General features: G+C 39.2%; 5 protein-coding genes across 6 annotated transcripts; 1 reads left to right on the top strand and 4 right to left on the bottom strand.

Moving 5' to 3' along the window:
* The first annotated feature begins 42,677 nt into the window (after positions 1-42,677).
* LOC110625070 (18.1 kDa class I heat shock protein) lies at positions 42,678-43,431 on the top strand. The gene has a single exon (XM_021770583.2). The coding sequence runs from the start codon at positions 42,789-42,791 to the stop codon at positions 43,263-43,265; it is 477 nt and encodes a 158-aa protein (XP_021626275.1). The 5' UTR covers positions 42,678-42,788; the 3' UTR covers positions 43,266-43,431.
* A 323-nt stretch (positions 43,432-43,754) lies between these two features.
* Positions 43,755-44,504, bottom strand: LOC110625072 (17.3 kDa class I heat shock protein). The gene has a single exon (XM_021770584.2). It carries the CDS (start codon positions 44,370-44,372, stop codon positions 43,920-43,922), a length of 453 nt encoding a protein of 150 aa, XP_021626276.1. The 5' UTR covers positions 44,373-44,504; the 3' UTR covers positions 43,755-43,919.
* Positions 44,505-46,124: 1,620 nt separating this feature from the next.
* On the bottom strand, positions 46,125-48,424 carry LOC110625194. The gene is made up of 3 exons (XM_021770769.2): positions 47,612-48,424; positions 47,119-47,484; positions 46,125-46,845 (listed from the first exon to the last, which is right to left on the bottom strand). The coding sequence occupies exons 1-3, from the start codon at positions 47,891-47,893 to the stop codon at positions 46,207-46,209; spliced, it is 1,287 nt and encodes a 428-aa protein (XP_021626461.1). The 5' UTR covers positions 47,894-48,424; the 3' UTR covers positions 46,125-46,206.
* Positions 48,425-51,172: 2,748 nt separating this feature from the next.
* On the bottom strand, positions 51,173-54,915 carry LOC110624897 (E3 ubiquitin-protein ligase MARCHF8). 2 transcript variants are annotated; one of them, XM_021770327.2, is made up of 2 exons: positions 54,021-54,904; positions 51,173-51,606 (listed from the first exon to the last, which is right to left on the bottom strand). In XM_021770327.2, exons 1-2 carry the CDS (start codon positions 54,395-54,397, stop codon positions 51,372-51,374), a joined length of 612 nt encoding a protein of 203 aa, XP_021626019.1. In that variant the 5' UTR covers positions 54,398-54,904; the 3' UTR covers positions 51,173-51,371. The 2 variants fall into 2 exon arrangements, with proteins under 2 accessions (XP_021626019.1, XP_043816933.1); XM_043960998.1 differs by having other exon boundaries at positions 51,303-51,708; positions 54,021-54,915.
* Positions 54,916-55,519: 604 nt separating this feature from the next.
* LOC110624896 (transcription factor MYB25) lies at positions 55,520-61,054 on the bottom strand. Its single transcript, XM_021770326.2, is given in 3 exon segments — positions 55,520-55,809; positions 55,811-56,699; positions 60,602-61,054. Coding segments are annotated over 3 exon segments (1,299 nt in total). The 5' UTR covers positions 60,951-61,054; the 3' UTR covers positions 55,520-55,748.
* Positions 61,055-65,191: the final 4,137 nt, after the last annotated feature.

Here is a 65,191-nt window from a genome sequence, read left to right as displayed (position 1 = left end):
ATTTAAAATCACTTAATTTAAAATTTAAAATTTTAAATAAAATAAAATTTAATTAAAAATTAAATTAAAATTTTAAAAATAAAATGGTCGCTGATTGGTCGCTATTTAGCGACTAATTATTTTAGTCGCTAAATATGGTCGCAAAATATCTCCGCCCAAAAAGTTGTCGCAATTTCGTCGCAAATATGGTCGCAAATAACTCGTGCCATTAATTCCCGCTAAATTTAGCGACCATTTTATATTTCGTCGCTAAATAGCGACCAATTAACGACCAAAAATTGGTCGTTAAGCTTTTTGTTAAATAAAAATATTATTTCATTCATTTAGTCGCAGAATGGTCGCTGATTGGTAGCTATATAACGACCAAAAAATTTGGTCGCTAATTTTGATCGCAATTTCACAGTTTTTTTGTAGTGTATATTAGCAGTAGTTAGAGATGCAAGATTTCTAAATTTTCGAGATTCTTTATTAGGATCCATAGAAATCAGTCTAAGTGAAGGACCGATATCTTTTGAGGTATATCCAGATATGACAATATCATTAAATGATTTAAATATTTTAGAAAGTATAGTTTTAGAAATAAAAACTCATAATTATAAAATGAAGTTAGGATCTATTCAAATAGCATTAATATATAAAATTCATTTTAAGGCTATGAATTTGGCTTTTGAAACTAAATATGAATTACAGCTTAAATTGGGAAAAACATGATTTTTACTAGGGATGTCAGGCGGGCGGGTTTTTACGGGTACCCGATCCGCCCAAACCCTATTAGAACGGATTTGGATTTTTACAAAACGGATTTGGGCGGATTCGGGTTTGAAAAATTTTACCCGTCTCGGATTCGGGTAGGGTTTGGAATTAGACTATCGGATACCCGTTACCCGAACCCGATTAGTATATAACAAAACTAACCCTAACCCTGATCCATAATTTCTTTTTTTTCATTTTCACTACACTCTCTCCGTTGCGCCTCTCTCCTTGCTTCCCTTCCTATAATTCCCAATTCCCAATCGGCCTCTCTCCTCCACTTCACTGACGCCCAATCAGATATCACCTTCTCCTCTCTTCTTCATCCGCCCGTCCGCCAGTCACCGTAGTAATGCAGGAGCTCACTGTTCTTCCCCGCCAGTCATTTGTTTATACTGCGGTATTAACGATTCTTCTCCTCCTATAAACGACTCAGCTCCTTTCCCTAACTCGGTGAATCGGAATCGAGTTTAATTTTCAGGTATTGGAATTCATTGGATTGGGATATTTTGTTCGTGTTAGGGTTTTGTGATCTTCTTCTCCCTCAGTCATCAATATCTCCTCTCTCCAGTCGGTAACATCTCCCACAGTCCCGCCTCTCTCCCCCATTTCACTGACGAGTGCCAGCAGCTCAATCGACACTGGCGATGTCTCCTTTCTCTCCCCAGTCGACGATAAATCTTCTCTCTCCAGCGGCCACATCTCCCACTTCTCAGTCGGAGACAACTCTTCCCTCTCCCCGCCTCTCCACAATCGGACATCTCCTTTGGCTGGAATAGGTTTGCAATCAAATTTTTTGATAATAAGATCTTTTATGTCCATATTGTTAAAGAATTTTTAATTGCTATTAAAGAATTTTAGAATTTATGAACTATTCATTTGATTATTTGGATATTTGCTATTTAATTATTGCTCTCCAATATTTCTACTGCTGAGTATGTCTCCAATATTTCTACTGCTGGGTTGTGCATATCTTAGGAATAGTTTTAGTTGAATAGATAATTGAGGTTGATATTCAAGTTGTGCAAATTTTCTAATTCAGGTTGTGCAAATTTTCTAATTTAGGGTTTGATATTTGGGTTATAAAATCTAAATTTTTAAATTTTTTTCATTGAATTCAATTTAAAAAAATCGGGTTCGGTCGGATTTGGGTATTGTACGGGTATTGTTAAACGGATTTGGAACGGGTACGGATAGTAAAATTAAAATACTAAACGGATTTGGGACGGGTTCGAAAATTTTATATATAATCGGGTTCGGGTTTGGGTATCCTCAATTTCGCGGGTACCCTACCCGTTTACATCCCTAATTTTTACAAACAGACTTGACTAAAACAAATACTGTAATATCTAAAATAAATACAAAGAAGAGATAACCAGAAAGCAAAAGTAAAAAAGGAAAAAGAAAAGCTGAAGAAGAAAGGCAAGAAAAAGAAGGACACCTCATCTTCGTCCTCATCATCAGAGTCAGAGTAAAGAAAAAAATAGTAAAAGAAGTGACAGACAAACTATTCATCAACAGTAAAAAGAAGCAGAAGTGACAGACAAACTATTCATCTACAGTAAAAAGGAGCAGACAGATTATTATTCATGAACAGTAAAAGACGCGTGAAGTAACAGTAAACTCATGAAGAAACAGCAGACAAATTACTAATCATGAACAGTAAAAGACGCGTGAAGTAACAGTAAACTCGTGAAGAAACAACAGACAGATTACTATTCATGAACAGTAAAAAACGCGTGAAGTAATAGTAAACTCATGAAGAAATAGTTCAGATTTTTCCTATAAAAGGGAAACTCTCCCCTTATGAAGACACATCTGGATATAACTCTCTCTCTGTATTTTCTCTATCTTCACACTTCCTCTGTAAATCATTCCTCTTCTACTTATATTTCTCAGAAATTCTGTAAAAGGTTTTAACTTTTGTATAAAGTAAGTTATTTCAGTAAAATATTTATTTTTGTTTATATAAATTGAAGACCGTGTTGATGGCACCTTTCTCTTCTCCTTCCATAATCTGACTTAACTCTGGAGATCTCAGGTTAAGGTTGCAGGAACCCTAGCCTTAAAAATCAACTAATAAATAGTTTTAATTTGTTGGTTAAGTATGCTCTGTGGTTGCAGTTTAGTCTGATCTTCCACATCAGAAAGATTGTATGTTGTATTAATTTATAAATTATATAGGCCAATAACTCTGAGAGGCTAGAAATATAACTCTCGTTAATGCCAATGACATTCTGAGGCTAGAGTTATATTTCTCATCTTATGTGTTATATTTATATATTTTTAATGATTGTCAGTAATTTAATTCTCTGAATCTCTGTGTTTGCATGACGATCCTTGGTGTTTGTTGGTCATATATATATATATATATATATATATATATATATATATATATAACTCTCATTAATTTTGCTCTCTTATGGTTAATTTCAGTAAAAAAAAAAATTCTGGATTTTATTTACTATTTTTTCACCTAAATCTAACTCATTTAGTTTTTTTATCAAACTTATAAAATTTAGATGTATGACCTTTCTTTCCACAATTATAACATGTTAAATCTTTAAATGATTTTTTACTTTGAATCCTATTTGCTAGGGTTTTCTTCCTATATTTTTTACGAGGTTTATAATTTTTTTTATAGTATTCTTCTTTACTAGGTTTTGTTGTATATTTATAATACTGATCCTTCTTATAATATTTCTTTGGTCTAGATTTAGAACATTGACCATTACAATTTTTATTTTGACCTATGCCATAATCAAACTGTTTACAAAAAGATCCTAACTCCTACTTAGTTTTATGCATTTCGTATTTTAATGTTCTCTATAATTTTAGGTCATGACAAATCTGCAAACCTTCCTTTTGGATTATACTGACTGTCTGTCCGTATGTTAATTTACTATAAGGTATTGGTTTGAATTTCTCTTAACATTAATCTAGTTAAAAATGTAGTTTTATAATACTGAAAATCATTTAATTTTTTACATTTTAAATTATTCAATAGTTCAGCATTTTTATCCTTTAAGTGCGATGGGTCTCCTATAAAATGTAATGAAATCGTTAGAATTAATGTTGATACTGCATTCTGAATAGTTTCTCCTAATTTATTATATATAGGTTCACCTTCACTATTTACTTAGATTAGGTTTGATGATCTGAGATCCAATAGAATAGGGTTTTACAAGGGTTTATGTATTACAGAATAAGGCTTAAGTTTCCTGAGGAGGGGACTCCTCTTTTATACATTGTCTTGCTTGCTGGTGACGTATAAAGGCCTCTCCAGGATTGGGCCACGCGTCTCTGCCATGCGGATTCGGAGGTACTAGGGTATCAGCCGCCTGCTCCATGCGTAACGGCCTCTGATTCTCCTCGTGCGTACGTTTAAGCGGATCTGCCAGGCTGTCTGGTGAATATTACTCTGGATCCTGGGTTGGGCCGAAAGTCGGGCCGGACGCTAGGCTTGAGAGTAGAGAGCCTGCTTCGTGTGGGCTGGGCCGTTATGACTGAAGAAGCTGGGCCGAGCCCGGTCTTGAAGGTTGAATGAGCCAGGCTTGTTGGGTATATCAGATACTTGGGCCTCTATGTTATGGGCCTTTAGCGGTGGTTAAGCCCCTGGTCCGGGGTGAAGAAATCCATCGGTCATCAATTGCCCCTTCACCTTCTCGGGAGTTATTGCTCCAACTGCCGAGGGGGTGAATATCAAGAACCATTATGGCCGCGTCTGTTCGTGTCTAGGTGTCTTTATAATACCCTTTCCTCTTTTTATCGTTGCGCAGTTTCTGAATCCTATATGCTCTTTCCTCTTTCGGGCTTTTCTTTACTTTCCGCGTTTTCTGCTATCTTTGCTTTCTTGTCATCATTATCTGGACATGTCCTTTCTTTCCTTTCCCATGAATACCTTTTAAGGACTCTGACGGCATTAGTTGAGAATTCGGCTCCCCTGTCCTGCAAAATACAAACTTTCGGATATATATTAACATCGCCTCCTTACCAGTCCCAGGCATTCTGTGGGAGCAAAGGGATTTTTCTTTTGAATTTGTCTGTCTATTTCCTTCTTCCGGCGGGATTTTTGTATTGCCCCAGGAATTTGCTTTGATCTCGCTTTTATCATCTCGACGGAAGATTATCCTAACTTATCTCTGTTTTGGGACCCTTTTGCAGTACCTGAGATGAAGATGAGTCAATTCAAAATTTTTGAGGATTGAAGGTTACCTCTAAGGAGTTGGAACGTTGTTTCGGAGATCCTTCTGGTAGGGCGGTCGATGGGTGGGACCATTCGGCAAGTTGCTGAAACTACTTCGTCCAGGATTTCTGGTCGACCTCCCCCCCTGTTATCTTCTTTTGATATAAATGGAAGTGGCGCAAATGCTCAGCTTATTGTTCCTTTTGATGTGAAGTACCAATATTATGTGAGACTGGGATCTGCTGCACTCAGTCAAGTCTCCAGCGATTTCTTCGAATGTGTACTTCGCGATCTCTTTGGGGCCATAGCCCGAAGACTTATGTTTTTCATGTGTGGTGCACGGCCGGCATACAATATCTGAGCTTGTTCGAATGTACCGTGCATCACAGTCGGGTAACCGACCGTTTGCCCAGGGGGACAGTGAGAAATGCTTATGGGAATCAACTTGTTCAGTTCCCCTATAATAGCGGGACAGATCTTGGCCTTTTCTGAAAAACTCACATTCCGAGCTGCGAGAAGTCCTCCGAACTGAAGACTAGAATAGTAGGGTAGGTGATAATCGTAGATGATGAAATATCTGGATATGTAAATCCTTTAAGGGTGGTCTTCCATTCTGTAATGTAGGCCTTTGTAACGTGCTGTAATGTACTTTTCCTTTAATGAAATGCTTGTTTTTCATACTTGAGCTTGTTCTTTTCTCTGTCATGGATGAAGTACTGATACTGCTCTTCTTCGTAGCTTTAGCCAACTAACTTTTGTTCCGTTTTTTTTTCCAAGCTGAATTGACCGTATTTCGCGAACTTCTTCTTTTAGTCGATGAGCCGAGCCTCAGGCCTATTTAACCAATTGGACGGGCGGTTTTACTCTTCCGAGCTTGACTAACCGACCTGTGAGCTCGGTCTTTTCTTGATGGATTGAGCTTTGAGCCTCCTTTAGCCGACCGAGCTCTCAAGTTATGTTTTCTGAGCTGGACTAATCCGACCTGTGAGCTCGGCCTTTTAATCCTTGAGTTAATTTCTGAGCTCTCAGCTCTGTATGATCCCGAGGTGCTCTTGGCGCCTCTTTCCGATCTCACAGCCTTTGTTTAATAATGATAAATCAAATCTTATAACTTTGTAAGTGATGAGCAAGTCTGACCTTTATCATGCTCCCATTTGCTTGTACTTTTGAGTCTTTTCATGACTTGCCCCTCTGTTTCCTCGGCATTTACCATAGGGATGGTAAAGTAGTAGGCTAAGTTGCTCTGACTGATGAGTTGGGCTTGTATTATGTGGATGGCGAATGGGCTTTTAAATGATGGGCTGTCATCGTGTACTTGGCCCTTGATAGATGTAGATAAGCCCAGCGATCATCCTTTTGCCCCTTTACCGTCTCGCCGGTTATTACCTAACCGTTGAGAGGGTAAACTTCGAGAACAATTAATGATCGCGCCGCTCCAAGACAAAACTGTTCAGATCAACGCCCTGCCTCATAATTGCCTTTCGTTTTGAATTCCTTCTGTCTTTTGAAGAACTAGCTCTTGTCTGCTCTCTGTCTTCCTGCAACTCCTTGTACGGTTTTTCATCCCATCGTGTTCTCAGGTACGCTTCCTTGTTCTTCCATGGCAAGTTCAAAGCTTCCTGATGTTTTTGACCTTGAGTCGCATATTACACCTTCCAACATAACTAAGCATATTTCCCGGAGGCTCTTAGATACTCCACTGTATCTTATTCGAGCGCCTCTTCCCAATGAGAGGATAGTTCTTCCTTACCCTCCCCCTCCTGGTTTGATCGATCCCCAAGAGAATCGCCGTATAGTGTTCTTTCTAAAGCAAAGGGAATTCGGTCTGCCATTTCCTTTTTCCCCTTTCTTTACTGAGGTCTTCGAATACTTCGGGGTAACTCCTCGGATGTTATCCCCAAACTCTATTTTATTCATGTCTTGTTTTGAGTGTATCTGTCTGGGTTGGGGTTTTACACCCACGGCCTGTCTGTTTGTCACCTTTTTTCGCCTGGTTAGGGCGAAGCAAAACTTCTATTAATTTTCCCCCCGTAATGGGTTATCTCTTCTCACGGGTTATAAGGATTCTATAAAGGGCTGGGTAGAGAATTTCCTTGTGGCGGAGCTGAAATTAGGGTCCTGCCGATCGTGGGAAGTAGATCTAACGTGGGGAGAGATCTTTCCGGGCTGTAACGATTTGCCCCAATTGAGTCTTATTGAGCAGGTGGGGCTGCTTCGACTGACTTCCGTTGAGAGGAAGTATGACGTCGAAAAGTGTATGTTTGCTTCCAACCTTAGGGATATCCGTGACACGGGTATAGTACTTTGTCCAGTTATTCTGTTTCTTCTTTGCTCGTAATATCAGAAAATATGCTGACTCTTTATAACTTCTTGTTTTTTGCAGCTTCTGACGTTAAAATGGATGGCATCAATTTCCCCAAGAACTTTGACCTGTCTCGGGAGAATATGCATGCAATTTTTGACGCCTTTGGGGATGGGCGTTCGGTAGCTGAGATTGCTGCGGAGCTGGCTCAGATTGCTTCCTTCAAGAAGGTCAGCCGACCTCCCGTCAAAGCTTCTTCTCGAGCTTCCAAGCCGAGCTCTCGCAGCACTAAGTCAGCTCGGCCATCGAGCCGCGGTGGGTCGAGCTCAACTTTGACGCTTGCTGAAGGGTCTAGATCTGCTCCAGCCTCCTCAGAGGTCGTGAGGGAAACTTCCCTAGCTATTGTGGAGCAGACCCAAGTTCTTGAACAAGTGGAGCGGGGTGCTGCCCATTCTACTGAGGGGGTGTCAGGGGGAAAGTCTGAGTCCCCTGTTGAAGACAAGGAGACCTCTGGGATAGGGATGGAGATCATCATCCTAGAGGATCAAAGCCCAGAGGTTTCTGCTAAAGGTGCCCCTGCCCCTGTGAGGACTGAGCCTGAGGGATCTGAGGGCGTCCCATCAAAGACCGGGGGCAAGCGTCCGACCCCTTCTGGAACGCCTGCCCCATCTCCTGCTCGGAAGAAATCCAGGACTGCTGCGGGTCCTTCCCCACCTCTTTCTCCCATTGGGAAGGGGAAGGGTGTTTCTGCTGTTCCTTCGTCGTCCCCTACTGACAACGTTCTGAACCTATCAGGCATCACTTCTGAGTCTCCGGCCACTGCTGTTGCCGCACTTCTCCGGGAGTGGATGTTCGGCGGAATAACAGAGGCTTCGGATCCTCGTCTTCTGGCCCTGACTGGTTACTTGGCCAGTTGTACCAAGAAGCAGGTGTCCTTCCAATCTCGCTCCCGTGAGGAGCTCGGATCCACGATTAGAGAAATGCTTCTGATGGTAAGTTATTTTTTTCACTTCTCTTTGAGTTTGCTTTGTTTCTTTTCTTGACAATTGTTCTGCCGTACTAGGTGTCTGTAATACCCGGCTAGACTCCGGTATCGGAATCCCTACCGTCCGGTGGGATTTCGGATGTCGGAGGCCCCTAGAAGGGTAAAATGATGTTTTTCTGAAATGTTTTCATGTATTTCATGTTTTTAAGTAGGAAAATTCAATGAGTTTTTGCATGAAAATTCTTTGGAGGAAAACCCAGGTTCGGCCTCCGAACTCCGAAGTTCGGCCGCCGAACATGCATGCTTTCGGAGGGACTTTAGGCGCCCGAAAGTTTTGAGTGAGGGAAATGCAGGTTCGGCCGCCGAACCTTGCATGCATGCGGAGGCACTTTCGGCCCCCGAACGTGGCCTGGCCAGCCACCTATAAAAGGGGCACTTAGCCGAAATGGGAGAGTTTTCTCCCATTTTCAGCCTCAGCGAGCTTCCGACCTCCCTCTCCCAAATCTTGTGTTTTTCCTTCAATCCCCACCATTTTCTTTGAGTTTTAAGGTTCCACAAAAGTTTTTGAGTGTTTTTAAGCAAGTTTGGAGCTTGGAAGTCTTGGAGCTAAATCCCTCCATTTTACGAGTTAGGGTCTTTCTTCCTCTAGATCTTCAAGAGGTAAGCTTCGATCTATGCTTCTTTTATGTTTTATGAAAGTTTTATGCAAGTTGATGGGGTAGAATGCATGTTTAGGTTATGTGTATGTGTATGGGTATAATGTATGCTTTGATGAACAATGTATGTTGATGTTTGTGTGTTTGAAGTGTTGTAGATGGGGTATATTATAGTTTGAGACCCCTAGGTGTGAAGTATGATGTGTATGCATGTGTAGAAACAAGTTTATGCATGTTTTGAGGCGTTTTGGAGGCTTTGGACACAAGGGAGCCAAGTTTCTGCCCTTCGGCAGAAACTCAGGTTCGGCCGCCGAAGTGACTTTCGGCCGCCGAACCCCCTTGTGGAGGCAGTTTCGGCTGCCGAAGCCTGCCCCCGAAACTCAAGTTTCGTCTCTGTCTGGGAGGTTCGGCCGCCGAAAGTGCCGCCGAACCTGCATGACTTTCGGCTGCAGAGGGACTTTCGGCCGCCGAACCTGCCGCCGAAAGTGCCCTGTTCAGCCATTTCTTGCATGTTTTCATGTGATGTTTTCAGGATGTTTTAGGGGGGTCTTTGGGGAGTATTTTAGAGTCATGTTCATGTATGTTTGGTGCCTCATTTGAGTCCACCTGTGTAGGTTCGGACCCGAGGAACCGAGACCCCCGGTTGTGAGATAGTCGTTCAGAGTTCGTTGTTAAAGCTTCAGTTACCAGGTGAGTGGAACAACCCCTTAAGCTTTAAAGTAAACGAATAAATGAATGAATCGTAAAGCATTGCCCATGCATCATTATGCCATGCAATACTAGGTTGTTTGCATTAGAATTCACGAATATGTTGCATTGCATACTTTGTTGTTGATGTGGATGAATGTTGAATGATCCATTAGCCCTTGTATGTCATGATAGCCTATGTGAGTCCAGGTGTGCCTGCTACGGCTCTACGCCCCTGGCACTATGACAGATTATGGAAGTCCGGGTGTGCCTGCTACGGCTCTACGCCCCCGGCATGTATAAGTAAGAAAGACTGGGGCTAAATGGTGACAAGTTCATCCTTGTTGTGAAATGTTTGTGTTATGGCGCATACATGAAAGCATGAATAAGAAAAAGAAAGAAAAAGTTAAATGATAATAATAATAATAAAATGAATAATAATGTACCTAAAAATGGAGGAATTAAAACAAATGTTTTTAGTTTCTGCTCACTGGGCTCTAGTAGCTCACCCCACTCCCTTTATCCCCAGAGTTGCAGGTACAGGGTAGATCGAGAAGTCGGCTAGAGTGAAGTCAAGTCCTGTATGTTGTAATAGATAGTAGTGGACATGAACATGATGTAATGAGTATTTATGACCATGTAATGTAATGAATGATTTGATGATGTATTGAGGATTATAGTAGTGCTTGACCTAGAGGTGTGTGAATCCCTATTATGTACAGAGTGTTTAATGAGTAATGATGTTAATGACCATGATTATCCAAGCTGATATGTATGACGATGATACCCCATTGGAGTTTTTGATGAGGACTCCAGTGTGGGGTTTATGTATGATTATGTGCATGCACAGGTTTTGCTTGGATAAGAGAAAAGAAAATTTTTACAGATCATGTATATGTTGTTTTGTGTGGGATTCCACAAGTTTACAGGAGGTATGTAGGCTTGCTACGGGTCCCGGCGGCCTTAAGCCGATCTGGATCCTAGCGCCGGTAACGGGTCGGATTTTCGGGTCGTTACAGAGTGGTATCAGAGCCCTAGGTACATATGGTCGGACCTAGAGTGTCGGGCTCATAGATGTTCTAGAAGGTCAAGCACACTAGGAAAATCATGTCCACTAGGATAGGATGTAGAGTCCTGTCTATATGATGATATGATATGCCATGATGATATGCATGTGCATAAATGCTATGATATGATGCTATGTATGTGATGAGGGTTCATGTGTTTCCACATGAACCATATGATGCTAATGATTGTTTATGCTATGTGCTGTTTTTCAGAAGATAGAATGAGAGGAACTCGTCGATCTGCACGATTGACTGGAGTGCCACCTCAGGACGAGGGCGCTGATGCCCGTCCTTCAGCTTTGCCTAGGGCAATGTCCAGTAGGTCCAACAGAGACAGAGTAGCTAGAGACCCTAGAAGGTCTTTGGATCTGGGTAGAAGCAGATCAGTAAGGGGAACGGTGCAGGGAGGAATGTCTGAGGATATGGAAGTAGATCAGAGGAGGGATGGCAGTCTCGGTGTGAGCATGCCGGAAGAGGGCATGGGAGAATCAGAAGGAGGCACTCAGGCCTCGAGTTATGTCCAGCCACATCACTACCCACCCTATTCACACCATCCAGGGTATTCGATGGGAGGTACATCGGATAACCCCAGTTTTAGCCCTTATCCTCCACATATGCCATACCCACCTTACTACCCACCATACTCTCAGTACCCCATGTACCCACCTCCACCTCCCTATACCAATACAGCAAACCCTACTCCAGGGGATGTTGCACCTCCACCACCACCAGTACCTACTGTCCTGGAAACACAAGTACCCAAACCTACCTCATCTGGAGGGAGCAAGGTCAAGATGACCGATTACATGAAGTTGGGTGCTCCTCAGTACAGAGCAGGTGATGACCCATTTGAGTATCTGAGCAGGGTCAAGACTATTACAGATGAGATAGGGGCTGATGATAGTAGAGCCATTCAGATGGCTGGGTTCACACTGGAGTGCAAGAAGGCACGTAGTTGGTTTAAGAACTATGTGAACCCGAGAGCGGACAGTATGTCCTGGGAGGAGTTCGCAAATGAGTTTGCAGGATGGGCTTTCCCTGAGAGCTCTAGAGAGCAGAAGATGATAGAATTCGAGCAGTTGAGGTAAACTGATCAGATGAGTGTGGAGGAGTACACAGACAGGTTCCTGGAGTTGCTGCCATATGCTGGGCTGAATTTGGACACAGATCAAAAGAAGTCAAGTAGATATATTATGAGGCTGCACTCCAGGTATTCCTCTTTGGTACAGTCAGCAGAGAGAGAGAGTTTCCATGCCATAGTGGATATGGCTAGGAGAATGGAGGCTAGTGCTATCGTTGAGGGGAAGGTAAAACAGTCAGTGGCACAGTCTTCTGGTTCCAAGACCCCAGGTGGGGAAAGGTTAGACTCTTCTTCTCTGAGTACAGCAGTTGCAGGCAGTAAGAAGTGGGACAGAGGCCACAGAAAATCTAAGAAGAATAAGTTCTAGAACAAGATCAAGTCAGGTCTGGGTTTAGGCAGTGGCTCAAGCTCTGGCGCAGAGATTACAGCATGTATGAGATGTGGGAGACCACACAAGGGAGTATGTCTGGCAGGGACAAACACATGTTTCAGATGCGGACAGGCGGGTCATTTGGCTCGAGACTGTTCTAGAGGAGCCTTTGCAGCACCGTCTTAGCAGACAACCTCCGGCAGTGTGGTGCAGCCAGTAGCTCCAGCCGCAACACAGGCCAGTGGCAGAGGCAGAGAGAGAGGGTCAGCCTCTTCATCAGCAGGATACAGAGGTGAAGGTCCATCAGCTCCGGCACGGATCTTCACTATGACTCAGCAGGAGGCCAACACATCCAACACCGTGGTGGCAGGTAATCTCATCATTGGTTGTTCTGATGTGTATGCCTTAATGGACCCGGGTGCATCTCATTCTTTTATTGCTCCGAGAGTCGTGGAGAGGGTAGGATTGATGGTCTCTGGGTTAGAGTGTCCCCTATGGGTCAGTGGACCCAAGTGTGACCCGTCAGTGGCAGAGGCAGTCTGCCAATGTAGTCCAGTTTTCATAGAGGGAAGATGCCTTTCTGCCGACCTCGTGGTTCTAGATTTGACAGATTTTGACGTCATTCTAGGGATGGATTGGTTATCGACCCATGGTGCTACCTTGGACTGTAGAGACAAGGTAGTCAGATTCAGAGATCAGGATGGGTCAGAGGTCGTCTTCAGAGGAGACAAGAGGGGTACACCTAGAGGTCTGATCTCAGCTCTTCAGGCTCGTAGGTTGCTTAGGAGGGGATGTCAGGGGTTTCTAGCTCATGTGAGGGAGCTAGATAGTCATGTCAGAGAGCCCGCCTCATTGCCTGTGGTGAGTGAGTTCTTAGATGTTTTCCCAGACGAGTTGCCAGGGTTACCACCTGCTAGGGAGATAGAGTTCGAGATTGAGTTAATGCCTGGTACCAGACCGATCTCTATCCCTCCCTACAGGATGGCACCAGCTGAATTGAAAGAACTGAAGGAACAGTTGCAAGAGCTGGTAGATAAGGGTTTCATCCGACCGAGTACTTCACCTTGGGGTGCTCCGGTTTTGTTTGTGAGGAAGAAGGATGGATCCCTCAGACTTTGTATCGACTACAGACAGTTGAACAAGGTCACTACCAAGAACAAATACCCTTTGCCGAGGATCGACGATCTATTCGACCAGCTAGCAGGAGCAGGTTGTTTCTCCAAAATAGATCTGAGATCAGGGTACCATCAGTTGAGGATAAGGAATGAAGATGTACCGAAGACGGCTTTCAGGACCAGGTATGGGCACTATGAGTTCCTTGTGATGCCGTTTGGGTTGACCAACGCCCCTGCAGCATTCATGGACCTCATGAACAGAATATTCAGTCAGTATCTGGATCACTTCGTTATTGTCTTCATAGATGATATCTTAGTGTATTCCAGAAATGCAGAGGAGCATGCCCATCACCTGAGGACAGTTTTGCAGACCTTGAGAGAGCATGGCTTGTATGCCAAGTTCTCCAAGTGTGAGTTTTGGCTTAGGAGCATTTCATTCTTGGGGCATATTGTGTCAGAACAGGGTATTGAAGTAGACCCCAAGAAGGTAGAGGCTGTAGCTAACTGGCCTAGACCCACCACAGTGACCGAGATCAAGAGTTTTCTCGGTTTAGCAGGTTACTACAGGAGGTTCGTTCAGGACTTCTCAAGGATTGCTGCTCCTATGACCAAATTGACAAAGAAGAATCAGAAGTTCATATGGACCGATCAGTGTGAGGAAAGCTTTGAGGAGCTTAAGAGGAGGTTGACTTCAGCACCGGTGTTAGCTCTGCCAAAAAGTGATGATGACTTCTCAGTATATTGTGATGCGTCCCGTGTGGGACTGGGTTGTGTGCTAATGCAAAATGAGAGGGTGATCGCTTATGCTTCTAGGCAGCTGAAGAAGCATGAGCTGAATTACCCCACACATGACCTAGAGATGGCAGCAGTGATCTTTGCACTCAAGATGTGGAGGCATTACCTTTATGGGGTAAAGTGTGAGATCTTCACAGATCATAAGAGCCTGCAGTACATCCTGAGTCAGAGAGATTTGAATTTAAGGCAGAGGAGATGGGTAGAGCTGTTGAGTGACTATGATTGCAAGATTCAGTACCATCCGGGTAAGGCGAATGTTGTGGCAGACGCCCTAAGCCGGAAATCACTCGGCAGTCTATCCCACATTTCAGCAGAGAGGAGGCCGGTGGTGAAGGAGTTCCACAGACTTATGAGTGAGGGATTACAGTTGGAGTTGTCTGGCACAGGTGCCTTAGTGGCTCAGATGAGAGTGACACCCGTGTTTCTGGAGCAGGTAGCTCAGAAACAGCATGAGGACCCAGAGTTGGTCAGGATAGCCAGAACGGTTCAGTCAGGCCAGAGTAATGAGTTCAAGTTTGATGATAAGGGGATCCTCCGCTACGGGAACAGATTATGTGTGCCAGATGACATTGGTCTGAAGGGAGATATTATGGGGGAAGCCCATAATACCAGGTATAGTGTTCATCCTGGAGCCACCAAGATGTATCAGGATCTGAAGAGAGTGTATTGGTGGCCAGCTATGAAGAAGGACGTGGCACTGTTCGTGTCAGCCTGCGATGTGTGTCAGAGGGTGAAACTAGAGCATCAGAAGCCGGCTGGAATGTTGAATCCACTACCGATTCCAGAGTGGAAATGGGAGAATATAGCTATGGACTTCGTAGTGGGGCTACCGGCGACGTCCAACAGATTGGACTCCATATGGGTGATTGTGGACAGACTCACCAAATCTGCTCACTTCATCCCTGTCAGGAGTGGTTACTCTGTGGACAAGTTGGCGCAGGTGTACGTGGATGAGATTGTCAGACTGCATGGGGTCCCGGTATCTATAGTGTCAGATAGAGGGCCCCGGTTTACCTCCAGGTTTTGGCGGAGTCTGCAGAACGCTATGGGTACCAGATTAGACTTCAGTACTGCCTTCCACCCACAGACAGACGGACAGTCAGAGAGGACCATCCAGACAATAGAGGATATGCTCAGAATGTGTGTGCTAGATTTTGGCGGTTCTTGGAGGCAGCATCTACCTTTGGTGGAGTTTGCCTACAATAACAGCTATCATGCTAGCATAGGGATGGCTCCATATGAAGCTTTGTATGGAAGGAAGTGCAGATCACCTATCTGCTGGGAGGAAGTAGGAGAGAGGACTCTTGCGGGTCCGGAGTTAGTAGAGCTTACCAGCAGGGTAGTACCCATAATCAGAGAGAGGATCAAGACTGCTGCTAGTCGGCAGAAGAGTTATGCAGATATCCGCAGAAGACAGCTAGAGTTTCAGGAGGGGGATTTGGTTTTGCTCAAGGTGTCTCCTATGAAAGGAGTGGTTCGGTTCGGGAAGAAGGGTAAGTTAGCTCCACGGTACATCGGTCCTTTCGAGGTGCTTCAGAGGGTCGGTAATGTGTCGTACAAGCTAGACTTGCCTGCTTCGATGGAGAGAATCCATCCGGTTTTCCATGTTTCTCTGTTACGGAAGTACGTGTCAGATCCGAGCAAGGTTCTTAGTGAGCCTGATGTAGAGATCCAAGAAGATCTCACCTATGTAGAACAGCCAGTGCGGATCCTAGACACTCAGATCAGAAAGCTGAGGAACAAGGAAATCCCGATGGTGAAAGTCCTTTGGAACCACCACAATATTGAAGAATGCACCTGGGAGACACGGGAGTCCATGCTCCAGCAATACCCCCATCTGTTTTGAGGTGAGTGTTAGTTGTTCTATGTGTTGCATGTATGATATATTGTATGCTATGTTGTATGTTATGATTGATGCCATGCTTTGTATGTTAGTTGAGGAACATTCGGGGACGAATGTTCTTAAGGGGGGGAGAATGTAATACCCGGCTAGACTCCGGTATCGGAATCCCTACCGTCCGGTGGGATTTCGGATGTCGGAGGCCCCTAGAAGGGTAAAATGATGTTTTTCTGAAATGTTTTCATGTATTTCATGTTTTTAAGTAGGAAAATTCAATGAGTTTTTGCATGAAAATTCTTTGGAGGAAAACCCAGGTTCGGCCGCCGAACTCCGAAGTTCGGCCGCCGAACATGCATGCTTTCGGAGGGACTTTAGGCGCCCGAAAGTTTTGAGTGAGGGAAATGCAGGTTCGGCCGCCGAACCTTGCATGCATGCGGAGGCACTTTCGGCCCCCGAACGTGGCCTGGCCAGCCACCTATAAAAGGGGCACTTAGCCGAAATGGGAGAGTTTTCTCCCATTTTCAGCCTCAGCGAGCTTCCGACCTCCCTCTCCCAAATCTTGTGTTTTTCCTTCAATCCCCACCATTTTCTTTGAGTTTTAAGGTTCCACAAAAGTTTTTGAGTGTTTTTAAGCAAGTTTGGAGCTTGGAAGTCTTGGAGCTAAATCCCTCCATTTTACGAGTTAGGGTCTTTCTTCCTCTAGATCTTCAAGAGGTAAGCTTCGATCTATGCTTCTTTTATGTTTTATGAAAGTTTTATGCAAGTTGATGGGGTAGAATGCATGTTTAGGTTATGTGTATGTGTATGGGTATAATGTATGCTTTGATGAACAATGTATGTTGATGTTTGTGTGTTTGAAGTGTTGTAGATGGGGTATATTATAGTTTGAGACCCCTAGGTGTGAAGTATGATGTGTATGCATGTGTAGAAACAAGTTTATGCATGTTTTGAGGCGTTTTGGAGGCTTTGGACACAAGGGAGCCAAGTTTCTGCCCTTCGGCAGAAACTCAGGTTCGGCCGCCGAAGTGACTTTCGGCCGCCGAACCCCCTTGTGGAGGCAGTTTCGGCTGCCGAAGCCTGCCCCCGAAACTCAAGTTTCGTCTCTGTCTGGGAGGTTCGGCCGCCGAAAGTGCCGCCGAACCTGCATGACTTTCGGCTGCAGAGGGACTTTCGGCCGCCGAACCTGCCGCCGAAAGTGCCCTGTTCAGCCATTTCTTGCATGTTTTCATGTGATGTTTTCAGGATGTTTTAGGGGGGTCTTTGGGGAGTATTTTAGAGTCATGTTCATGTATGTTTGGTGCCTCATTTGAGTCCACCTGTGTAGGTTCGGACCCGAGGAACCGAGACCCCCGGTTGTGAGATAGTCGTTCAGAGTTCGTTGTTAAAGCTTCAGTTACCAGGTGAGTGGAACAACCCCTTAAGCTTTAAAGTAAACGAATAAATGAATGAATCGTAAAGCATTGCCCATGCATCATTATGCCATGCAATACTAGGTTGTTTGCATTAGAATTCACGAATATGTTGCATTGCATACTTTGTTGTTGATGTGGATGAATGTTGAATGATCCATTAGCCCTTGTATGTCATGATAGCCTATGTGAGTCCAGGTGTGCCTGCTACGGCTCTACGCCCCTGGCACTATGACAGATTATGGAAGTCCGGGTGTGCCTGCTACGGCTCTACGCCCCCGGCATGTATAAGTAAGAAAGACTGGGGCTAAATGGTGACAAGTTCATCCTTGTTGTGAAATGTTTGTGTTATGGCGCATACATGAAAGCATGAATAAGAAAAAGAAAGAAAAAGTTAAATGATAATAATAATAATAAAATGAATAATAATGTACCTAAAAATGGAGGAATTAAAACAAATGTTTTTAGTTTCTGCTCACTGGGCTCTAGTAGCTCACCCCACTCCCTTTATCCCCAGAGTTGCAGGTACAGGGTAGATCGAGAAGTCGGCTAGAGTGAAGTCAAGTCCTGTATGTTGTAATAGATAGTAGTGGACATGAACATGATGTAATGAGTATTTATGACCATGTAATGTAATGAATGATTTGATGATGTATTGAGGATTATAGTAGTGCTTGACCTAGAGGTGTGTGAATCCCTATTATGTACAGAGTGTTTAATGAGTAATGATGTTAATGACCATGATTATCCAAGCTGATATGTATGACGATGATACCCCATTGGAGTTTTTGATGAGGACTCCAGTGTGGGGTTTATGTATGATTATGTGCATGCACAGGTTTTGCTTGGATAAGAGAAAAGAAAATTTTTACAGATCATGTATATGTTGTTTTGTGTGGGATTCCACAAGTTTACAGGAGGTATGTAGGCTTGCTACGGGTCCCGGCGGCCTTAAGCCGATCTGGATCCTAGCGCCGGTAACAGGTCGGATTTCCGGGTCGTTACAGTGTCGGGCCTATTTATGGAGGTGGATGCCCGTGACCTCTCTCTCCGGGAGTCCGTGGACCGCCGGATCGAAGAAGAGCGTCGCGATGAAAACCTGACTGCCACCAGTGAAGCGAGGGGCCACCTGGCGGCCGCCCGGGAACAGATCCAGTCTCTCCAGGTGGAGTTGCATTCTGCGCTGGAGGCCTCTAAAAGAGCTGAGGACAGAGCGGCTGAGGCGACAGAACATAGCAAATCCCTGGAGTCAGAGCTGTCTCATACTCGCGGGGTTCTCCAGGAGTCCGATGAGAGGGCAGCTGAGGTGGAAGCTCGTTGTGTAGAGGTTGTAAAGCAGCTGTCCTCTATGACAGCGGCCCTTCAGGAGAGGGATGAGGCTGTAAGCCAAAAAGCTGAGGTCCAGCGCCAATATGAGGCCTTAAAGGCCGATTTTGAAGGGCTTCAAGCTCACCTGAATGAGGTGAGGGCTCAGAGGGAAAGTGCCCTAGCCCGGGTGGAGGTCCTTGAGCAGGAATTGGGCACAAGTTCTGAACGTATCAAAGATCTGTCTTCATCGGCTGAAGAGTTCAACCTTCGCCAACAACAGCTAAAAAATGAAGTCAGGGCTTTGGAACGTAAATGTTTAGCCCTGCTCGAGGTGGTAAAGTATGCCGAAGGGAAGGCTCAGCTAAAGCGTGAACAGTGTATAGCGGAGTATCAGGAGTCTGATGAGCTGAAGGTTAAAATTGAACAGGCCTGTGAAGCTCATCTTCAGGACTACAAAGACTCTTCTGAATTTAAGGAATTTGTAGCTGAGGCTTGTGAAGAACATCTTGATGAGTATAAAGCTTCTGGTGAAATGAAACAGGCTATCATTGATAAGGCCTTCCGCATGTATGTAACTGGCTACAATCGCGGTTTAAGAGAAGCTAGACAGGCTCCTGATATTCCTTTGGCCAAGCTTCGTAGGCGCGAAGTGGACTCAGATGGCGAGTCAGTGCTATACGGGGAGGATGATTTCCCTTTGCCCCGAGGAGATTCCCGGAGGAACATAGACCGGCCATCTGAGTCTTCTTCAGGGGAATCCGAGCTAGGGTCGGAGGAAGATGATCCTGATTCTGAGAAAGAAGGCCTCCACCCTGGGTCAGAAGTTGCCCCTACTATTAATGTTGAGAGCTCTGGCCCAAGGGACACCGAGCTTCTTTCGGAGGTGACTGTAAATAGAGATAATGCAGGCGAGGGTGTTCTTACTGATGTAAGTCCTTTAAGGACTATTTATCCTCCCACCTCGCCGGAGAGATAAATTGTAACAGTCATTAATGAAATATCAGTTTCCTTTTTTTTGTTTTTCATATTTCTTGAAATTTATCTTTCGTATTTGTGATGTGAACTACATATTTTCATTCATAAGCTCTGAATTAATCTTAAGTTGCGAGCTCAGCTCTTAGCTGATAGTCTGAGAGATCAAATCTCGTACCTTTTTAATGGCAACTATCATGTCTGTTTTTTGCTTTTAGTCCTTCTTTCTTGGTTGTGACTTTGTATATTTGTTTTATATAAACTGATTTAGGCTTTGATTATAGCCTTTTTATCCTCCTAAGGATTTCTTCATTTATGAGTCCTTTTGGAGAGAGCTCGGCCTTTTTTATTAGCCTTTATACCTTCAGCTTTTGAGGATGTAAGTCTATCCGTGCTGGGAGCTCGGTCTTCAGCCTTGGTGAACATAGATCTATCCGAGCTGAGAGCGAGGTCTCTTACTCTGTAGCTAAACTTTTATTGTTAGCATCTATTTCGAGATCGGCGCTTTTTTAGCTATTAGGCCTTGCGCCTTTTTAGTAGGTCGGAATCTGACTATCCGAGCTGGAAGTTCGGCCTCTTCCTTCGTACCTTGAGTTTTTTTTTTTTTTTTTTTTTTTTACAGATCTGGGCTCTTCTCTTTCCGAGGTCGGAATTGGATTTTATAAGTTGTCCCTGCATGTGGTGTGGGGAAATTTTTCATTTCGGGAGGCTCTTAAGTCCTTCACCGACCTATTTTTGTTTCCAGGAGATCTTACGGGATCCTGGTTTTCTTTGAATTTCCGGGACGACCTCGGGGCCTCGCCGGTTGTTTTTGTTTCCAGGAGATCTTACGGGATCCTTGTTTTCTTTGAATTTCCGGGACGACCTCGGGGCCTCGCCGGTTGTTTTTGTTTCCAAGAGATCTTACGGGATCCTGGTTTTCTTTGAATTTCCGGGATGACCTCGGGACCTCGCCGGTTGTTTTTTGTTTCCAGGAGATCTTACGGGATCCTGGTTTTCTTTGAATTTCCGGGACGACCTCGGGGCCTCGCCGGTTGTTTTTGATTCCAGGAGATCTTACGGGATCCTGGTTTTCTTTGAATTTCCGGGACGACCTCGGGGCCTCGCCGGTTGTTTTTTGTTTCCAGGAGATCTTACGGGATCCTGGTTTTCTTTGAATTTCCGGGACGACCTCGGGGCCTCGCCGGTTGTTTTTGATTCCAGGAGATCTTACGGGATCCTAGTTTTCTTTGAATTTCCGGGACGACCTCGGGGCCTCGCCGGTTGTTTTTTGTTTCCAGGAGATCTTACGGGATCCTGGTTTTCTTTGAATTTCCGGGACGACCTCGGGGCCTCGCCGGTTGTTTACTTTGGGGTTTTGTACAAGATTCAGGCTCATTGGCCTTACTGTCGCTTCGTCATCTCAGCTGGTTTTGTGCCTAACTGAGGCCTTGTTTCAGGGGATCTTATGTAGAACGTTATTCATGAAGATAATCACATTGTATAAACAATTTTTATTTACTCATGTCTGTCAAAATACAACGTTTTTTCTTTACGAATATTTCAAGGAAAATACCTTTTTAAGTGCTGGATGTTCCAAGCGTGGGGCTCGGGGTTTCCTTGCATGTCTTCGATTCGGTATACCCCTGGCTTGACCACTTTTGTTACCTTGAAAGGTCTTTCCCAGGTTGGTGCTAATTTGCCTGCGGCTACTCTTTTTCCTGTAGCTTCCAGGTTTCTTAAGGTCAAGTCCCCTACCTTCAAGCTTCTTTCCCTGACCTTTTGGTTGTAATATCGTGCTGCTCATTGTTGATAAGCAGCAGTCCGGACTTGGGCTTCTTCCCTGACTTCTTCAAGAGCATCCAGGTTGCTTCTTAACTTGTCCCCATTAGTGTCCTCACTAACAAATTGGACTCGATGAGTGGGGATCTGCAACTCAACTGGAACTACGGCCTCTGTGCCGTAAGCGAGTGCGAACGGTGTTTCTTTAGTGGGTGCTCTTGGAGTAGTTCGGAGTGCACATAGGATGCTATTGAGTTCTTCTGCCCAATTCTCCTTTGCACCATCCAGCCGCTTCTTTAATCCTTGGAGGATTGCTCTGTTAGTGACTTCTGTTTGGCCATTAGTCTGAGGATGAGCCACGGAGGAGAACTTATGCCATATGCCCATGTTTGTCGTGAAGGTTTTGAAAGTGCTGCAGTCAAATTGTCTGCCGTTGTCTGAGATAAGCACTCTGGGTATGCCAAATCTGCAGATGATATGCCCCCATACAAAATCTATCATCTTTCTGGCTGTGATTGTGGCTATTGCTTCTGCCTCTGGCCATTTCGAGAAATATTCCACAGCCACCACTACAAATTTCCTTTGCCCCGTAGTCTTGGGGAAAGGTCCCAGGATGTCAATTCCCCACTGTGAGAAAGGCCATGGACTGGATATGCTTGCTTGAGGAGTGGCAGGGGTCCTGATGGCGTTAGCAAATCTCTGACATACGTCGCACCTCCGGACAAACTCTTCTGCTTCTTTTTTAACAGTGGGCCAATAGTATCCTTGCCTGAATATTTTGTTGGCTAATGTCCCTGCTCCCTCGTGAGCTCCACATAGGCCTCTATGTACCTCTTCCATTATCCGCGTAGCCTCTTCCGGGCTCACACATCGGAGCCATGGGCTGGACTTCCCTTTTCTGTATAAGGTTCCCCTTATTACTTGGTAATTGGCAGCTCGAGCTGCTATCTTTCTGGCTTCGTCTTTATCTTCAGGGAGCTCACCCTTCTCTAAGTATTTTAGATAAGGACTTATCCATGTTAGGCTCTGTTCCACCTGCAGTGTCGTGTTTGCCTTTTTGAAAGCAGGTGTACGGACATGTTGTATATATACTTCATCGGGAAGCTGTTCTAGTTCTTCTTTGGACAACCGACTAAGCAGGTCTGCCTTCTCGTTTTCATCTCGAGGTATCCTTTGAAATCTGACGATAACTCCCCGACCCGTGAGCTCGGCCTCTATAGTTTTGACTTTATCAAGATAGTTCTGCATGATAGGGTCCCTAGCCTGATATACTCCCGTGACCTGGTTGATCACCAATTGAGAGTCGCTATTTACTTCGAGGTCGGTTACCCCTACTTCCAAGGCTACCAACATCCCATTCACCAAGGCCTCATATTCGGCCATATTGTTGGAAGCCTTGAACTCCATCCGTAAAGCATAACATACTTTAAAGCCCTCCGGCCCTTTAAGCATTACCCCAGCACCACTGCCCTCAGCGCCTGATGCTCCGTCTACGTATAGTTTCCAGTTAAATTCTTGGGAAAGCTCTCCCTCTCCCTCCTTTCTCAGTGTCTCCGAGGATGATCCTTCCTTCTTCTCATTGAATGAGCATTCTGCTATGAAGTCAGCCAATGCTTGAGATTTTATAGCTGTCCGAGGTCGGTATTCCAAACAATAGGGGCTGATCTCTACGGACCAAGCCAACATTCGCCCTGAAGTTTCCGGCCTGCGTAAAATCTTCTTTAGGGGTTGATCTTTCATCACAACTCCTTGATGGCCTTCTAAATAAACTTTGAATTTCCGGACTGCCAACAACAGGGCATAAGCCGATTTTTCTATGTTTGAATATCTGACTTCGGTATCTCTAAGCACCTTGCTGACGTAGAAGACAGGCTTCTGCTCTCCTTCTTCCACCCTTACTAGTACTGCGCTGACTGCTTGCTCTGAGGCTGCCAAGTATATTAGGAGTTCTTCCCCTTTTATGGGGCTGCTGAGCACGTGAGGCGAGCTGAGGTATTCCTTAAGCTCTGTGAAGGCTTTTTGGCAGTCTTCTGTCCATTCAAAATTCGGAACCTTCCTCAATTTTTTGAAAAATGGTAAACACTTTTCTGCCGACCTCGACATAAATCGGTTAAGCGCCACTACTCTCCCAGTTAATCTCTGGACGTCCCTTACACAGGTCGGCTCTGGCATATTCAATATGGCTTCTATCTTCTCCGGATTGGGCTCGATGCCTCTTCCGCTCACCATGTATCCCAAGAACTTTCCTCCTCTGATGAAGAAGGCACACTTTGCTGGGTTCAACTTCATTCTGTACTGATCTAATACCCCAAATACTTCCCTCAAATCTGCCGTGTGTTGTTGGAAAGTTGAACTTTTGACCACCATGTCATCCACATACACTTCCACGTTTCTGCCGATCTGGTTTCTGAAAATTTTATTCATCAATCTCTGATAAGTTGCCCCCGCATTTCTTAACCCGAAGGGCATAGCCCTATAACAGTATGTTCCATCTTCGGTTATAAATGAGGTCTTGTCTTCATCCGTCTTTTCCATTGGGATTTGGTGGTAACCAGACATAGCATCCAAAGAGGACATATAATCAAATCCGGCCGTTGAGTCGACCATTTTATTAATGTCAGGGAGGGGGTAACAATCTTTAGGGCAGGCCTTATTCAGGTCAGTAAAATCTATGCACATCCTGTATTTGCCATTTGCTTTTTTAACTAACACAGGATTTGCCAACCACTGCGGGTACATAACTTCCCTAATAAAACCTGCCTCTTCTAGCTTCTGCACTTCCTCCCGGGTGGCTTGCTGCTTCTCTCTTCCCACTACTCTCTTCTTCTGCTTTACAGGCTTGGCCTCGGGGAGGACATTCAGTTGGTGTGTCATCACTTTTGGGTCAATTCCCGGCATGTCCGAGGGCTTCCATGCGAAGGTCAGCGAGTGACTTCGGATCAGGGCCATGGCTTTACCTTTTTGTTCTTTGGTGAGGCCAGCATTGAGACTGAAGACCTTACTCGCTTCTTCTTCTGATAGGGAGAAGGTCTCCAGCTCTCCAACGGGCTCTGTCCGGGCTTCCTTTGTCTCATCCCTGACCTCCAGAACTTCCGAGTCAAGCGCTTCTCCGGTTGAGCTCGGTTCCGTCACTGTGGCCAAGTATACTGCCCTTGCTTCTTCCTGGCTGCCCCGTACTATCCCCACTCCTTCCTCTATTGGGAACTTGAGTGCCAAATATCTGATGCTAGTAACAGCTTCAAAGTTGAACAACGCCGGTCTCCCCAAAATCGCGTTGTAACTCAGCGGGAGCTTGACCACCAAAAACACCTCATGATGGGTGCGAGCTCTGGGCGCTTCTCCCAAAGTAAGAGCCAGCTTCACTTTTCCTTCTACGAGTACCGGTGCCCCTCCGATCCCCTTGATTGGTGCCTGGTCTCGGACTAGCTGCTCTTCCGGAATCCCCATCTGCTGGAACACTCTGTATGGCAACAGGTTGACCTTGCTCCCGTCGTCTACCAAAACCTTCTTTACCCGATAATTATGAATGACGGCTTCAATGACAAGCGCGTCATCGTGGGGCATCTGAATGCCCTGAGCATCTTCTGAGGAGAAGGTGATGGTCAGGGGAGAATGGTCAACGATCTGCATGACTTCCGCATTGCTGGTCTCTCCTTCCCGGTTTCTTTTCTTGCCTCGACGGCTCATCCGTCCTCCCGTTCCTCCAACAATCATGTTGATGGTCCCACTGGACCCATCATTCACTGGACCACCTCCAATTCTTCTCGGCGTCTGAGCTGCCGGGCCGGGCTGAGGCCTCTGCCCCTCCGATTTCTTCACAAAATTCTTTAGGTGCCCCCTTTTTATCAACCTCTCGATTTCTGCTATCAACTGGAAGCAGCTGTTGGTATCGTGGCCATGCGTCCGATGATATTGACAATACTTGTCAGGATTCCGTTGGTCTGCTTCCGACTTCAAAGGTTTGGGCCACTGGAGAAACTCCTTATCCTGGACAGCCATGAGCACCTCGGCTCTGGACGCATTTAATGGAGTCGGTTTCTCCGGGACCCAAGGAGGGAGCACTCTTGGTTCAAGAACCCGAGGAGGAGGAGGCCTTTGATCCCTTCTTTCCCAGGCCTGCTTATACGGCTCAGGCCTCTTTCCACGCTTCTTCTCGTGTTTCTCCGGCCTCCCCTCCTCCGGGGCTTTCTCTTTTCCTGCCACCCCTTTGGCAAATCTACTCGTTACTAAGGCGTCATCCTGCCTTATATACTTTTCCGCCCTCTTCATCAACTCGGCCAGTGAGGTCGGAGGTTTCCTGCTCAGAGAACCAAAGAACTCGGCAGAGGTTGTTCCCTTTTGCATGGCCTCTACCGCCCTTCCTTCGTCAAGCTCGGGAATCTGCAGGGCCTCCGTATTGAAACGGGCGACATACTCTCTGAGGGATTCACCAGCTTTTTGTCTCACTGTTTCCAGATAGCTCGTCTTCCTATCTGCTGGCACCCCGGCTACGAACCAGCTGATGAAGCGGGTGGCAAGATCTCCGAAACTTTTAATGCTTCCGGCCTCCAGGCTGTTGAACCATGCCCTCGCTGGTCCCGAGAGCGTTGTTGGGAACACCTTGCACATCAGAGCATCTGACAGAGTTTGCAACTCCATGAAGGTCTTATAGTTCATGACATGCTCTCTCGGGTTACCAGCCCCATTATAGGCCGCCATCGGCGGCATCATAAACTTCTTGGGAACGGTCTCCTGCTGTACTAACTTTGAGAAGGGAGAAGAAGTAGGCAAGGAGGTTTGACTCTGATCTTTCTTACCTAGCTCGGCCAGGAGCTGCTCTTTCAACCTTTTCAGCTTTTGGTTCATCTTCTCATCTTCAGGGCTGGAGCTTTTGCCCAAACTGCCTTCCTCCTCCTCCGTTTCAGTTCCCGTTTCCCTGGTTGTTTCGGCGGAATAGTTGTCCGCCTCCTCATTTTTCTATCAACTCCCTTGCCCTTCTCCCATGGATCCGGGCCTCCGGTTCTTCTTCTTCCCTGGCGTCATGGTTGTTAGTTTGGAGGCGGTCAGAGGTGGGTCGGGGCTCATTGGTTCTGGGTTCTTCCACCACTGGGAGTGTATTCATTGGGGTGCTAAGTCCCCTCTGTTGCATTATCTGCCCCAACCAGTGAGCAGTAGTCTGTAGCTGGAGAGCCATAGTTTGAATGTCCTGGTTGGACAGGATCATGGTGGGAGTATTCCCTGCCAAGCTTGGCGAGGGATTAAGAGGAATAGGCGTTTAGTTATTCAGCGTTGTAGGGCTAGAAAAAGAGAACTGCTGCCCTTCTTGGGCAGAGCTCAAGTCATTTGGGGTGTTAAGGTTACTTTCTTGGTGGTTTTCCATCGTGGATCTCAGTGGGTTTTGAAAGTGAAAACTCCGGTGATGAAAAGATCTCCTTCGTTTCCCACAGACGGCGCCAATTGATGATCTGAGATCCAATAGAATAGGGTTTTACAAGGGTTTATGTATTACAGAATAAGGCTTAAGTTTCCTGAGGAGGGGACTCCTCTTTTATACATTGTCTTGCTTGCTGGTGACGTATAAAGGCCTCTCCAGGATTGGGCCACGCGTCTCTGCCATGCGGATTCGGAGGTACTAGGGTATCAGCCGCCTGCTCCATGCGTAACGGCCTCTGATTCTCCTCGTGCGTACGTTTAAGCGGATCTACCAGGCTGTCTGGTGAATATTACTCTGGATCCTGGGTTGGGCCGAAAGTCGGGCCGGACGCTAGGCTTGAGAGGAGAGAGCCTGCTTCGTGTGGGCTGGGCCGTTATGACTGAAGAAGCTGGGCCGAGCTCGGTCTTGAAGGTTGAATGAGCCAGGCTTGTTGGGTGTATCAGATACGTGGGCCTCTATGTTATGGGCCTTTAGCGGTGGTTAAGCCCCTGGTCCGGGGTGAAGAAATCCATCGGTCATCAAGGTTTAAAATTTCTAATTGTTGCCTATCTCTTAGGTGATAATCCCACCATCCTTTTAACTGTCCTGTAAAATCTGCTATTATTATTTCAGCTATTGTCCTGTCTGAAGTAAAAGACTGAGTTTTATACGCATTAGTTGCCATAGTCATCTGTTGTAATAAACTTGAAATATTATACTCAGACAATCCATCTATATTTCATCATAGACTGTCGAAGTATTATTTTTAAACTGAGAAGTATTATTTGGTTTATCTAATAATTCTAGATCTGGTGCTCTACTTACTATTTCTTTATGTGATATGAGATTTATTTTAAATTGTTTTATATCCTTTGACTCTGGCTGACTTTGCTCAGTTTCAGATTCTAACTCTTCTTCTATTACATTTATATTTCTAGACTGAGGTGTTTCTGGAGTAACATTTTTTGTAAACTCTGAAAACTCTATTTTTACTTAACTGATCTCTTAAACTCTATAAAAATTCATTTTTATTATTTTTTAATTCCTTTTGACTTGAGCTTGATATCTGATAAGATTTAAAAATATGCGGTTTTATTTCATTTTTATCTTCTATTTCTACCTCTTTTTCTTTTAACATTTTTTCTATCTTTTTTAACTGAGTATCTATACATATTAAACTTGCATTACTAAAATTATTCTGCTCTATGACCTTCTTATCTGTATCATTTTCTTTAGCTATCTTATATAGTGCACAAATTATTTCGTTATCTCCATGTATTATTTTACTAATCGTCTTAGGTGAAAACTCACTCTGAATTACTTTATCATTTACAATCCATTCTGACCTTTTATCTCTTACCGTTATTGGATTTATATTTTTTATCTTTTTTAATTCAAACCACTCAAAAAATTTTATTTTTCCTATTTTACTAACATAGTCAAAATATTCTGCTTTTAATTTTTCAAAGTTATTTTCTTTAACGATTTTATTTAATTTTCTTAAATTTTTTGTCTTAGTTATTTCTTTTAAAAATTTCTTTTCAATTTTTTCTTTACTAAGAACATTTAATTCCCTATTTATATTTACATTTTCTGTTATAGCAAATGCTGATGGTGATGATGGTGCTATTTCAGCCTGCTGATTTAAATAATTTTCTATCGGATTATATATTGTCTGGGGAACTGAGGAACTATAATCTACTCCTTTCATTTTAAGGTGTCTATCTGGAATATCTGATGTAGAAAATCTGAGTTTTACTATAATATGGATTACAGGTTTAGGCTCATCTCCTTTATATGTAGCATATATTACTGAAGGTAAGTTTGAGGCTACATTTTCTGTTACTACTGAAGATGATGACCTTGTATACCTATTGCTTATACTTCTATTAAACTTTAATGATACTTTACCATCTTTAAACTGTTCTATCTTACTTAAACTTGTATTTGGTTTTACTTTTTTTTGTTCTGGATGGGGTACTATACCTTCTAATATCCATTCTTCTGGTAAGATTATATCTTTCCACTGAATTGTTTTAGGTATTAGAGTATTTGTTTTAGTCAAGTCTGTTTGTAAAAATCTTGTTTCTCCCAATTTAGGCTGTAATTTATATTTAATTCCAAAAGTCGAATTCATAACCTTATAATGAGTTTTATATATTAATGCTATTGGAATAGATCCTAACTTCATTTTATAATTATGAGTTTTTATTTCTAAACTATACTTTCTAAAATATTCAAATCATTTAATGATATTCTCATATCTGGATATATCTCAAAAGATATCGGTCATTCACTTAGTCTGGTTTCTATAGATTCTAATAAAGAATCTTGAAAATTTAGAAATCTTGCATCTCTAACTACTACAAATATATTAGTGTTTAATCCTTCCCTAGTTAAAGATTTTATACCTACTTGAATTAATTCTATATGAATATATTTATACTTTTTACTTCAATAGTGATTTAATGTTTTTGTTGATAAAAGAGTTATTTTCTCAAAAGATTTACTTAACTGAAAATCTCTTTCCTCAGTTTTTATCACATAATCTGTTTTAAAAATATTTAGTTTTGAAATTTTATAAATCTGTTGCTTATCCATCTTAGAAATATCCCACTCATCTATAGCCTTGATAAAATCTTCTAATATTAACTCATTTTTATTTATTACCTTTTTAATTTCTGAAAACTCTGAATCATCTGATTTAGTTGTACTTGCCGATTTACACAAAAAATGATCCATTTCTTAATTATAAATTATATTGCGACCACTGCCTGTTCTACTGTAATACCCGGCTAGACTCCGGTATCGGAATCCCTACCGTCCGGTGGGACCTCGGATGTCGGAAACCTCTAGAAGGGTAAAACTATGATTTTATGAAATGTTTTCATGTATTTCATGTTTTTAAGTAAGAAATTAAATGAGTTTTTGCATGAAAAATCTTTGGAGGAAAACCCAGGTTCGGCCGCCGAACTCCGAAGTTCGGCCGCCGAACTCCGAAGTTCGGCCGCCGAACATGCATGCTTTCGGAGGGACTTTAGGCGCCCGAAAATTTTGAGTGAGGGAAATGCAGGTTCGGCCGCCGAACTCCAAGTTCGGCCGCCGAACCTTGCATGCATGCGGAGGCACTTTCGGCCCCCGAACGTGGCCTGGCCAGCCACCTATAAAAAAGGGGCACTTAGCCGAAATGGGAGAGTTTTCTCTCATTTTCAGCCACAGCAAGCTTCCGACCTCCCTCTCCCAAATCTTGTGTTTTTCCTTCAATCCCCACCATTTTCTTTGAGTTTTAAGGTTCCACAAAAGTTTTTGAGTGTTTTTAAGCAAGTTTGGAGCTTGGAAGTCTTGGAGCTAAATCCCTCCATTTTCCGAGCTAGGGTCGTTCTTCCTCTCGATCTTCAAGAGGTAAGCTTCGATCTATGCTTCTTTTATGTTTTATGAAAGTTTTATGCAAGTTGATGGGGTAGAATGCATGTTTAGGCTTGTTGTTAGGTTTATGGGTTTATGTTGTGATTTGAACAATGTATGTTGGAAATGTGTTGTTTGAAGTGTTGTAGTTGGGGTATATTATAGTTTGAGACCCCTAGGTGTGATGTATGATGTGTATGCATGTGTAGAAACGAGTTTATGCATGTTTTGAGGCGTTTTGGAGGCTGTGGACACAAGGGAGCCAAGTTTCTGCCCTTCGGCAGAAACTCAGGTTCGGCCGCCGAAGTGACTTTCGGCCGCCGAACCCCCTTGTGGAGGCAGTTTCGGCTGCCGAAGCCTGCCCCCGAAACTCAAGTTTCGTCTCTGTCTGGGAGGTTCGGCCGCCGAAAGTGCCGCCGAACCTGCATGACTTTCGGCTGCAGAGGGACTTTCGGCTGCCGAACCTGCCGCCGAAAGTGCCCTGTTCAGCCATTTCTTGCATGTTTTCATGTGATGTTTTCAGGATGTTTTAGGGGGTTTTTGGGGAGTATTTTAGAGTCATATTCATGTATGTTTGGTCCCTCATTTGAGTCCACCTGTGTAGGTTCGGACCCGAGGAACCGAGACCCCCAGCAGTGAGCCAGCTGCTTCAGAGTCTCTTCAGAGCTAGCCAGAGGTGAGTGGAATAAACTTTAAGTTTTAAAGCAAATTAATGAAATGTTTTAGCATGATTCACGCATCATGAATGCCATGAGATATATTAGGTTGTTTGCATTAGAATTCACGAATATGTTGCATTGCATACTTTGTTGTTGATGTGGATGAATGTTGAATGATCCATTAGCCCTTGTATGTCATGATAGCCTATGTGAGTCCAGGTGTGCCTGCTACGGCTCTACGCCCCTGGCACTATGACAGATTATGGAAGTCCGGGTGTGCCTGCTATGGCTCTACGCCCCCGGCATGTATAAGTAAGAAAGATAGGGGCTAAATGGTGACAAGTTCATCCTTGTTGTGAAATGTTTGTGTTATGGCGCATACATGAAAGCATGATTTAAATTGATGTTTTATTATTCTGCTCACTGGGCTCTAGTAGCTCACCCCACTCCCTTTATCCCCAGAGTTGCAGGTACAGGATAGATCAGGAAGTCGGCTAGAGTGAAGTTAAGTCATGTATGTTGTAATAGATAGTAGTGGACATGAACATGATGTAATGAGTATTTATGACCATGTAATGTAATGAATGATTTGATGATGTATTGAGGATTATAGTAGTGCTTGACCTAGAGGTGTGTGAATCCCCATTATGTACAGAGTGTTTAATGAGTAATGATGTTAATGACCATGATTATCCAAGCTGATATGTATGATGATGATACCCCATTGGAGTATTTGATGAGGACCCCAGTGTGGGGTTTATATATGATTTTGTGCATGCACAGGTTTTGCTTGGATAAGAGAAAAGAAAATTTTTTACAGATCATGTATATGTTGTTATGTATGGGATTCCACAGGTTTACAGGAGGTATGTAGGCTTGCTACGGGTCCCGGCGGCCTTAAGCCGATCTGGATCCTAGCGCCGGTAACGGGTCGGATTTCCGGGTCGTTACAGAGTGGTATCAGAGCCCTAGGTTCATATGGTCGGACCTAGTATGTCGGGCTCATAGATGTTCTAGAAGGTCAAGCACACTAGGAAAATCATGTCCACTAGGATAGGATGTAGAGTCCTGTCTATATGATGATATGATATGCCATGATGATATGCATGTGCATAAATGCTATGATGTGATGCTATGTATGTGATGAGGGTTCATGTGTTTCCACATGAACCATATGATGCTAATGATTGCTTATACTATGTGCTGTTTTTCAGAAGATAGAATGAGAGGAACTCGTCGATCTGCACGATTGACTGGAGTGCCACCTCAGGACGAGGGCGCTGATGCCCGTCCTCCAGCATTGCCTAGGGCAATGTCCAGTAGGTCCAACAGAGACAGAGTAGCTAGAGACCCTAGAAGGTCTTTGGATCTGGGTAGAAGCAGATCAGTAAGGGGAACAGTGCAGGGAGGAATGTCTGAGGAGGGATGGCAGTCTCGGAATGAGCATGCCGGAAGAGGGCATGGGAGAATCAGAAGGAGGCACTCAGGCCTCGAGTTATGTCCAGCCACATCACTACCCACCCTATTCACACCATCCAGGGTATTCGATGGGAGGTACATCGGATTACCCCAGTTTTAGCCCTTATCCTCCACATATGCCATACCCACCTTACTACCCACCATACTCTCAGTACCCCATGTACCCACCTCCACCTCCCTATACCAGTACAGCAAGCCCTACCCCAGGGGATGTTGCACCTCCACCACCACCAGTACCTACTGTCCCGGAAACACAAGTACCCAAACCTACCTCATCTGGAGGGAGCAAGGTCAAGATGACCGATTACATGAAGTTGGGTGCTCCTCAGTACAGAGCAGGCGATGACCCATTCGAGTATCTGAGCAGGGTCAAGACTATTACAGATGAGATAGGGGCTTATGACAGTAGAGCCATTCAGATGGCTGGGTTCACACTGGAGTGCAAGAAGGCACGTGGTTGGTTTAAGAACTATGTGGACCCGAGAGCGGACAGTATGTCCTGGGAGGAGTTCGCAAATGAGTTTGCAGGATGGGCTTTCCCTGAGAGCTCTAGAGAGCAGAAGATGATAGAATTCGAACAGTTGAGGCAGATTGAACAGATGAGTGTGGAGGAGTACACAGACAGGTTCCTGGAGTTGCTGCCATATGCTGGGCAGAATTTGGACACAGATCAAAAGAAGTCAAGGAGATATATTATGAGGCTGCACTCCAGGTATTCCTCTTTGATATAGTCAGCAGAGAGGGAGAGTTTCCATGCCATAGTGGATATGGCTAGGAGAATGGAGGCTAGTGCTATCGTTGAGGGGAAGGTAAAACAGTCAGTGGCACAGTCTTCTGGTTCCAAGACCCCAGGTGGGGAAAGGTTAGACTCTTCTTCTCTGAGTGCAGCAGTTGCAGGCAATAAGAAGTGGGACAGAGGCCACAGAAAATCTAAGAAGAATAAGTTCTGGAACAAGATCAAATCAGGTCTGGGTTTAGGCAGTGGCTCAAGCTCTGGCGCAGAGGTTACAGCATGTATGAGATGTGGGAGACCACACAAGGGAGTATGTCTGGCAGGGACAAACACATGTTTCAGATGCGGACAGGCGGGTCATTTGGCTCGAGATTGTCCTAGAGCAGCCTTTGCACCACCGTCTCAGCAGACAGCCTCCGGCAGTGTGGTGCAGCCAGTAGCTCCAGCCGCAACACAGGCCAGTGGCAGAGGCAGAGGGAGAGGGTCAGCCTCTTCATCAGCAGGATACAGAGGTGAAGGTCCATCAGCTCCGGCACGGATTTTCACTATGACTCAGCAGGAGGCCAACACATCCAACACTGTGGTGGCAGGTAATCTCATCATTGGTTGTTCTGATGTGTATGCCTTAATGGACCCGGGTGCATCTCATTCTTTTATTGCTCCGAGAGTCGTGGAGAGGGTAGGATTGATGGTCTCTGGGTTAGAGTGTCCCCTATGGGTCAGTGGACCCAAGTGTGACCCGTCAGTGGCAGAGGCAGTCTGCCAATGTAGTCCAGTTTTCATAGAGGGAAGATGCCTTTCCGCCGACCTCGTGGTTCTAGATTTGACAGATTTTGACTTCATTCTAGGGATGGATTGGTTATCGACCCATGGTGCTACCTTGGACTGTAGAGACAAGGTAGTCAGATTCAGAGATCAGGATGGGTCAGAGGTCGTCTTCAGAGGAGACAAGAGGGGTACACCTAGAGGTCTGATCTCAGCTCTTCAGGCTCGTAGGTTGCTTAGGAGGGGATGTCAGGGGTTTCTAGCTCATGTGAGGGAGTTAGATAGTCATGTCAGAGAGCCCGCCTCAGTGCCTGTGGTGAGTGAGTTCTTAGATGTTTTCCCAGACGAGCTGCCAGGGTTACCACCTGCTAGGGAGATAGAGTTCGAGATTGAATTAATGCCTGGTACCAGACCGATCTCTATTCCCCCCTACAGGATGGCACCAGCTGAATTGAAAGAACTGAAGGAACAGTTGCAAGAGCTGGTAGATAAGGGTTTCATCCGACCGAGTACTTCACCTTGGGGTGCTCCGGTTTTGTTTGTGAGGAAGAAGGATGGATCCCTCAGACTTTGTATCGACTACAGACAGTTGAACAAGGTCACTACCAAGAACAAGTACCCTTTGCCGAGGATCGACGATCTATTCGACCAGCTAGCAGGAGCAGGTTGTTTCTCCAAAATAGATCTGAGATCAGGGTACCATCAGTTGAGGATAAGGAATGAAGATGTACCGAAGACAGCTTTCAGGACCAGGTATGGGCATTATGAGTTCCTTGTGATGCCGTTTGGGTTGACCAACGCCCCTGCAGCATTCATGGACCTCATGAACAGAGTATTCAGTCAGTATCTGGATCACTTCGTTATTGTCTTCATAGATGATATCTTAGTGTATTTCAGAAATGCAGAGGAGCATGCCCATCACCTGAGGACAGTTTTGCAGACCTTGAGAGAGCATGGCTTGTATGCCAAGTTCTCCAAGTGTGAGTTTTGGCTTAGGAGCATTTCATTCTTGGGGCACATTGTGTCAGAACAGGGTATTGAAGTAGACCCCAAGAAGGTAGAGGCTGTAGCTAACTGGCCTAGACCCACCACAGTGACCGAGATCAAGAGTTTTCTGGGTTTAGCAGGTTACTACAGGAGGTTCGTTCAGGACTTCTCAAAGATTGCTGCTCCTATGACCAAATTGACAAAGAAGAATCAGAAGTTCATATGGACCGATCAGTGTGAGGAAAGCTTTGAGGAGCTTAAGAGGAGGTTGACTTCCGCACCGGTGTTAGCTCTGCCAAAAAGTGATGATGACTTCTCAGTATATTGTGATGCGTCCCGTGTGGGGCTGGGTTGTGTGCTAATGCAAAATGAGAGGGTGATCGCTTATGCTTCTAGGCAGCTGAAGAAGCATGAGCTGAATTACCCCACACATGACCTAGAGATGGCAGCAGTGATCTTTGCACTCAAGATGTGGAGGCATTACCTTTATGGGGTAAAGTGTGAGATCTTCACAGATCATAAGAGCCTGCAGTACATCCTGAGTTAGAGAGAACTGAACTTGAGGCAGAGGAGATGGGTAGAGCTGTTGAGTGACTATGATTGCAAGATTCAGTACCATCCGGGTAAGGCGAATGTTGTGGCAGACGCCCTAAGCCAGAAATCACTCGGCAGTCTATCCCACATTTCAGCAGAGAGGAGGCCGGTGGTGAAGGAGTTCCACAGACTTATGAGTGAGGGATTACAGTTGGAGTTGTCTGGCACAGGTGCCTTAGTGGCTCAGATGAGAGTGACACCCGTGTTTCTGGAGCAGGTAGCTCAGAAACAGCATGAGGACCCAGAGTTGGTCAGGATAGCCAGAACGGTTCAGTCAGGCCAGAGTAATGAGTTCAAGTTTGATGATAAGGGGATCCTCCGCTACGGGAACAGATTATGTGTGCCAGATGACATTGGTCTGAAGGGAGATATTATGGGGGAAGCCCATAATACCAGGTATAGTGTTCACCTTGGAGCCACCAAGATGTATCAGGATCTGAAGAGAGTGTATTGGTGGCCAGCTATGAAGAAGGACGTGGCACTGTTCGTGTCAGCCTGCGATGTGTGTCAGAGGGTGAAACTAGAGCATCAGAAGCCGGCTGGAATGTTGAATCCACTACCGATTCCAGAGTGGAAATGGGAGAATATAGCTATGGACTTCGTAGTGGGGTTACCGGTGACGTCCAACAGATTGGACTCCATATGGGTGATTGTGGACAGACTCACCAAATCTGCTCACTTCATCCCTGTCAGGAGTGGTTACTCTGTGGACAAGTTGGCGCAGGTGTACGTAGATGAGATTGTCAGACTGCATGGGGTCCCGGTATCTATAGTGTCAGATAGAGGGCCCCAGTTCACCTCCAGGTTTTGGCGGAGTCTGCAGAACGCTATGGGTACCAGATTAGACTTCAGTACTGCCTTCCACCCACAGACAGACGGACAGTCAGAGAGGACCATCCAGACAATAGAGGATATGCTCAGAATGTGTGTGCTAGATTTTGGCGGTTCTTGGAGGCAGCATCTACCTTTGGTGGAGTTTGCCTACAATAACAGCTATCATGCTAGCATAGGGATGGCTCCATATGAAGCTTTGTATGGGAGGAAGTGCAGATCACCTATCTGCTGGGAGGAAGTAGGAGAGAGGACTCTTGCGGGTCCGGAGTTAGTAGAGCTTACCAGCAGGGTGGTACCCATAATCAGAGAGAGGATCAAGACTGCTGCTAGTCGGCAGAAGAGTTATGCAGATATCCACAGAAGACAGCTAGAGTTTCAGGAGGGGGATTTGGTTTTGCTCAAGGTGTCTCCTATGAAAGGAGTGGTTCGGTTCGGGAAGAAGGGTAAGTTAGCTCCACGGTACATCGGTCCTTTCGAGGTGCTTCAGAGGGTCGGTAATGTGTCGTACAAGCTAGATTTGCCTGCTTCGATGGAGAGAATCCATCCGGTTTTCCATGTTTCTCTGTTACGGAAGTTCATGTCGGATCCTGGAAAGGTTCTTAGTGAGCCTGATATGGAGATCCATGAGGATCTCACCTATGTAGAACAGCCAGTGCGGATCCTAGACACTCAGATCAGAAAGCTGAGGAACAAGGAAATCCCGATGGTGAAAGTCCTTTGGAACCACCACAATATTGAAGAATGCACCTGGGAGACACGGGAGTCCATGCTCCAGCAATACCCCCATCTGTTTTGAGGTGAGTGTTAGTTGTTCTATGTGTTGCATGTATGATATATATTGTATGCTATGTTGTATGTTATGATTGATGCTATGCTTTGTATGTTAGTTGAGGAACATTCGGGGACGAATGTTCTTAAGGGGGGAGAATGTAATACCCGGCTAGACTCCGGTATCGGAATCCCTACCGTCCGGTGGGACCTCGGATGTCGGAAACCTCTAGAAGGGTAAAACCATGATTTTATGAAATGTTTTCATGTATTTCATGTTTTTAAGTAAGAAATTAAATGAGTTTTTGCATGAAAAATCTTTGGAGGAAAACCCAGGTTCGGCCGCCGAACTCCGAAGTTCGGCCGCCGAACATGCATGCTTTCGGAGGGACTTTAGGCGCCCGAAAATTTTGAGTGAGGGAAATGCAGGTTCGGCCGCCGAACTCCAAGTTCGGCCGCCGAACCTTGCATGCATGCGGAGGCACTTTCGGCCCCCGAACGTGGCCTGGCCAGCCACCTATAAAAAAGGGGCACTTAGCCGAAATGGGAGAGTTTTCTCCCATTTTCAGCCACAGCAAGCTTCCGACCTCCCTCTCCCAAATCTTGTGTTTTTCCTTCAATCCCCACCATTTTCTTTGAGTTTTAAGGTTCCACAAAAGTTTTTGAGTGTTTTTAAGCAAGTTTGGAGCTTGGAAGTCTTGGAGCTAAATCCCTCCATTTTCCGAGCTAGGGTCGTTCTTCCTCTCGATCTTCAAGAGGTAAGCTTCGATCTATGCTTCTTTTATGTTTTATGAAAGTTTTATGCAAGTTGATGGGGTAGAATGCATGTTTAGGCATGTTGTTAGGTTTATGGGTTTATGTTGTGATTTGAACAATGTATGTTGGAAATGTGTTGTTTGAAGTGTTGTAGTTGGGGTATATTATAGTTTGAGACCCCTAGGTGTGATGTATGATGTGTATGCATGTGTAGAAACGAGTTTATGCATGTTTTGAGGCGTTTTGGAGGCTGTGGACACAAGGGAGCCAAGTTTCTGCCCTTCGGCAGAAACTCAGGTTCGGCCGCCGAAGTGACTTTCGGCCGCCGAACCCCCTTGTGGAGGCAGTTTCGGCTGCCGAAGCCTGCCCCCGAAACTCAAGTTTCGTCTCTGTCTGGGAGGTTCGGCCGCCGAAAGTGCCGCCGAACCTGCATGACTTTCGGCTGCAGAGGGACTTTCGGCTGCCGAACCTGCCGCCGAAAGTGCCCTGTTCAGCCATTTCTTGCATGTTTTCATGTGATGTTTTCAGGATGTTTTAGGGGGTTTTTGGGGAGTATTTTAGAGTCATATTCATGTATGTTTGGTCCCTCATTTGAGTCCACCTGTGTAGGTTCGGACCCGAGGAACCGAGACCCCCAGCAGTGAGCCAGCTGCTTCAGAGTCTCTTCAGAGCTAGCCAGAGGTGAGTGGAATAAACTTTAAGTTTTAAAGCAAATTAATGAAATGTTTTAGCATGATTCACGCATCATGAATGCCATGAGATATATTAGGTTGTTTGCATTAGAATTCACGAATATGTTGCATTGCATACTTTGTTGTTGATGTGGATGAATGTTGAATGATCCATTAGCCCTTGTATGTCATGATAGCCTATGTGAGTCCAGGTGTGCCTGCTACGGCTCTACGCCCCTGGCACTATGACAGATTATGGAAGTCCGGGTGTGCCTGCTACGGCTCTACGCCCCCGGCATGTATAAGTAAGAAAGATAGGGGCTAAATGGTGACAAGTTCATCCTTGTTGTGAAATGTTTGTGTTATGGCGCATACATGAAAGCATGATTTAAATTGATGTTTTATTATTCTGCTCACTGGGCTCTAATAGCTCACCCCACTCCCTTTATCCCCAGAGTTGCAGGTACAGGATAGATCAGGAAGTCGGCTAGAGTGAAGTTAAGTCATGTATGTTGTAATAGATAGTAGTGGACATGAACATGATGTAATGAGTATTTATGACCATGTAATGTAATGAATGATTTGATGATGTATTGAGGATTATAGTAGTGCTTGACCTAGAGGTGTGTGAATCCCCATTATGTACAGAGTGTTTAATGAGTAATGATGTTAATGACCATGATTATCCAAGCTGATATGTATGATGATGATACCCCATTGGAGTATTTGATGAGGACTCCAGTGTGGGGTTTATGTATGATTTTGTGCATGCACAGGTTTTGCTTGGATAAGAGAAAAGAAAAATTTTTACAGATCATGTATATGTTGTTATGTATGGGATTCCACAGGTTTACAGGAGGTATGTAGGCTTGCTACGGGTCCCGGCGGCCTTAAGCCGATCTGGATCCTAGCGCTGGTAACGGGTCGGATTTCCGGGTCGTTACATCTACCCTAAAAGACGCCTACTGATGGCTAAAAACGGATTCAGTTGGCATATCCAAATATGCAATGATTTTTCTTTTTTTGGTCAACTTTATTATGCAAAGTATACATGTAATTAGGTTGCTTTTAAATCTTTTTTCATCATTGCAGAAAGACGCATAGGACTCTCATCCTCGTTATCCTCATAAGGTACTTTAACTAGTAACGTGGAAGGAAAAGAGGACATACTTTCTGTACAGGTAACAATGGAAGGCGATTTTCACAAAGTTTGTCGTCTCATCTTTATTTTTATGCAAATATTATAATTGTAAATAAACACTATTTTCAAGCCTACATAATAAGATCCTAATGTTAACCATTAAAATGAATTCTTAATTGTATAAATATGCATATACATTAACATTTAACTCTGATACTAATAAATATCAAAAAAATACCAAGAATCATCATGCAAATACAGAGATTCAGAGAATTAAATTACAGGCAATCATTAAAAATATATAAATATAATACATAAAATAGAAATATAATTCCGACCTCAGAATGCCATTGACATTAATGAGAGTTATATTTCTGACCTCTTAAAGTAATTGACTTATATAATTATATATATATATATATATTATAAAATGTGATAATACAATATTTATATTTAAAAAAATTAATATAATAATTACGAAGAAATTAAAATATATATTTAATAAATTTAAATTTAATATAATTATATTAAATTAATTATAATTTCAACGTCATGGTAAATTCTGTAATAATTTTAAAGTGCGGTAAATTTTTTATTTATTATTATTTTTTAAATTTCCTGCCTCGCATTACGTGCACCATACTTGCCTCGCGTAGCACGATGCAGAGAATCTCTGCCCGCTTTTAATTTTGTTTTTACATTTTAATATTGTTATTATATAATAATATTTATATTATATTAAAAATACTTTCATTCTCTCATAATTTTTATTTATTTATTTTAAAATTATTATTTATTTTTTATTTTTAAATTATAATAACATATATAAATAAATTATTATAATTTTATTGTATTTTATTGTATTTTATTGTATTTTATTATAACTTTATTTTATTTTTTTAAATGTCTTTTAATATTTAATAAAAATTAATATGTTTAAAGTAAATATAATTAAAATGTTAATAAAAAATTATTTTAAAAAAATAAAATGAAAAAAATTATAAAATAGAAAAAAATAATATTTATAATATATATTTTTAATTAATAATACACCTTATTATAAAAATATATTTAATTATTTTTAACATATTAATTTTACACTGTAATTAAATAATATCTCTCACTTGTTTACTAATAAATCATTATCATAAATATAATTTTAAATATTTATATTACTTAAATTTTATAACTTTAAATAATATTTTATAATAATGTTTAAATTTCTCACAGTTTACAATATTATTTATTTTTACCGATATTCATACAGAATTTATAATACTGTAAAAAAAAGATTTAACTGTTATTAGTAAACATGTAACTATTTAAATTCAAAATCTTACAAATTTGATATATAAAAAATAAAATATTATGTATTATAAAATTATGTTATAAATAATATTACCTCTTTGATAATAATAATTAAAAATAAAAAATAATACTTAAAATAAATATATTAATTTTAATATAGATAAATATATTAATTTTTGCATAATATGGATAAATTTAAGATAAAATTGTAATTTATTTTTGAAATTTGATAGCAATTGTAATTAAAAATTTCATTTTCAATTTGAAATAATTTAATTTCTCACTTTTAATTCTCTTGGATACAATTTATTCTCCTAATGAATTCGTTAAAATTATAACGTTCTTTATTGTTAATTTAAAATAATTAGCCTTCAAATATCATTATTAAGAAAAAAAAAACCATTTTTAAATTAAAAATTTAGACTATTTAAATTAAATACTTTTTATTAATAGAAATTTATAACAAAATATATGATTGCGTTATTAAAATAAAAGGTAAAAGAATAGGTACTTCAAATTAAAAATAAAAGTTTAGTATATGATTTTGTTTATAAATTTAAGAAGAGAAAACTTTGCTTCTATTTAGGAGGAAGTGGAAGGTTCAAATAGAGGGAAAGAGGGTGTCCCTACCCTTCCCACTCTTTAGACTTAACACAATGCCGTGGCTTTTGGAATACAAAATTTTTTATAAAATTAAGAATAAGAGCTAAGAGAATTAAATTCAAAATCTTCTAATTTAATTTTGATCGCTGATTTAAGTTCACGACTTCTCTAAGTGTAACTTGCTTGGCATGCTAAAACTAAATAAATAAATGTGCGATTAATGAATAAAAAACCGCTTTTGCAGCACCTATGAAATATCAAATTTATACATTCTTAATAATATTAAAAGATCCTTTCAATAATAATAACCCTTAAATATTATAAATAAATTTAAAATATTTTTAATATAAAATAATTAATTAATAAAATTTTTTAAATTATAAAATAATAAAAAAATTAACCACTATAATTAACAAAATCACTAATTAATTAAATATTTTAAAATATCAAAAAACATTCTATAGATTAAATAATAATTTTTTTATAAATAAATATTTTTTTCTTTAACTAATGCATAGTCAGTTCTAAGACTATTTAATGATTGGTTGGCATTAAATTTTAAATCATTTTTATCTATTATAATATATAATTAATTAATTTTATAATTAAATTTATATTTTTTATTAATTAATCATTTAAATTATTTATTAGTTATATATTCATATTATAACAATTAATTGGTTTTCAACGTAAATTTATTAATATAATAAACTATAATTAAAAATATAAATTAAAAAATATTGTAAAAATTCAATGAAAATAATTAAATAAAAACAAAATAATTAAATTTAAATATTATCTTTCAATAATAAGAAAATATAAAATATTTATTAATTTTATATATTATATACTTTTAAATTTTATTAATTTAAAAAATTAATTTTAAAATAAAAATTATGACTTGAGTTTTAATTTTTTCAAAAATATAAAAAAAATTAAATAAAAAATTAAATTGATCCAATTGATTGAATTCATGAATTGATTTTTATATTCAGCTCACTTCACAAGGCTCTGTGGGCCACACAGCTCCATTTGATTTCTTAGTAGTTAAGTAAATGATAACAAGCTCCACTCCAACTGGACATGCAGGTGTAACAACGAGATCCACATTACAGCCATTTGGCCATTTCTCGGTCTCATAAGATTGAACCGTGCGTGACGTGTAAGCACTAGCTTCAAACAGGCCTTTCCCACGCGCCACGTATTATAGGATAAGCGAGCTTATCTTTTAGAAGAACGCAGACTCAAGAAAATCTTGCAATAAGTACCAGAGGACATTATATATACCTTCATTTATGATGATAATTTTGATCAATAGAACGAGAAGAGCATCAAGAACCCAAGCACTCTCAATTCCAGTAACCCCCCTAAAAGCTAGACCACCTTGTTAATCCAGGTGTCCATCAAGAATGGCACTAAGCCTGGGAGGACGGAGGAGCAATATCTTCGACCCTTGGTCACTAGACATCTGGGATCCATTCGAAGGCTTCCCTCTCTTCACCGGACCTCAGACCAATGTCCCGTCCACCCAGCGGGAAACAGCCGCGATTGCTACCACACGGGTGGACTGGAGAGAAACCCCGGAGTCGCACATATTCACAGCAGACCTTCCTGGGCTGAAGAAAGAGGAGGTGAAAGTGGAGATTGAAGATGGCAGAGTGTTGCAGATAAGCGGAGAAAGGAGCAGAGAGCAAGAGGACGTGAATGATAAGTGGCATCGTTTGGAGAGAAGTACTGGCAAGTTTTTGAGGAGGTTCAGGTTGCCAGAGAATGCAAATATGGATCAAATTAGGGCAAACATGGAGAACGGTGTGCTTAAAGTGGTGGTGCCAAAGGAGGCGGCGGCAAAGAAACCAGACGTGAAGTCTATCCAAATCTCTGGCTAGAAGAGGAATCTTTTACCCTTACTATAACAAAGCTTTTGCAAATATGGGGTGATAGGGGGCGATCTGTATTATATGGTACTGGTTTAAGCGTTGTTTTGTGAAATATGTCATAGGTTGTATACTGTGATGTTAATAACCTGAATAAATAGCTGCTTTCTTTCTGGTTTATGCAATCTCATTTATAGGGTTTTCTGGGATAATTTTACAAATTCTTAGCATACTGGTGTTCAATGAGTCTAGTTCAGATCATGTCTCCACAGATGAGGGAAGAATTGGTCAGTTTCACCTATCCTGCAGAATGTGATATTATGGACATTTAATTACTTTAGAATCCTTCTGGTGCATGTTGATGCAACTCCTGCATCAAAATTGCCTCTGCTTTTTACAAATGAAAAGCCATCTGAATATGGAGTTTATCTGCTTTATATATGATCTTTGAAATTATAGAAGAAACCCAAAACCCGAATAGCAGGCGGCAGAACAGAGAAATGGAACAAATGCCATTGCATATATTCAGTTATTAGTACTCAACAAGCACGAGCTTAATCAAGAACAGAAGCCCAACTTCAACGTTTTCAGAGAAAACCCAAATGGAAAATACTAACAAAGAAGCAGAGACATACCCACTAAGTCCACTCGCATCGGAGAAAATTTTCAATCAGAGATCTGAATAGACCTCACATCAGCATTCTTCTTCTCTGCCTCTTTAGGCAGAGTCACAGTGAGCACTCCACTTTCCATGCTCGCTTTCACATCCTGGACTATAGCATCGTCTGGCAACCTGAATCTCCGCGAGAACTTTCCGCTGCTCCTCTCAATTCGGTGCCACGTGTCCCCGGCTGACTTCTCCTCCTTGCTTCTCTCTCCACTAATCTGCAAAACCTTTCCGTCTTCAACTTCCACTTTTAGTTCCTCTTTCCGCAGCCCAGGAACATCGGCCTTGAAAACGTGAGCTGTTGGGGTTTCCTTCCAATCGATTCGTGTGCTGGGGCGGTCGTTGGAGGTGATGGAGGGGAAAGGGAATCCGTCGAATGGGTCCCAGTTATCGAGTGAAAATGGGTCGAAGGCGTTGGGTCGACGGTTACCGAAGAAGGCAGTGATCGACATGGTGACGATGCAGCTCTGATCGTGAAATGGCAACCTTGATATAATGATTGTAGGCAACCGTCGTTTGAGTTGATTATAAAGGAATATTGGTTCCAGAGAGTTCTGGATTACGGGGTTTAAAAGCTCTTCTAGATGCTTCCAATTATCCTCCCATGAGGAGATTTTTGTAGGATATTTTTGGATATTTCAATGGAGTAGGATATTTTTGAATATCTCACTTTTAGGATAGATTTGAATAATTACAGTAGGATTTACAATGATTTGAATTTAAAAAAGAGTAATTATAAAAAATAATAAAAATTTAAATTTTATTTTAAAATAAAATATTTTTAGAATATTTATTAATTAAATTTATTTATATAAATAATTAATTTAATATAATAATATTTATAATTTTTTATATTTTTTTAAAAATAAAATATAAATTTTTTAAATAAAAATTATGAATATTTTTTTATATAAATTATTAATTAAATATATGATTCAAATTTTATTTGAATAATAATAATTAATTTTAGAATAAATTTAATATATTTAAATTAATTTTAAATTGATTAAGAATCTATTCAGATATTATTAGTATGAAAATTATTTGAATAATTTAATTTTTGTGTATACTCGTTTATACTTTATATGTATTCCTTCCTTTTCCTTTTCTTTTATAAATTTTATTTGACGTATATTAAAATTAATTAATTTTTAATTAATTTTTCAATTACACTATAAATAGAATTATAATATTTCATACAAAATAATAAATAAATTTATATTATGAAGTGAATAATAATAAATAAAATTAAAAAATTAGGAAAATATAATTTAATTGGCATACTATACAGAGAAATGTATTATTTAATTTTTATAATATAAAAAAAAATTTTTAATTAATTTTTTAATTTAAAAAATAATTAAAACATCTCCAATATTTACAAAATTTATTAATTAATTTTTTTTTCATTAATGTTTACCATTTAATGCTGTACTATTTAATTTTTATAATTTAAAATATTTAACAGTTAAAATTAATTTTAGTAAATTTTTAAAAATATTTAAATATATTTTTTAAAATTAAAATATCAATTTTATAATTTAAAATATTTAACAGTTAAAATTAATTTTAATAAATTTTTAAATATATTTTTTAGTAAAATTTTTTTATACATTATAAATAAATAGTAATTTATAATGTTTTCATATATTTATTGCACTTTGAAAAAATATTTTAATTTATTTTAATATACATTCAAAATAAAAATTTCAATTAAAATTTGAATCGTCAAATTAGAATAGAAATCGAATAAGGAGATCTCTCAAATTTATTCAAATGTATTTACCATCAGATTACAGACATATACTTATCATATTAAACTTTTAAGTATAATTAAAATATTATTTAAAATTTTAATTAATAGGTAACATAAAAAATTTTATAACATTTTGGGATAATATGAATTGAAAGAGAATTTTTTTTTTTTTAAATCTAAAAAGCATAGATTCATTAGTCTCTTTTTTTGTCTTTTAATTTGAAAAGTTTTAACAAAACAAAGGAAGAAACGAAATTACTTTCCTTTAGATTTTCTTCCTCTACAATTTAGAAAGAAAATAGGTATTTTTACTTTGAAATTATATATATGCCTTTGCATAAACAATAAAAAAATGATAAATTTATAAAAATATAATTATTTCCTTTTAGTTTATCTTTATAAACAAAAAAAAATTAAACATATTTAATTTCTTTACTTTCTTTTCTATTTCTATTCAAACAAATAAAATAATAATAGTAATATATAAAGATTTCATTTGTATTTACAAATGGAAACAAATTTATAACTCTTCAATGATCTTCCTCATCATCATCTTCAATACTATTTTCTAAGTCATCAACATAAACATGAACAACCTTAGAAGCATGAATCCTAGTAGAAGCTGATCTTATCTGCAATGGCAATTTTTCATTATTACAATTCAGAACTCCATAACCTTCTTCTTCGACTTTCTTCAAGTCACTAGGTGGCAAAAAGCAGTCTATAGACAATCCTTTTATATTAAAATCCACTTCTTCTATTGCCCAAATCTCTTCCATTCTTGTTTTTGATTTGCTCTCTGAGTTCTCACCAAACCTAGCCAATGAAACTGATGTTCTACCACCATGTGCTATGTTGATTCCATCAATGGTTCTGTAATCTGTAATTTTAGATTCCATTGTGGTTTCCCAGTAAATGGTTTCATTTCTCCCTGAGGCTTTGATTCTTAGAATGTGAGAGTCTTCTAGTTGGACTAAGAGACCTGTTCTTTGGCTGAAGTATCCCCAGACTGTATGCTTCATTAGTTCTACGTTGCCTGTGCTTCTTGCTCTTAGTGATGAAGGTGCGGCTTCAAGCTTAAGTACGAAGCAGCCTTCGTCGTCGATCGCCTTCTCGCCGATGCAAATGGAGTTGGAGAATAAGTTGGCTGTGGATTTGGGATCAAGACCCTGTTGATTTTGGGTTGAAGATTTTTGAGAAAATTTTGTAGACATAGCATGAAATCACATCCTATTGGACTGATGCATGTACACTAGGTGTGTATAAGAAATTTTCGCTCCCCCAATCCTTTTCAGGAAGTTCAAAAGAACCCAATAAAAGATTGGAGCAGAATAGCTTTAATCTTACACTAATTAGGCAAGAAAAAGCCCATTAAAATTCACAGAACCATGAAAATCAGTGAAACAAGACAAAATAGAAACAGAAATGTAAAATTTTGATACCTGAAGGAAGCGCCTGAGGGGCCTAGGTGGGCCTCTGGAGGCATGGGAATGATGCCATGGAGTCTGCCTCCAAGCCACCTTACCATCACTGCCTGCACTGATCTTGCAGCCTGAAACAACTAGCTCCAGGCACCAAAACTCAGGCCTTTTTTGCCAAAGAACAAATCCTCCTATCTCTCCACCTCCGTTCATCAAATCCTTCACTTTCACCACCTTACTGTTCAAGCTCCCTTCTCCTGCACAGAATTCTGAAGCTCCCATTTTCACTTTCCCCATTGCATACATGCTTTCTACACAATTCAATGCTTTCTCCCCTCCCACTGCGGCTACGTATTCTTGCACTATGTATTTTGCTATTGATGCCTCCTGCAAATCCCCAACAAATATACCCAAAATTCAAAACAACATAAACAACACAATAATTTAAACTTCATCTATTCCGAACTCAAGAAGTCAATCTCTTTAAGGGTTATAAATAGAATCATTTACTTACAATAGGTTGATCTTTGATGTTGTGGTTGATGAACTGGTGATCAGAGCAGATGGGGAGAGGGATCAAAGGAGCACCAACGAGACCAAGCAAGAGTTGGATCTCAGAGTTTCTGCCACCAAATATGTTTGAAAGAGACCTATGATCAGTATGTGGTCTCATCCAAGCTTTGAAGTTCTGCCATGACCTATTCTTGTTTGAAGCAAACATCTCTTCTGGGATTGGAACTTCAAGGACTGTGTCCAACCCATCTTCTCGATCAAAATTTGGACAAAGTTTCTTCATCAGAAAAAAGAGAAAGATTGCAGAGAAGTATGGATGATTAGTCTTTTGCTTCTAGATATGGGAGCTTTCGGGTAGAAAAGAACCAGAGAGAGAGAGAGCCTTGAATTGAAAGGAAGAAGATGAGTGTATTTGTGTATTGTGTGTTTAGTGAACATATGACCAACCGGCCACTCCTAACGTGGTACACTTTCTCTTCATGTCGTGTTTGCACGCTTTCTCTCCAATTTTCTTTTATTCTAAACTTTGCTTATGCTCTGTAATCTTTTTTTTTTAGGCATTGTATTTTTCTTATATTTTTCTAGTAATTAATTGTTATTAAATCAACTTTTTATAATTAATTAATTGATTAAGGTCTTGAAGATGGTTTAAGGGTATGTGAAAACTTGGACTTGTGGTGGGTATTGAGTATCAATTGGCCTGCTACTTTATTCTCATTATCTCTTTCTCTCTCCAATGACTTATCTATCATTGGGTCAATTTTTAATTATGTCAAAGTAATATTTTATTGACTAAGTTTTTGTTTTTTAAAATATTCATCTAACTTCAACTTAAACTTAAATTCAAGATTTTATAATTTAAATAATATTTTAATATTATTCTAATAAGGATTTATAATAAAGTAATTGGATTCAACTAATTATTCTTTGTATCCATCCACATACACCTAAGAATAAGTTATTAAAGTATCTTTTAGTTGTTAAAGAGCAAATTTAAAGCTTCCAATAACTTAGAAATGAACCTTTGCTGCCTTTGTCAGCAGTATTTCTAAACATTAAATTGAGATATTGGGATCAAAATTCCATATCATTGAAAAAAATAAATAAAAAAAATCACATACATAACAAATTTATCCTTAATTATTTAAAGACATAAAATTTCATATAGGTAATTATTATTATTATTATTATTATTATTTTAGTGATTACATGAAGATAATTGTGTATGGGTGAGTCACATGCAAGTGAGATTAGAGAACATGGATGTGTAGATCATTGGATTGGTCCATGCACAATAATGGAAAGAAGATTGTACGTACGTGCACTAAAAATAAGATATGGTATGGCTTCTTTCCTCATTTGCTTTGTGTAATTATTTCCACCACGTTCACTAGATCTTTTTTGGTCACATAGTCTATACAAAAATTTAAAATATTTTTAATACGAAAAAGTTAATTAATAAATATTTTTTATTATAAAATTAAAAGATAAAATAATTTATGGGTAAAATAATGAAATGACTAATTATAAATTTTTGAAAATTAAAATATTAATCAATAAATTTTTTTATGTTGTAAAATTAAAAAAATAATCTTTTTTCTAATTTAATTCAACCAAGTGGATAATATAGCTAGTGGGCTAGTGCATTATCCACTTATACCTCTCTAATCATACCAATGATTAAGGAGTGACTCACTAAAGCACCTACGCCCCATGCTACCCCATGTCATTCTAATCCTTTCCCCTCCTTCACATGCGACAGTGGAGAACAGATATCCAAAGAGAGGCATACAAATATATTATTTATTGAAATACAGCTTGTGTTTAAAGTGGAAAATATAAAATGAAAAATCTATTATTTAATTTTTTTTTAAAAAATTATTACTTGATTTTTTAATTTAAAAAAATAAACATTTTAAAAAATTTATTAATTAATTATTTTATTAACTTTAATAGTTAAATATTTTAATTATTAAATAAAAAATTTAAACCTTTACTGTCATTCGCATCTATATTCAATATTTTAAATTTTAAATACTAAAATTAAATATTTTCAATTTATCACAATAATAATTAAATCGCTAAAAGTTAAATTAAATTTATAAAAATTAATAATAAATTATAATATTATCTTAAAATTTTATTTAGTTAATACAATAATTTTTAAATATATATTTTTATTACAATAATATTATTTTTTATTAATCTCATCATTTATTCTCCATTTTCACTTTTATATAATATCATAGATTATTAATAAAAACTTAAAATATAAAAAATAAAACTTTACATTATTTTAAATATTATTAATAGAATTTAAAATTTAAATATAAAAAATATATACATAATTTAAGCATTTAAAGAAAAATTTTAATATATATTATTTATAACAAATATTTATAAGAGAGATTTATTATTTAATTTTTAAGTATTACCATTATTAACAAATTAATTTCTATATTTTTAAAAATCTATTAAAATATTTTTATCTTTCATTTCTATCAATAAAATAGTATTTTCATCATCTTTTCTGTTAAAAATAAATAAAAAATAAAAAAATTTTAAAACTCAATTTCGTCCCAATAAACTTCTTTGTTGAGTCCATAGATATTGTTATTATTAATAAATTAATCTCTAAATTTTAAGAAATCTATTAAAATGTTTTTATTTTTTCTCAGTTAACGAAATAGTTTTTTCTCTTTTTTCTTTTTCTCCTCTTAAAAAAGAAAAAAAAAGAAAAAATTTAATATTTTACTATATTTTTAACGGTAAAAATAGATGAAATTAGATAGAAAGACTATTCCGTTGATAATGAAAAAAGATAAAGACGTTTTAATAAGTTTTTCAAAATCAAGAGCTAACTTGTTAACAATGACAATATCCGAAAATTAAATAGTAAATCATATATTTATAACATATTTAATATTACATATAATAAATATAAGATATATTTAATTTTAATATAAAATTTAAAATAAAAAATTATATGTCTTATTAATAATATAAAATTTTAACGATTATATTATAATTTATTATTAACTGTTTTTAAATTTAATTTAGCCCTCTTTTCTGTAATTGTGGTAAATTAAATTAAACGTGAGTTACTCTAAATGTTTGAATTTTTTTTCTAACACCCCTATTATGGAAGTATAGCTTGTGTTTCAAGAGAAAAAATATAAAAATAAAAAATTTACAATTTAATCTCCATAATATAGAAAAATAAATTAATTTATTTCTTGATTTTAAAAAATTTGAAATTTTTAAAAATCTATTAATTAATCATTGTATTAATTTTAATTGTTAAATATTTTATTATTTAATCTTATAATAGGAAAAACCTTATTAATTGACGTCTAAATTTTGTGAAAATATCAAATAATTAGTCGTTCTATACAACACTTAACAGCTAAAATTTTTTTCAAACTAATTAATAGATTTTTTTTCAAACCTCAATAATGTTTTCATGTATTTTTTTTAAATCAAGAATTAACTAATAAATTTTTCTATACTACAAGGATCAAATAGTAATTTTTCTTATAAAATAGGGAAGATAAGGGAACAGTTTAATTAATCTCTTATGCTAAATATAAACATCATAAAGATTGGAGAATACAAAAACATTTTTAATACAAAAACATTTATTAAGGACATAATTAAGCAGCAATTGGTACAGAGAAGGTACCTGCATAAGGTAGGAGCTAAGGTTCTTGTCATCTTATCAATCATCAATCCAAGAAAAATTACAATGCTCATCATAAAAATTATGAAGGTACATTGAAGTGAAAGAGCCAAGAGATGACAAAGGCAAACACCATACAAGCTAGTAAGAAATTCAGGAATCTATGGCCTTGCCAGAAGTTCCGGGTGTCAGCTGTGTGCAGTGATGGAGCTGCAGTTGCTACTGCAATTTCATTCACTTCATTCCACTGCTCTACCATCTCAACCTCATTTGGAGTAGCTACATTTCTTGCAACTGATCCACAGATCTCACAGGTTCTGAAATTAGACAGAAAATCATTCCAGTGATTGATACTAAATGATATCAAAACCTCTATATATTTTTTTCTTCTGAATCTCCATGCACGAATCAATCAGAACCTAAATCAGTACATGATCAGAAGGAACATTTGATGAACAAGGTTAAACATCAGACAAACTTCACTGGTAAACACACAAAGCAAAGAAAATGACATTTTGATGATAAACATGAAGAGTTGAGACATTCTAATACAGAACAGGACAAGTAAAGCCATACATTCATGGAGAGTAGTTTCCATTTAAACAGGAAAAGAATGAGAAACTGAATCACAAGTAGGATTCAATTACAACTGATCACTCAGTTTGATTTGCTCGCCAAGCAGCCTGTTCGTATTTTCAGACATGTGCATGCATGTTGATTTTACTATAATCAATATAGCTGCTTTTGCTTTATCAGAAGTATACATCTCTTGAGAAAACTGAGTTCCAAAAATGTAAGCTCAGCTATATTACAGAATCAAAACAGCAGACCAATGACTTATAGGATCAGAGATTTACAGTTGATGAAAGGTGGAACTTGTAAGAGTAAGAGCGCTGGATAATGAAAACAAAGAAGATGGCAGAATTCCAATGAATTCATTTAGTAATGAGCATAATCATGCAAGATACAGATCTTCCACAGCCTACAAAATGCACCAACAAGTCACACAATAACATGTGTTCTGTTCCAAAAGAGAAAGAAAAATAGGTAAAGAAATCAAAATGTAGACCAACTTTTCCAAGGCAACTAGCCAGTGGACTGAATAGGATTAACTGAACACATGTCATGGTGTTTAAAATCAAATTTCATAACATGTTTATTGAATTTCAATGAGAGCATATGCATTTATGAGCACGAAAGATGCAGTTCATCCTTAATCCTCAAATTGGATTGGCTGGCGAGAGCAGTGCATTGCCTGCCTGCTGTACAGCACACACAAATTTCAATAAGCATAGATGGGTGAATACTCATTCACCATCATGCCTGCTAATTATTTTTTCCTAATATAGAAAAGCTTTTGAAAGCATATAGACAGTCATGTCATAGTAATATTGAAAATTACAATCAACATGAGTAGATTGATCCTACAGTTTAATGCTTGTCGAACCAGTGATATATTCTAACTTTGTAAGACAGCAACCCCAACAAAACCAATGTACATTCCTTTAGTACCATACAGATGTAGTGGAATAAGATATACAACAATGCCAGGTTACAGAAGTGAAAAATAATTCCAAATCGAACAAAACGAAAACATCAATAGAGAATATCGAAGCTTGACGTGTAAATCAGACATTATTCATGCAGCCTTTCTCACATAAATGTATTTTCATACGTAATGCAAATCATCCAATTCATAAGTTAATAATAGATATTATTAGAAAGGTGGAAAAAAAGCAATGGTTATCGTAGGCTTGCCATAGCATATCAAGACAAAAACAGAAAAGTGGTAAGCATCTTCAGATAAACATGGCCCCCAACCAAAGTTTTCTTCTTTTAAACACAGTGCCATTAACCAACTTTAATAGATCTTTTTTCATAAGCAACATGTGTTACAAGACAAGACAAGGCAGCAATATCTGATATAACATCACTTTAGACAACATGACACATTGCAAGAGGGACCTGAATCTCTTAAATGCATGCATTTTGAAAGTACTGAGATTGCAAGTTACAGAAGGATTTATTTTACAATTTAATTATGGAAATACATGTGGATAAATTCTGGTTGTTTCATTTTTTGGAGTTTGTTTCTGTTACTTCTTATGTTCTCTTTGTTTAGTGCATAAGTTGCTTTTTCTCTTTATCTCCATTTACTAGGGGAAGAGAAAGAGAAAGAGAGATGTTCTGCAGCTACAAAGACCAAAAAAACTACTTCAGACAACAAGCATAAAAAAACCATGGAGTTCATAACATCACCATTTTCTTAGACAACTAACAAACTGTAGGCTCAATGTTTCCTGCCGAGTGTGGATAGCCTATCAGCTTTCCATTTTTATAAACGAGACCAACAAATTGCCACTAGAAAAATGTTTCTCGCACCAAATTCTTTTACTGGTTCAATTATTTAACCTGATATGACATCCACTTGTTCATCACATACCTATCTACGAAATTTTAGCAAAGTGATGGTGTGTGCTTATAGTCCTGTACATTTTTGTCATATCAGATAATACAAAAAAACCAGCAGAAATTTAAGTACAGCCACAAAAATCTTGCAGATTGAGCTGACTTTTATACATTTTCAATTCCAAATTAGAAAACATAAACTCAGATGTAAGCATTCAAAAGCATCTTAATTTACTTAGAATCCCAAAAAAAGAAAAGGGAAGAGATGCAACTCTGCGAAGTGTAAAAGATTCAAGTTTAATTTTCTGTTTAAGCTACTTACTTGTTTCCCTTAATCTTGAACCAGGCTTCTGCACACTGTTTGTGAGCAGCAGCCAAATCATCTTTGCACGAACAACCCAACTCAATAGGCAAACCAGAATCTTGATTACTAGCATCGAAGCTCAGATGACAAATCCTGCAATCTCTTTCAACCTTTGCCAAATGTACCTTAATCTCCGGCACCTCACAGTCCAGATCCACCTCAGACACAGAGGATCTGCTCTCCTTCACAATTTCACTGCTAGAGCCAGACTCACTTGTAGAGCTTTTTTGCTCTTCATCATCTGACTGCTGATGCTGACTACTTTTCTCTACATTATCATCATCATCATCATCATCAATATCAACAACAACATGGTGCTTCTGTGAAGGTTCCATTTTCAATACCCAGATGGTGAATCTTCATGTAATGTCTCTGAGAAGCAAAGATCATAAATACCCACCAGAATAACTCTATGTAAACTCTCACAACCTCTGTTTAGTAACTACTTTTTTTCTCTCTTGCCTTCCTCTGTCAGTTTTCAACAGAACTAGAAGTGGAGAGAGAAAGAACGACAGAAAACTTACTGAGAAAATACAGTACTATGCTGAGTATAGAAGAAATGATAATGAAAGGTGTTTCCTTTTCTTTTCTTCTTTCTGTTCAAGCTATGCCCTTCATTATTTATTACCTATCCGCTCATTGGGTTACTGCGAAGAAAGAAATCATAGGCAGCTAAAGGATTTGGTAGATGATTTGATGGTGAAGTGACCTATTGAAACTGTTATTTTTCCTCAGACAGCATGGATGATGTATATGCAAAAAAAGCAGATTTTTATTTGTCTTCTGCAAGTGCTTTCTTTTATTATTATTAGTTTTTAATAGCATCATCTACCTGTAATCAGTCCCTATGATTTTGATGAGCTAAGTCTCCTTTTAAGCCCTAAGACATAGAGGCTAAGAGGACAACATTGTCCTTCCCTTTTTCTGATATGAACCCTTGTGCAAGAGGGTAAAGTGGTCTTTTGAATTGTAATCATGTGTTTTCATAAGGGTTGCTTCCCTCTCTTTATGAAAAGGAGAGTTTATGGCAGATCTGCAGCAGCTTCATGATTGTGCATGATTTTTTCTGTAGCCCTAACTTTATGTTTTTACCTAATGCTATTAGGACATCGTCTTAAGTTAAAACCTTTTGGTCAAAGTTGTAATCTTGAGACGGACAAGGGGGCAGTTTTTTATTTAATTTAATGCAATATTTGCATTACGAGGCCACAGTGGCAGGGACCAGTTGACAGAGATCCAATGTTTCATGGCAGTACATAATAAAATATAATTAAATCTAAATCCATCCCAGGAGGAGAAGAAAGATCTTTACCAGTTCTTGACAGATTCCAGCCACCCGTTTACTGCAAAATTATAATGGGAAAAAACAAAGAATTGAAATTAATTTGGCTTTGCCATTGAATCAGTTTAGCTGCAAACAACATCTGATAACTTTGAATTCATCAAGATTTAGAAAGTTTTAGCACCAAAATGACTTGTATCAGCAAATTCCATTCCTTGATCAATTCTGAGTACATTCTTTAGAAGCAGAATGTTAACAAAATGGCATCATCTCTTCTTCAATAGTTGAGGAACCTCTTCGCTAAATCATATTCTTAACTTCTATGATCAAGCATATAATAGTAACAACATTAACATTTGATTCTATACTATTACCCAAAATGCAATATCACAAAAACAAAGCAGCTATAATATTCGGCTCAAGCTCTCGACTTCAGCTCGCATTGCAAAAGGCTGTGCAGGCAGATGTAGATAAGTTATCAGTCATCATACCCATCAGTTTGTTTCTACCTTCTTCATAAGGCATATGCCCATTTCTTAAATTCTGTTCTGGCACTCCCATTTGTGAGCCAACAACAGCCCCTTGAGATATTTTATAGTTCGCAGTATTGCCCGTTATACCATTGCTGCTATTCTCAAGGCCACTCTTGATCCATGCAATATTGTTTAAATCTGTAGCAATTGAGATTAATTCTTGACTTGAGAAAGCAGGAAGCTCCTCGTATTCTACAAACTCAGGCCCTAACAATGAGCTCTGAGGATGGCCCGTGCTTGGCGTTGTGCAACAACCATACCCACATTGCAACGGAACAATGGGATCAACATGAATATCTTCTAGGAACTTGCAGGCTGTAAAGTCTGTTTTTGAAGATTGAACCAAAGGACCATGAGTTGGAACTGTTCTTGAATACCCAGTTTTTGGGCCACTAGGAGGAGTATAAACACTAAATGCACTAATACGTGCCTTAGGACGAGGAAGTGTAGGATGGACTTGTGTTTCTGCAGCAAAATCAAATCCATTTGTTTGAGGAACTTTGTCTGCTTGAGCTTTGTCTTCTTCCTGGTCGGGTTGGTCATCTATTGTGACATCTCTCCCTTCAGGCAGCTTGAAGGAATTGACATCGCCAACTGACAGGGTTTCCTCTGATGATGCCTTTGTTTTATCATGGCTACCATCTTCCATAGCATCACTACGTCCTGGTTTAAACCTCCCTTGATCCATACATCTGCGCCTTAGAGTAGAATTCCAGTGGTTCTTGATTGCATTATCTGTTCTACCCGGAAGAAGCCTTGCAATTGCTGCCCATTTGTTTCCATGGATTGCATGGGCTGAAATTATTATATGATCCTCCTCATCTGTCCAATGTGTAAAAAATGTCCATCACACATATGACTACCATTGAGTGTCACAAATAAATTTGAAATCTGAAGAACCTCATCTCAATAAAAACAAGAACTCAATTATTTATCAATATATTCACCAAAATCATAGCGACTTTCAAGTAACAAGGTCTAAAACAAGTAACATTGCAAGGAAATGAAGGATGGGCAATGATACCAGATATGTGCTATACAAACCAATGTCATTGGTAATGATATAAATATTAATATACAACCTCCACTACATATTTATACTAATAAAAAACAAATGTATGAAAACATAGATATCCAAGAAAAACAAATAAAGATATCCAAATATTACCCATCTTTAATAGTCATATCCTCAAAGCATGGACATCATGCCTAATGCATCATATCATTTTCACGTCAAAGATAGATGCTTCCAGAGCCTTTTCCAGACAGAGGTGTTTAGAAGACTTGTTTACCAGAGCGGGAGTTTCAAAACTTATTTATCAAAGGGTGAGTTTGAAAGGTCAAACTCAAAGTCACGGATTAAAACTGTGAGTGCAGGTGGAGTGCAAGTTGTGGTTATAAACTATAACTAGCGTGAGACACACAGATAATCTCTGCAACAAGAACATGCCCAGTCGCTATTCAAAATCACAATCATCAGAAGCAGAGATGCATGCTGAGTTGTGAGTTTCAAGGAAGAAAAGAATTGCAGTTCAAAAATTTATGCATTTAAAGAATAGCAGTCATATTATATGCAGTTTAAATAAAATAACCTTTGCAATTCAGAAAGCTCATGTGGTCATACAGCAGTTTTCAGTAATATAAAAATATAAATTGGGAATTTCAAACAAGAAAATTATTTAAATCTGGGATATTTGGCTCTAAGAATATCTTTCTGCCCGCACTTTATTGCTTCAGCTATGCCCAATTCCCCATGGTTCCAGCCCATTTTCAGAACTCGTTCCAATGTGATCTGTCCATCTGAGATCAAGAGAGTCTCAAGTTGAGAATCGACCCACTCCATTAGAGAATCAAGAGAGACTTCTTATAGGAAGTTAAAATCCTCAAACAAAAGATGCTGTGTTCAATTGTACCCTCAAAATATTTTGCTAGCTCCATCCCTTGGATTAGCTCACTGATCAATGTCTTCTTGCTCCTAGATCCTATTCTCCATTTTTTTTTAATACTTATCAGAGTTACAATAACAACTTGCAGAGGATCTCGGCTCCCTTCCGGTGTTCATGTTCATGTAGCTTCTCCCAAGTGGCTGCTTTGATTAGTGATTAACCCACTGATACTCTGGTGGGGTGTCGGGTCACTCTGGTGGGGTGTCAAGCTACGCATGATCTATAACCATGACTTGCACTCCACCACAATCTGTGATTCTAAAATGCGACCTTCATTTTGAATTTTCAAACTCGCACCCCTTTGATAAATAAGTTTTGAAACCACCCTAATGGTAAATAAGTTCTGTAAACACCTTGTTTTTGGAAAAAAGATCAATGTTCTCATGTAAACAAGCATAATTATCAGTCTCAATATCTTCATAATGTATTCTTCACGAAAAAATTGGAAAGGATTTCTGATGATATATTACCATACAATACATATCGCTTGCATGAGAAGAGATTAGTGCTATCTGATGTGACTAGAGGTTTGTGCCAATGGTCAACCAGAATACAAAAGTTATTTCCAATAAGCTCGTCCAGTAATCTAATAATAATGATTCCAAGGTCATAATAAATATCATAGCATTAGCAGCAGCGAGAAAACTAGCAAGTCAAACTAGTGGGAAGAGAAAAACTTGCTGACAGTTTATGCATTCTCGTCATATGTAATTGCAATATCAATCACACTGCCAATAAGGTATCATTGGAGTTGACTTTAATAACAACAGACAGGTAAGAGCAAGAAAGGTGCTAAGAATTTGAGACGTTAAGAACATTGACTCCAAGGAAAACCAAGAGAACATAAAAATGTAACACCATCTCATTAAGCTTGCGTTTAGCATGCAAAATAGTGAAGTAACAACAAATAAGCCTTAATTCAAAACTGGTGGAGTACATCCTAAAAAACAACTTCCAAAAGCTTTCCCATTTGGATGATTTATTTCTTTCTTGGGCATATGAAAAAAAAAAGGCATCACATGCACCTACATATAAAAGGACTGAAATACAATGCAAGTAACAACTTAGACAAAAGAGAACTCCTGTAATAAGTTTCTCATTTTACTGTAGATTTGGACACATGCATTTCTTTTTTATTTTTCAATTTATAAGTCTCACATGTCATTAAATTTCCAAAAATTCTATCATCATGTGAGTAAACATCATCAGCAAATCAATTCCTGCATGAAGCAATTATTAATGACAGAAGCATAAGCGAGTGCCCATGCATAGAAGTGCAAAGAGGTTTCCACCTTCCACTTAGATTCTCCTCCAGAATGATTGTGAGATACTCAAAGAGGCAATGGATCCTCTTCACCCATTATTATGAAACCATTTTCTAAAATATGGACTCCATGATACATCCTACTAGATGATATTCTTTCTGAATCAGTTCTCTTTATGATTAAAGCTCCAACTCATATCCAAGACCAACAACTATCTGCCATCTAGAGATAACCTACATATATCTCTACTGCCCATCATTGATGGAACATATTATTGAGCGCTATTCTGTTGCTCATAGAAGTTTGGCATTGTGTAAAAAAAATGAAGCCTTAATCCCACCCTAGTTGAGGTTTTCAGTACAGAAAAATGTTAAAAGGAAAAGCATAAACCAATGAATTCTACTGCATAAAGTATATCACACAATAATTCTTTCACAACTTAATAACTCCTAGAAGCAAAAATGCTAAAAAATGGTGCTTGTAAGATATCAGAATTAAGTAATTCATTGTGATCAAACCTCAATTTCTAGCATGCACTACCATTTGAACTTTTACAAAACAGAAGAATGCATAGATAATATCTATATATGAAATAAAGTACAAGCCATAACATTGCCAGCAATATGAAGTCATCAAATAATTGCTTCGAGAACTTAACAGACTCTGCTAGTGTAGAACTATGGCTCATCTTGTCTACCTGGTTATTGAAATTAAAAAAATGTTAAGCCTAATCTTTTTGTTACTTTCTGTAGGAGAATAAATTGCCCTTTCATATTTCCATTGATGCAAGAATCTTTCAGTCATGTAAAGTATAAGGAAGGAAATTGAGTACGCAATGTAAACCTAGTCCAAAAACATAATAACCCTCCAAGAAGGATACTTTATAAAGCCAACAGAATATTGTAATGCATATATTTCATTTTCAGGCTCAAAGAAAGAAGGGGGAAAAAAAGAACTGTCTAGTAAGTCAATAGTGGCCAATCGTGAATGCTGGAAATGAATGAATTTTATCCCATCTCTTTCATACCAATGCAATCACAACACTCTATGGTGCTGAACTTACCCATCCGTTCTATTGTCAAATCATGAACCAATTATCATAACTCATAACCAGTTCATTCTAGCTATGATGGATTAAAAAAAAAAATTGTTAAACAAAGATTTGAAATTTGCAAAAATCGAAAAATCAAAAGGCAACCGAAACAATATGAATAAGGTATCAAAATAAAAATTATAATGGTCACAGAAAAGAGTAAAGGTAATGCTAATGGCAAAAGACCAACCTTGAAAATAGTAAACAAAAAAATCCAATGAAGTTCAAATTCCCAATAACATAAACCAAAAACAAACAGGAAAGCCAGACATCTATCCAACAACAATGCACTTACATCAATCCAATCATTAACTCCCACAAACCCCCGCCAACAGATCAATCCCATAAAACCCTTCAAAACCCAAAACCAAGAAACCAAACCAGACCCACAAACACACAGAGCAAAGGGATTCAATTTACCAGTAAAAGGCTTCCGCTTGAGGCAAGGGTCGAGCTGGTTACACCATCTAAGCCTACAAGATTTCCCAGAACGACCAGGAATTCCACGGGCGATCAAGCTCCAATTCCTAGCACCAAACTTACTCACAAGTTGAGTCAAAACCGCGTCTTCTTCAGGCGACCAAGGTCCCTTAACTCTACTATTCAAACTAGCGCCAACGCCACCAGACCCACCACCAGCAGGCCCAACAAGTTCAACCGACTCAGCTGCACCGCCGACTTCCGAGTCACCAGCGGTCGGCGAATCGGCAAAAGGGGTCTTAGCCTCGTCTTCCGTTATCATTACATCATCGTCAGTTGGGTTTTGCATTTGTGTTTTTTGTGTGTTTCAATGATGTTTCTGGATTGTACCTACCTGCTCAACAGCAACTGGCCACACCGGGAATGAGAGGCTTTTTTTTCTTCCTCTTCAGGCCTATGTTTCGGATTCCTTTTCTGTTTATCCCTATTTTGTACGGCAGTTTTTTTAAAATTCCACCCTTGTCCCCCACTCCTACCCCTTATACGACGCCGTTTCTCTCTTTTGTTTCAATTCATCATGTTGACTTCGGTTGACTCTAACTTGGGTTTAGACTTTAGGTTGAAAGTGGGACCACGTCGGATGACCCAAAATACGAATTTGCCCTTTTGGTTTAGGTGGATTTTCTCGAAATGTGCTTTAGGTTTTATGGTAAATAAATGGAAGGTTTTGGTTATTTTGTTTGCAAAGTGGGTTCTGTTATTGGTAGACCAGGGAAACCGCCCTGGAGTTTTGAAAGTTTGTGAAAAGTATTGGAATTATAATTTTTGTGACGGTTTTACCCTTGGTTTGTTATCAAGAAGTCATCCAAGCAAACAAGAGGAAAAGCAATTTTTTATTTAAAAATCAATTTTATTCCCAATAAAATAAGTGTCTTAACCAATGAAGAAAATTTAATATATATATATATATATCTTAAATTTTTTTACTATATATATATATATATAATTAGAATAAGAATAATTACTATACAATTATTAAGCTTATCATTAAATAAGTTTTAGGTAATAATTAATAAAAATATATATTAATTATTTAAAATTTAATGAATTTATGGAATTGATAAATGAATTAAATGTGAGCCAAACTCACAGGCTAAAATCAATATGGGTTTTGACAATACATGTAATGTAGTATCCACACATCAACTGGGCCAAATCCATGTTGGGTATTGTTGAAAAAATTTAATCCCCACAAAAAACTAACTTAAAATTTTCTGAAATTAGAGACTTGGCCCAGTTCATCAAGCCCATTACAAGCCCATTATATATATATATTATTTAAATTATATAGCATAAATAAACTTATTAATTAATTTTTTAATTTTAAAAAATATTTTAAATTTTTAAAATTTAAAATATTTATTAATTAATTTCTATATTAATTTTAATTATTAAATATTATAAAAAATTTAAAATATTTTTAATATGAAATAATTAATTAATAGATATTTTTTAAAAAATCTTGAATATGCTAATAAAATTTAAAATTTATCGCTAAATTTAGCGATGAATGTTAAAATATTTTGATATTTTTTTATTCAGCGATGCATTTTGATGTTGCTTAATAATTTATAAATGGATTTTAGTTTTTATTAAAAACTGCGTATTTATATCACAAATATTTTATTTACTTAATAATTTAATGAATCATTTTATCTTTTTTTCTATTCTTATTTTCTATCATTTTCCTACTTTATCTCTTCATTTCTTACCTTTTTTAGTTTTCTCTTATGAATTTTTATTCTTATCTGTATTATTATTTTCTTCCGATTTCTTTCTCTTCCTGATCTCAATGTTTCTTAATATTTTTATCATTTTCTTTACTTTTCTCTCATTTCATTTCTTCTCCCATTATTCTCCATTACTTCTATTTTTCTTTTTATCATTTCTCTTTTTCTATTAATTTTTCTTTCTTAATCATTTTCTTTTATTTTTCTTCGATTAATACACATCACAAATTACAAAAACAAAAATCTCCATGGATAAAGTGGTCCAAGAAAAAGCATTTTGTTTTCCAATCAATCTCTGCACAAACTTTTACTAGCAAGAGAAAGCATATATTTTCTTTAAAGAAGAATAAGAGATCACAAAGCAAAGCAGAGAAAGAAGTTGTCAAGTTGATCATTTTAGACATAAAACCAAGCAATAGACAGTTCAGAGAATTAAACACAAAAAGATATGTCCATGTTTTCCAACCAACCAAACTGCATGGACCAAGTAATTCCTTTATAACCCATAAATCTAAATAAATAATAAATAAAACAATGAAAGAAAGGACCACACAGATCGAAATTAGGTGCATCAAAGGGCCAATTATCACCTTTTCTCTGAGCATATGGGAGGCCATGCCATGCATGGATGCCCCGCCATTACGTTTGTGTGATGGCTAAAAATTTGTATATGTGGTTTGCAATCTCTCTGCTCAGATTTGCAGAATCCTTAGTAAATGAAAGCCATAGAGAGACCATCAGTTCTTGAAATTGCTAGCCAGTGGCTAGAAAGAATGTTTTTGTGGCAACCATATCTATAGGACTTAATTAGTACTAAACATCTCTATGTGACAAGGAAAGGAGAGAAGAAAGCTATTCTAGTAAGAGGAGGAGGCCCCCTTTGGTCCTGTCTATTGCTTGGTTTTTCAATAGAGAGCACTTTATCCCATACCAGTGTAAATCTAAATCAATAGAATTATAGGTTTTGAATAACGGATGATTTAATAGTTCTATTCTTTAATTTTCTAGTGTTAATTAAATTTAGATAATTAGGTTTTATTTTTATTAAAAATTATGGCCCATTCCCTACACTTGCACACCTGATTGAAAGGAATATATATGGAAGTGACTCCAAACAAATTAGGAGTAGTAGGGCAGATTGGTGGGGTAAGTGTGTGTCCTTAGCACTTATTGAATTGTCCCTTATTAGACACTCCTAATTGAGTCCATGTGATATTGAAAATTCATCTGCTTCTCAATACTCAATCTCTTCTTCTGAAACTCCTCATACTCATTCACATCCTTAGGGTTTTTCAAATTCCAAATTAAAACCCTAGGCCATCTTTATCTTTGTTTTGTTGGTCCACTTGACAGTCCACATACAAGCCTAGAAATTGTACATCCACACACTATGTCCAATTTAAATTTTAAACTTAAACGTTCAATTCATGACCCCAGTTGAATTTATTTGAGGTTGTACCAGTCCAATTAATTCTTCTCTTTTGAGATTTAACTCTTTATTAAAATTCCAACTCAGAGAACTTACCAATCCTTTTATAATTGATCAAAACCCAATACATGAATATGCCACAGTAATTAGTTTTGAGGTTTTACCAATTGTGGCATTCAGATATGATCAATATTGCTATTTCTGCCATGCATAACTTTAGCTGGTCCCAAAAAGCTAACCATCTTCTTCACTGCGCTGCACAAAGTCATTGCATCCTATACCTATATAGATTCACTTTTGGTTCAAGACACCAGGAAGATAAGGTCAGGTTAAAAAGTTCAGTACTCATAGAGTACTACCTGCATGTGTATACTACCATGGAAAATCAAGATGTCTGCAGGAAAATTATGTACATAAATTGCATAATATCATTTATATGTAAGACTTATCTATATGAAATTCTAGTTCTTGTCCACTACTCTTAATCCAAATGAAGAGAAGAGCACTAAATATGTATATATATATTTAAAAATTTTATATCTAATAAAGAATGATGCCAGAAGTTGTGGTCCATTGCCCTTGAAACATCCAATGAGGAAAATAGTTATAAGAGGGGAAACCACAGTAGGACCACCAAATGATAATTCCAAATGATACAAAAGCAAGAAACCAAAAACATTTTTTTTCAAAAAAAAAATGATAAGAAAATACAATTTATCATCAATAAGCATGGTTTCATTATATATATACATGTGAGTGGTAGCTAGCTGCTTCTGCTTCTGCTTCTTCTGCTGCTGCTGCTGCTGCTGCTGAATCTGGCTCACTAGCTAGCTAGGTTTATGATCATATGGAAAATAAAAATAAAAATAGAAAAAAAATGTGACTGATCATGAGTACCCACTGAGCTGAAGAGTCCATTTCTAACACTGAATCCAAACAAGAAAGAACTATGTGTGGAAGGTTTAGGGCTTAGCTAATATGCTTACAAAGTGGCAGGCTCTGAGGCAAGAGTTTCTCTTGAAGGTCCTTGGTGGTGTACTATATGGGTAACAAACACTGAGTGGAAATAACATTCATGTCCTGCAAAGAAGGGACATGGGCTCTCAGAGATGCACCCTTGTGATGGATACAATCCAAGATGAAACCAAAAATCATGCTTTCAAAATCATACATCGGACAGAATCAGCCAATGGCCACAATATTTACCCCCCCACTATGTGTGTGAGAGCTGGGAGAGTAAATGTGTATGTGTGAATTGTGATGGTGGATGGTGGGTGGGGTCTGTTGAGCACCCATAGAAAGCCTTGCTTTGTGCTTTGTTGTCCATTTATGCTTCACTAGAGTGGACAAGATCTACAACCATACATCATA

This window comes from Manihot esculenta, chromosome 10 (genome assembly GCF_001659605.2).
Source record: "Manihot esculenta cultivar AM560-2 chromosome 10, M.esculenta_v8, whole genome shotgun sequence".
Lineage (NCBI taxonomy): Eukaryota > Viridiplantae > Streptophyta > Magnoliopsida > Malpighiales > Euphorbiaceae > Manihot > Manihot esculenta.
The sequence above is the reverse complement of the archived record's forward strand: the minus strand, read 5'-3'. Positions and strand labels throughout refer to the sequence as shown.

Coding starts and splice junctions, on each gene's coding strand:
- LOC110625070 (XM_021770583.2), top strand. CDS start 42,789: ATGGCACTAAGCCTGGGAGGACGGAGGAGCAATATCTTCGACCCTTGG.
- LOC110625072 (XM_021770584.2), bottom strand. CDS start 44,372: ATGTCGATCACTGCCTTCTTCGGTAACCGTCGACCCAACGCCTTCGAC.
- LOC110625194 (XM_021770769.2), bottom strand. CDS start 47,893: ATGAAGAAACTTTGTCCAAATTTTGATCGAGAAGATGGGTTGGACACA. Junction 47,485..47,611: donor ACATCAAAGATCAACCTATT/GTAAGTAAATGA, acceptor GGGGATTTGCAG/GAGGCATCAATAGCAAAATA. Junction 46,846..47,118: donor CCCTCAGGCGCTTCCTTCAG/GTATCAAAATTT, acceptor CAAAATCAACAG/GGTCTTGATCCCAAATCCAC.
- LOC110624897 (XM_021770327.2), bottom strand. CDS start 54,397: ATGGAACCTTCACAGAAGCACCATGTTGTTGTTGATATTGATGATGAT. Junction 51,607..54,020: donor TTCAAGATTAAGGGAAACAA/GTAAGTAGCTTA, acceptor GTCTAATTTCAG/AACCTGTGAGATCTGTGGAT.